We start from the raw sequence: 61735 nt of genomic DNA on the forward strand, positions 1-61735 counted from the left end.
ATAAACAATCGGAAAATACGGATTTGAAATAGTGATTTGATGGATCGTTAAACTACTGATCAGGCGAGCACTTTTTGTAGCAGCGGAAAAATTTGATTCCGTTCAATTAAAGACATGAAACAGAACGCAACCGCGCAATAGCATGGTTTATTTTACAAATATTAGCGTGGTTCCCGTATATGCAATCAACTACTGGGAATAAAATACGTCTTCGAAACCTGATATAAAAACGGGATAGGGAAAGCCTAAAAAAAGTAAGGGAACACCTCAACTCAAACGAAGCTTATAAAAGAAGCTCAGATAAGTTCGTTGTTCAGTTATCAACATCTCATAAGATATGAAGTAAATGCTTTAATGTTAGTAATATACTTTTGGATAGAGATGAAAAAGCGAAACGGTCGTGAAACATCATGCAAACTATACACGATTGCTTTCAATTGAATTGAGCAATTGAACAAAATCTAATGATAAGCGGAACGGTCGTGAAACATCATGCAATTCTTTCTTTGACTCAACTATACACGATTGCTTTCAATTGAACAATATCTAATGGTAACTCTTCCTTAAACCTGGAGTTTGACAGGATGAACTTCCGCGTGTAATCTGAACTTTTGAAATCGTAATACAAACCAAAATTGACGATGGAACCAAATTTTACGTTTTACACGAATGAAAGAGAAAAATTTTAAAACAACGAATAAAATTCGTCTGGAGAAAGGTCAGGTCAAGATTAAGATAAATCTGAGGGGAGCAAGAAAAAACATTGGAGCAAATTGAAGGATTGCCACCGTGAGGTGTAAGAGTTTAGAGAACCATTAGACAAATCTTTAAGGTGACAAGACAAATCTATAAGGAACGTGCCAATGAAAACAACATTAGTGCAGGGCAGTCGAGACTAATTTACGCCTGGGGCCGGATTATCAAAACTTCGTAACTTTTTGTACTTACGACAAAAAAGTTCTGTGGTACGTAAATACACCCTAATTTTGGCATTATCAAAACTTTCGTACGCAAGTCTTAGCTAAAAGCCTAAATTTTTTTCCCGCGCAAATGTTTTTATAATACCACTGTTAGTATTACGTTGTCATAGCAACGCCACTCTTAAGTCGATTTTGCGTACTTACGAAGTTTTGATAATACGGCCCCTGGGCAATAACGGAGACAGTGTGAAGGATAGAAAAAAGAAAACAGTTGGATAAGCAGGAACAAGAAACATGACAAGTTAATGATCTGCCTGTTGGAAATTACTAGGACGAGGGCGATGAAAAGTTAATACTTTTACGGCTTGTAATGCAAGACGCGATGAGGCGAAGTAAGAATCTCTCGCATGAAATAAGAATAAAAATTTTATTTTTTATTGGCATTTGACTCCTTAGTGAAAAAATTACTGTTGAAAGAAACAAACATTATTCTACCAATCACTTAGACCATCAGGAGGATCGACGTGGAACACAATGGAATAGCGAAAGACGACTGGCGTCAAGAAGCGACCTGAGAAGAGCAAGAATTAAAAATTTTTGCTCTTCTAAAAATAAAACTTCAAAACAAAATTATTCACCGAAAGATAGATTCGTTGTGGGGGCTACAAGAGCTGACAGCGCAGTAATATAAAGAGTACGATACAAGTGAAGGTAAAAAGAGACGTTATTTCTATACTAAGCAACGGCACAGAAGACGATGTCATCAAACAACAACAATGATAATAATACTGTTGGCACAACGCTTTCGTCAATCAAAAGCACTGAAAGAAATGAATGTATGTAAAAAATTGCGCCTAATGAAAGACGGAACAAGAATGTAATATTCATAAACAAGTGAAGAGAATAGTCTAAAATGTCTTCATCACACCAGCACTGGCTCAAATTTTTACTGAATAGCCATTTTTTGAATAAATTCTGAAGTAGGACCGCGTATTTTGCAGGCTTGAACATCAAAACCAACATGCATTATTGACCACCATGGATTATTCTCTATTTTCATTGTTGCCAAGAGCATTTATTTGACAAAATTTATCCTTCCCGTGACAGCTGCTGACATGGGCCATCGAGACGCTTCCTAAAAAACAATATTAAAATAATAATTTTTGACTCCTTCTGAAATCCAAACAAAATGCGACTCTTAACGCACGTGCACAGCAATGAGCAAAATTTCAAATTTATCCGTTAATTAATAATATAGTGAACCGACCGTGTATATTTTTATTCTCGAAAATAGAGCAGATAACGGCCGAACACAACTTGGTTACAAGAAAATTCTTAGTTTTCCTAATATTAAAATGACTAACAAATGAACTAAAAAATTCGATTGATTCATAATAGCATATATTGCAGACAGGGTCAAACTTGTATGAACATTCGTGATCAATTTATTGCCCCGGCGCGTAACAAATGCCTAGAAAGCATGCAATATAGCAAAGACTAGAACTTAATTTTATAACTATTATTCAGTTCAATTTAGTAATTTTCATAAATAATATTCATCTTGGAACCTGAGAAAATATCAGGATTAGATACTGAAAATCGCAGGAAACAAAAATGGCTAAAGACAACTGACGCGCGATCCAATCACAGAACTTTCGGCCCAATCTTTTGTGTGCGAACAAAAAAAATCACCGAAAACTATTCAGGCACAGGAAATCCCTGGCTTTTTAATCGCTCATAGAAAACCTTTTCTCAAATAACAGATCAGATATTAAAACTCCTGTAGTGACCTCCCGAGATCTCACGAAACAAAGAGTTGGCAGGAATCCACAGCAGATTACAACTGTGGTTTATCTCTAGGTTATCTTTTAATAAGTTTCGTTTCGTTTGCAGTCGCGGGACATCACGACGGCGTCTGCTTGGTAAGTCAATGACACTCCAGCGATCCATTAAGCATGATGGCCTTCGTACGTTTAAAGATAAAAACGATGACCAGACGGACTATGTTGCTACAGCTGAGTAGAGACGGAAACTGTACACGAGAAAGCCAGTGCGAGCATTTACACCGAAACAGTTAATACATGCAACCATCTAAACCTTGCACGGAAGCTATAAAAATGTAATAAAAAGAGAGCACCCACACTAACGCAAGCAGACAAGTTTTCATAAAATAACAAATGCATTAGAGCTTCGTGAGGAATGAATTTAGTGAGAATATCACAGAAACTCCTACTAAATTCACTATATCAAGTAACTAGCTAGTACCATTGCACCTGAACTCAATAAGTTACTACAGGCCTAAAAATACCTCGAACTTCAACAAAACCATCATCTCAATAGCGCCTTACGAGCATACAATGAACACTTTCTTTGCTTACTTAAATACCATAGATAAAATGATGAAAAAATCCATTCCAGCCACACTGAACTTCTTGGCCTAAAAATTAGCAGCTAAAGGTCGATATCGAAACGTATTGGCGCTTGTCTCAAAAAGCAGACGTGCAATACGTTCTCTTACTAGAAGAACTGGAACACGTGACGTATGTTGCGACGTACACTTAATAGCTGTAGATAACCGTAAAATTCACACATATGCCACAAAATAAATAGCAAAAGCCACTAATATATAAGGCTGAAAATCCAAAAGACGGCAGCACTTAAAACCATACCAAAGACTTTATCGTCTAAGAGTGGCACAAATATCTTTGACGGTGGCGACAAGTTGAGGGAACTGCGAGCTCGAGCCGTTGGCGCCTTTAGAAGACGCGTATACTTGACCCGCGGACGCGGCATGATCCGGGGAACGACTGCCACCTTTAACTCTCATCTGTCGCACTTCATTGTCAAGTCTACCCAGCATTTCTAAAAGCTGAAATCTGTTCTGAGGAGGCATGTGGTCCACATAGCTGCTGCACCACATCTGGAATTGTTCCAGCTGCAGCACTAATTGAATGCAGGCGCTTGACGAAAGAGGTGCACCCGGGCAGAGGGTTTTCGTGACGGCGTCTTCCACTTTACGAGTTTCTTCCATCATTTTAGTGCGGTCCGTGGAGCTGCCATCGCCATTGCTGTCCGACCCATTGCCGTTACTTTCATAGCTATCAGTTCGGTGGGTCAACTTTGAAATTTTTGTAGACGAATGCTTAGATTTACCACCATAGGAATCCTTTGATGGATCTGCGTTCTTCTGGCTTTTAGGCTTATTAAATTCAATGCATGATCTGGACATTTTTGTTCCATCCTTGTCCTTTTTAGACGAGGCTGAAGACTGCTTCACGAAGGACGGGGTGGCATAAATACCACCTGGCTTAGGGGGTGGCAATTTTATACCACCGCCGGAAGGTGGCGGCGGCCGTAGATTTTTTACGCTGGGTTTAGTAGGGACAGTAGGTTTGCCATCCATAGGAGGCGGCCAAACTCGTCTTTCAAGTTTACCAACCTTTTCTCCATCAGGGCTTACCTTCAAGGAAGTTGCTTGGTCTTTTTCTTTGGGGAATTCAGGCTTCTGATAGAAGCTGGGCGCATACTTAGGACTAGTTTGATTGGCATCTTGTTTGGTTGAGGAGGTACCCTCCTTCTCTTCTTCTTGCTTCTCCCACAGCTTCTTTAGGTTACTTATGCTACTAGAGCTGAAACGCTTGGGATCGTCGTCAGCTTTAAGCGAGTCGGAATTACCGCTGTCGCGTTTGTCTGAAGAGCCATCAATGCTGTTTCGGTGAACATTGTCTTCGTAGCAGTTTTTCTTGTTCATCTCATCCTCGTGAACTTGACTAGAATAGTTGACGTTGTTCGTATGGCAAAGTGGTTGTTGCGGATCTTCGTCAATGGCATTGGAATCCTTGCAGTCGCCATTCTCCTCTTTGGTTACGTGGGTTCGACGAAGTTGAGACCGAAAATCAACGATGTGCGAGTCTCCCTCAGCTGCTGCTGTTGGTTCAGGCCCTGACTTGCTCACTTCAGTTTTTCTAAGTTTCGACTTGAAATCGATACTTGGTTGATTAGCAGCATTTTCAGTTCTCTCAGGACAAGCCTGCTTACTCTTTTTAAGATTAGATGCAAAGGGTGCAGGCGGATCAGAGGCCGCTTTATCTTTGACCGAATTAAGATTGCCGTCAGTAACTGAAGAAATTGGCTTCACATTACCGTTATCCGGTGGAGGAGGTCCAGTTTTTTGCCGCAAGCTCTCAAAAAGTTCTGAAACGAGCTGGCCAGCCTGAGTCGTATCAGGCGCTGACTCGTCTGTGTCCAAGTTTTCCCGGGAAGATACTGACTGAGAAGCAGTTGTGGCGTTCTTATTCTTACCATTCGATGCAGAATGGTGTTGTGTTCCCGTGACTGTGGAGGGAGTTTCTGCACTATTCCCAACATAGCCAGAAGGAGACGGGGGAGTGTCGATTGTTTCGGCGGAAGAGGAACCCGGACTTCGAGTCAAAGACCAATTAGATTTAGAACCTTGTAGGGCAGATCTAGGAGACAAATTTTCGCACGACTTGATGCTGTCACAAGAATCTGAACTCTGATCTCGGTGTCGGAGATTAACACCAAACCTCAACGCTGGGCTACCGTCACTAGTATCGGTCCCGTCCGGTGCAGCATCTATTTGGGGCTTAGCTTTTACCGGAGGCCGTTTGCCTTCGGAGTCTTTCAACCTGCGACGCGTGACTGAGAAGGGCGCACGTTCCGGCTGTGGAGATGGTACTGTGTCATCCACTTTCCATGTTGTGACGTCATATTCAGATCGGTCAGTGCGATTTGATGAGCGGTGTGCAGACGCAGGGGGATCCTTGCGTCGAGACCGCGGCGACGGCAAAGGTCTGCCTGAGTGGAATTTTCGACGATGTTCTGGCGAAGCCGGAAGCAAATCTGATGAAGGTGGCGGAGGAAACTCCAATGAATACCCTGAAGCGTTGATGTCTTCCAAGAAATCATCAGGAGGGGGAGGCAAATCACTGGGAGGTGGAGGGAACTCTAAATGAGTGATGGGTGTGTGGTGGTTGACAGCAATGGAAGAGAAGTCTTTGATGTGACCTCTGCGGTCTCGATCACTCCTTTGTTGCACGCTACCACGAGGACTAAGTCTACTGAGCAGAGGACTCTGCGGGACAAAACTGCCTTGCGTTGAGTTACTGCGAATCATGGCTACAGAAAATGGGTCCTTCTTGGAGTCGTGGCCTGGAGCAGAATACTGTTGGTAGTGCAGCATGGGTTCTGGCATGGCACTAGGGTGGGCCTCATACTCGTAGGTGGGGTGGTCGGGGAGCATAGAGTCGTCGTTCGAAGGAACCACCCCGTGCTGCAGGCCGCTCTTGCGCAGGCTCTCCAAGTAAGCGCCAATACGAGCATTTTTTGGCAGGGTGCCGTACCTTGAATGCAATAAAATCTTTTACTGAAAAATTTTCAACAATTTTAAAACTTACTAATTTATATAGGTGCAATGACGAAATAAAAATAAACACTTGAAAAAAAGAAACGAAAAAGAGAAAAGTTCTGCTATATCAAAGGAAAAACTTGCGTGGGTGGCAGAAATAATCCAGGAGCTGGAAATAGGACACCGATGAGCCTGAGACAACAATTGACGTGCGTCATATTAAATAAGCAGTCTGAGAAGGCTATAACATGGACCGCGCTCCAAAAAGACGCATTCGAATAGAAAAAACAAACGTTAGTTGAGAATAAGTGGACTACAAACCTGGTAATAGCACGACGCACGTTGTGCACCTCGAGCGTCGCTACGGTGACGGTACGGCCGCTGCCGTGAGGGTCTGCCTTGTCTTGCTTGCTGCGTCTGCCGCTGCCGCCGCTGCTCGTGCGTACAACACCGCGACTGCACACATGTAAGTAGTTTAATCTTCAGCCATCTCAGCAGTGGAATAACAATTATTAAAAATATATGGCACCACAGGCGAGGCCGTCTTTGCGAAGTGTTAAATATTTTTCATTTGATAGTTTGCCATTAAAAATATATAACAGGAACCACAGAGAATCCTGGTTATCCGTACACATACAAAGTACCTCTTAGCAGAACCTAGAATTGTTTGGAATGCTTCAGAGAAATGAAAAATGCTGTCTAATATTGCAGTAAACAGGAAATGTGTAGCGAAATTTTAAGTCTGAAATATATGAGCGAGTAGACTTGAGTACACGTAGCGGTCGATCTCTCGTCTGTGATTGGCGGTCGAACTTATGATCTCTACGCTATTCTAGATAGTATGGCTCATGAGGCATAAGATATTACAGGTCAGTAGGCAGGTTTATCTCTGTCATGGAAAAATGCCATGATGAGGAGACCTTGTCAACACCTGACTACTGCTATTAGTTAGTTAGAGACCTAATAAATATAACGCATCAATTCTTTTCACAATTTGACTACGAAAGTATCATTAATTGAAATGTGCAGTTCTCGAGATTGCATACTTGGAGGGCTGAACATCTGTACTGAAGCAATTGAAACGACGAGCTTATTGGATGAAATTCACCAAAACCGTCTTTTCAGCTACATTGTTAACTGCTGTCATAATAAATGTCGAGTTACTTGAAGGATGAATGAGCAGTGTCGCCCCTACGAGGGAACTGTAGACCCCCTCTGGAGTCGTCAGTGTCAGGGGTGTTGTTTATTGGATGAAATTCACCAAAAACGTCACTTCAGCACTATTGTTAACTGCTGTCATAATAAATGGAGTTACTTGAAGGATGAATGAGCAGTGTCGCCCCTACGAGGGAACTGTAGACCCCCTCTGGAGTCGTCGGTGTCAGGAGTGTTGTTGTCGGCCACACCCCCGCCACCTCCTTCGCTCTCAGCGTCATTGCTCGACGCCAGGTCTACCCCGTCGCGCTGCACTCCTGTCAACGATCAACCCATTACTTGCATGAACAAAAAGATATAACTCAGTACTCACTGCAGTGAGTGATAAAGTGCGTATTTTCTCGTCGACGAAAACTTGAGGGAGCGCATTTTCTCGTCGACGAAAATTTGAGGTCACGGATGGACAGACAGACAGACGGACATGGCGAGCACAATAGTGCATTTTTCCATAAATGAGAAAATACGCTAAAAATACAGGAATCGAACAATACAATGAGATGCTTGAGAGGTCCTCATAACGCTTCAGATCAAGCTACCTCATGTAAAGTGATTGTTAATAATAAAAATAAGAACAGGACCTTGCTAATAAAAGATATTATATAAGTAGAAGATTGTAACGTAAACACAAAAGATTTAAACCTAGTGTCGAGGGATTGTTAATAATAAAAAAAGAACAAGACCTTGCTAATAAAAGATACTTAACAAGTAAAAGATTGTAACGTTAACAAAAAATTTAAAACGCAATGATAGCTATCAAACCTTTACCGGGAGACCGGCCTAACAAGCAACACGTTCTCATGCGGTATAATGTTCTTGATATGAATCAGTTACCATAGGATAATAACTCGTCTCGAGAATCGCAGTCAACACGAACCAGGCTCTACCGCTTTGTTGGACATACTTGCTTACCCATCAGCTTCATCACGGTAAACTATTCCACTGACTCGGAAACGCATGGGTCGGTAGGCACTGCGTCTTGGTGCATAGGCGCTCAGCTCTGAGAGGATGCCTCGCAATTATCAAATCTCTGGGCTACAGTAAGCCCCTTATTTTGCAGCTCAAAATATAAGGTACGGTTATTGTATACCTCGTCTCAGGTTATATATTCATCATTCTCCAGCACAGAGAGATAGCATAAAAGCAACTTTTGCCATTTTCCGCTAGAATAGAAGCAATAAGGTTTCTTGAGAAGGCTTGCTATATGAGCAATTTCATGAGTGTGCCTAATGCGACACACAGCAGAATTTGAATATCACGATCTCTTCCCAGACAGTAGGAATTTTCAGAGCACTTGGGATATAGGGCGATTGCTTGCAATTTGTGCCCTTGTGGAGAAACCTAAGAATTTATAGCAGCAGCTGGGCAGAAATATTTGTATATTCTCAGCATCGGTGATCAAATCTACACCTCAGCGGAAAGCTTGAAAGTGAAGAATTTGAGATCATCGAGTGGGCCATACACTTGAGTCTCATGCATTTTTAATATGCTGGATGGGTGTTATTCTGAAGTTACTGAGATGGTATGGCAGTTCTAAGACGATATATTGTTTAGTTTAGTTGGTGTATGGCTCTTAAATTTTTTCACTTACGAGGACAAAAAGCGGCACAGCATTTACTGTGAGAAGCAAATCATCGGCACAGCCACATGCAGAACTCTGCCGAGCTCCAACTTGCTCGCCATAAAAAAATCCAGATCACTTGGACCTCCTGATTTGGTAAAATCTGTGATGCTAATATCTTTGTGAGTTCTACGCACCATTAACAAAAACTTTAATTTCCTCTGTCAACTACGCACCATTAACTATTGATAACCACTTGAATTTCCTGTCAAAACAAGAAGCATCAGAAGATAACACCATCGAGTTCAAAGAGGTTGTTTTGCTTGCTACCGGGATCCTCACAGAAAGTTCACTGATCGTTCAGGTATACAGAGCATACAAAGCATAGTTAAGCGGGAAAGCGTCCATCCTGAGGTATCCGTTTAACCCTATTCTTGTCACGGGTGTGAGCTGTGCGAAGTTTAATCTAGTCGCTTGCTTATCGAAGTCAATTAAGCAGGAAATCGGACGCGTTTTTAAACTTCTTACACTGCGATAATTAAACTAACTATTAAGAGCCTTCTATAAAAAACGTTGATCGCACGATTCATCACTGAGAGCACATAAAACAAATTAAATACACGAGTTCTGTTTATTCACTCGTGCATCGCTATTTAACAACTTCATAGAAGCATCGGCGGCAAATGACAGAGGCACGAAACCAATCAGAGGCTGCACTGCAGGTCGCATGGAGCCAACGCCAACATGTTTGAGCGATTTTAATGAACATTTCTAAATTATTGATCTGATACTGAAAGAGCTCAGTTGAGGAATAGTTCATCTACATTCTACTAGAACTTCTTTATAGTTGGTTATTTTCGATTAGGAAGATATTTTTACTCAAAATTTCGATGTAGGAACTAACCGTAATAAATATCGTGCTACAACATTGTAATCTATGATAAAGAAGAGTTAATACGCCAATAGATTGATGGTTTTTAATCGCTGCTACTCGCGCCGGTTTGTTTCCCTGTAAGGTAAGCTTGCTGGCCTTCAGCAGCTACAACTAATACGAACTGCCTTAGGTTAGGTTAGGTTTATTTCCTGCTAAAATTAGGTTAAGTTTATTTATAACAGGGAATCCATCTTTATACAACATGCATTAAAAATAGGTAACATGTCATTTTAAATGCCATCATGACATTCAAAATGATAATAAGATGAAAGTTAGCAGTTGTTTTTATTATTGGTACTCTAAGATAGTAATAATTTGTTCACTAATACATAACTAGACAGTAGTTACCATGAATAACATCAACGAAAAATTAATTTAAATCGTCCAAAATTGATGTCAATACAATATATAAAATATAACTCAGTATTCACTGCAGTGAGTGACAGAGAGCGCATTTTCTCGTCGACGAAAACGTGAAGTCACGGACGGACGGACAGACGGACATGGCGAGCACAATAGTGCATTTTTCCATAAATGAGAAAATGCGCTAAAAATAAGAAATAAATCCATGATGCATCAAAATGGCATATCAGTACCATTAAATTCTGGGGAGTCTTCATGCAAGAGGTGAGAATGCTGCTGCAGGTGGTGTTGCTGCTGCAGATGATGTTGCAGATGGTGTGGTGGCATGTGCATTATCTGGCTACCTGGCGACATCTCAGGGGTGCCGTCGCTTCCGCCGCCGCTCTCTCGAAACGAACTGAAGCAAACCCCGAAACTGCGCGACAATATACCGACGTTATCTTATTGAAAAAACTAGCCTAACTAAACTGATATGTAACATATATTTTACAAAATAGTCGATGTTCACGAGGGTTATTTAATTGAAAAAACTAGCCTAACTTAACCGATATGTCACATATATTTTACAAAATAGTCTAGGGAGACACAAATAGAGGTTATGTATAGCCCCAGATATAAAGATAATTGTAAAAGATAGAGAAGAATTTTTCAAAGAAGAATTGAGTTAGCGAGACAACTGTAACTGATGTAACAACTTCAGGTTTTCAGCCTGAGTGATGGAGAGTTGGACGAACCTGGTGCGTTTAGGTGGGGCGGGTGCCTGCTTGCCCCGCTTGTTGGTGGGTCGCGTCCTGAGCTGCACCACCGAACTCTTGCCCACCATGGTGTGGTGGCATGTGCATCATCTGGCCACCTGGCGACATCTCAGGGGTGCCGTCGCTGCCGCCGCCGCTCTCTCGAAACGAACTGAAGCAAACCCCGAAACTGCGCGACATAATAACGACGTATTACAAGGGTTATCTTATTGAAAAGACTACACAAGGGTTATCTTATTGAAGAGACTAGCCTAACAAAACTGATATTAACATATCAGGAAAACATATTGATATTCCAAAATTGTCAAAAACTAGCCTAACTAACCGATATGTAACATATATTTTACAAAATAGTCTAGGGTTAAACACAAATAGAAGTTATTTATAGCCCCAGAGATATTAAGATCTCTAAGAAGATAATTGTACAAGATAGAGAGAAGAATTTTTTAATGAAGAATTGAGTTTGCGAGACTAACACCTCTAGGTTGTCGCCCCGAAACTGCGCGACATTATAACGACGTTATCTTATTGAAAAAACTAGCCTAACTAAACTGATATATAACGTATATTTTAAACAGTCTAGGGAGAAACACAATAAGAAGTTATTTATAGCCCCAGATATAAAGATCTCTAAGAAGATGATTGTACAAGATACAGAGAGAAGAATTTCTCAATGAACAATTAAGTTAGCGAGACTAACACCTCAAGGTTTTCAGCCTCAGTCATGGAGAGTAGGACGAACCTGGTGCGTTTAGGTGGGGCGGGTGCCTGCTTGCCCCGCTTGTTGGTGGGTCGCGTCCTGAGCTGCACCACCGAACTCTTGCCCACCTCACCACCCCCACCTGAGGGCGTCACCACACCCGACCCTCCACTGCGCTCACCACTGCGCCCCAGCGTGGGGCTCTCGTCGCCACCTTTACTGTTGCTGCGGCTGCGCAATAATGTATTATAATAATAATAATAATGAAATAATAATAACAATTTCATTATACAATACGTTGCAAGATAATATTCTCAGATGTACTCTTACCTTTCATTCTTAGTTTTACACGAAAATATTACATCCTACTGATGTAAACGATGCTATATAATATTCTCAAATGTACTCTTACCTTTCATTCTTAGTTTTACACGAAAATATTATATTCTACTGATGTAAACTATGCAAGATAATATTCTCAGATGTACTTTTAACCTTTCATTCTTAGTTTTACACGAAAATATTACATCCTACTGATCTAAAAGGTAGAGAGACGCAATGAGCGGAGTTATTGAATGCCATGTTTGAAAATGTTCAAGCTGATTCGGGCAAAGCAAGTAATAATTGATTATCTCAGGTTACATTTTAAATGTAACTTCTCAAAACGAACTGAACGGAAATGCATTTAAAAGTTTATAGCTGATGAGAGTTATTTTAATNCATACGGCACAGGCTGCTTCCTGCTGTACAACACCGGTGCACAGGTGCTGTACTCCTGCCATTACTTAATAACTATATTACACGCGGCATCAAGAACAAGAGGCTAAAACTAGCTAGATAATTGCTTGTGTTAAACATCATATTACAATTAATATTAACTATATTATCTTTAACCATACTAAAGATGATAGGAGTACCAGAGGCTAAAACTACCTAGATAATTGCTTATGTTAAGCAATAAATTAGAATTATTAATAACTATATTACACGCGGCATCAAGAACCAGAGGGTAAAACTACCTAGATAATCCTCATGTTAAACAACAAATTACAATTAATAATAACTATATTACCTTAAACCATACTAATGATAATAGTACAGCACAGCTGCACTAATTACCCATCACTTGCGTCTTAACCTTAAGGTATTCCCCGTAATTTTCCTGTAATAAAACAAAGTAGGAGGCCTGGGCCTATACTTTCAAAAAAAAAGTTAAGAGATCGACAGTTCATCAGCCAATCATTGACGGCCTTTCAAGCAAAATGCACCAATCATAGACAAGAAAATAGAGCGTAAGTACTTACGTTCACTTAGCGAGTTTTGAAAGTATGGCCCCAGACTAAGACCTAAGGCTGGGAGACCTCACCGTCCGTGATGGAAGTCTCCTGAAACATGGTCTCGAGTGCGTGGTGGATGTGGCTGAAGGAAGGACGGTCGGCAGGACTCCACATCCAGCACTGCTTCATGAGCTCGTATATGGTGGGAGGGCAGCCTTGGGGGCAGTCCATGCGGTACCTGGGGCATCGGATATCGGATCACATAGTGCAACATCTGGGGCACATAGTGCAACATCTGGGGCACATAGTGCAACATCTGGGGCACATAGTGCAACATCTGGGGCACATAGTGCAATATATGGAGCACATAGTGCAACATCTGGGGCACATAGTGCAACATCTGGGGCACATAGTGCAATATCTAGGGGCACATAGCGCAACATCGGATCAACCTCGCATTCAAGCAACAATATGGAATCATCCATTGCATCGAACTTCAGCAAGCATTTTCCATATTCAATTTGTTTGGCAGAAGAAATACTTGCTTTCACAAGGAAAATACTGTTGGAAAGATTCATTTGGGTATCACTAACATAGAGTTCTCTGGACAAAATTATTATACAGATAGCGAGTATTATTGAAAACACGCTAGTCCTACATTTAAAAAACTCTCTAATGCATTTAATTGGAAGACCTAGGCTTGACACAACAGTAATTATAGTTGGTGCAATGAGCAAGCAATGTCATACTTGAATGTAATGACAGCCCCAGCCACTGGGACACTGCTGAACCAAGCCAAGTCCAAGCAGCGAGGAGAGCGAAAACTAATAAAAAAATGATCACAAACAACGTACTAACTATTGCTCACCCTGACTCGAGTAGATGGTACACATTAGTGAGGTCCACGCCAGGGTACGGAGACACGCCGTAAGTGGCTATCTCCCACAGCAACACTCCGAATGCCCAAACGTCCGACTGAACACAAAGAGGAACGTCATCAGCAAGCAAATTATTTAGCCTTTATTTCCAAGTAGAAACCTATGATGAATTGTGAAACAATCTATTAATTAATGCTTTGAATAATTATGAATCCATTATTTCCTCCAGCTTTGAATGCCTCATAATTGAACGTTATCCAAATTATTCAGAACAAATGTTTTGAAGAGCGGGAAGCAAATGCATCTTCATGTTAAATCAATAGAATTTGGCCATGTTAGAGGCTGAAGGACTTTCTAAAAATAAAACCCAGAACAAACGGTTTCATCGTCGGTCTATAAGTGCAAAAAACGCACCTGTCACCAAGTTTGACCTACGATGAAATTCTAGTTTAAAAATGGCTGCCTTGAAGCGGTTTCTGACCACAGCAATTTTTTGCAGTTCAACCCAACAATATGTCTCGAAGCACTAAATAAACTTTCCAAGTAAATACGAGAGACTAAAATTCAATAAAAAAACGAAGCATAAATAAAAGAGCCTTAAGTCAAATAATTAATGTGAGTAAACTTGGAAACAATTTTTTTTGTGGTCCACAATATTATGGAATATTGTAGCTCAAGTGTCAAGCCCACCTTGGTGGAGAATTTGTTATAAGCAAGGCCCTCTGGAGCCGTCCATTTGATGGGGAACTTTGCCCCGGCGTGCGCAGTGTACGTGTCGTCACGCATGAGGCGCGCCAGGCCGAAGTCTGCCACCTTCACCAGGTGGTTCTCCCCCACCAAACAGTTACGTGCAGCCAGGTCCCTGAAACAAGAGGCACAAACTGAAACATGAGGCACAAACTGAAGCACGAGGCACAAACTGAAGCACGAGGCACAAACTGAAGCACGAGGCACAAACTGAAACACGAGGCACAAACTGAAGCACGAGGCACAAAGTGAAGCACGAGGCACAAACTGAAACACGAGGCACAAACTGAAACACGAGGAACAAACTGAAACACGAGGCACAAACTGAAACATGAGGCACAAACTGAAACACGAGACACAAACTGAAACGAGACACAAACAGAAACACGAGGCACAAACTGAAGCACGAGGCACAAACTGAAACACAAGGCACAAACTGAAACACAAGGCACAAACTGAAACACAAGGCACCAACTGACACACGAGGCACAAACAGAAACACGAGGCACAAACAAGGCACAAACAGAAACACGAGGCATAAACTGAAGCACGAGGCACAAACTGAAACACGAGACACAAACTGAAACATGAGGCACAAACAAACACGAGGCACAAACTGAAACATGAGGCACAAACTGAAACACGAGGCACAAACTGAAACATGAGGCACAAACTGAAACACGAGCCACAAATAGAAACATCAGGCACAAACAGAAAGACGAGGCATAAACTGAAACACGAGGCACAAACTGAAACATGAGGCACAAACTGAAACACGAGACACAAATCAATACAACTACAAGAAAATTAAGAGGAAATACGATGTATGAGCTCCTTTCATTAGGAAAGACGGGTGCAGTAAGTACACGACATTTCTCAGCCGTAGAAGTTGCCGAAATCTGACAAACATAAACGAGTGATTCTAAGAATATTAACACACACAAATACTATATATACTGCATATGAACGTAAGCTGACAAACATAAATGAGTGATTACAAGAATAACATACACAAATACAAAATGTACCTACTGCAAATGAATGAAATTCGTACCTATGAATAAAAGAATGAGCCTCAAGAAACTTCATGCCGGCAGCTATCTGCGTGGCCATGTAGAGGAGAACGACCTCGTTGACGTCCGTGTGGCAGCAAGACCTGAGGTAGTCTAGGAGGTTGCCGCGCGACATGAACTCCGTCACGATGTAGAAGGGAGGCTCGCGCGTACACACACCCAGCAACTGCACCAGGTTAGGGTGCTTCATTTCCTTCATTATTCGCGCTTCCTCCAGGAAATCTTTCAGAGCCATTGTGTCTTCCTACAATAGGGAAGATTGTCAAATGAATTTAATTAACAACACACTTGGAAAAAATAGCCATGAAAGGACCACTGATAATAGTTGAAGTAATTACAGGATAAATCTGCAAAAAAAACGAGGTCTAAGCGGCTCTGGAAATCATCACGTGAAATTATTGACTTTCTCCAGTGGCTAGCATTATTAAAAGAAAAATACGCTGCTAATGTCTGTAGTAGAACTTAAGGGCATTTTATTTGACAATACTAAATTAATATAACGTGCCTTTAGTGTTTTGACGGCAACCGTGACATTGTAGCGCTTCCAGAGCGCCTCATAGGGCATTTTATTTGTGAATAGGTACTCAAATTAATATTACGTGCCTTCAGTGTTTTGACGGCAACCGTGACATTGTAGCGCTTCCATAGCGCCTCGTAGACGTCGCCGTACTGCCCGCCTCCAAGCTTCTGCTTCATGGCGATGTCGGTGCGCATTATCTCCCACTGATCAGGCTCTGCAATCCAGCAATGCATCACTGCCTTATCAAATATATTACAATTAACATATATTTATATATATTAATATGATATTAATTATTAATTATATTAATAATCATATAATATATATTTAATTACAATTATATTAATATATTACAACAAAGCAATCCAAAATTATTCAAGGGACTTAATTAGTGTATAAAAAGACCAAAAACTCGTTCATTTAAAATGTGATTCAAAGGAGTTAAAATACAAATGTACTGTCATGAACAAGGCTATCGGTAGTTCAGATCAAGTTAGTAAACTAGTGTATAAAAAGACCAAAAGCTCATTCATTTGAAAGTAGTTCAAAGGAGTTAAAATACAAATGTATTGTCATGAAAAAGGCTATCGGTAGTTCAGATCAAAATCGTAGCAGTAAATGAACGTTCCACCTCAAGGCCCGTGAAGACAGAGGTATGCTCACCAGGGGTCAGGCCGAAGACGGTTGGCTTGTTGCGTTTAGGGGCGGGATAGAGCAGCTGAGTGATGAGTCCGTCTGAGTGCTGTGAGTGATGGTGCACCAACTCAGCCAGTGTTGGGAATCTAAACTCGCTTGATACGTACAGCTGCAGAGAGGAAATGTCAAGTCTTATTCAAAGAAAATGTAAACTCACAAAAAACAATTCGTGAAAGAAGTGCATGAAATAGTTAGTTAATTAGTTAGTTTAGTGGTCACATGTTTACTAGCGCTTCAGCTATTTAGCTATCTCGCACCGAAAGTCAAGATGAACATCACCATAGAGGTGGAAGGGCTCAATTGTCACAAAAGTTTCTCAAATCAAAAATTGTTCATCACCCACAAGGGGCGGAAGGTCTCAGATGTCCAGCCCGGTGAAGCTGGCTCGAAAGAAGCAGCGTTCGCATCTCAAAGAGACGAAGTGACAAGGAGGGACAGGTGCATGAAATAATACATGTATATTAGGACTAGCTTCTTTAAGGGCCTTTTTAGCGTATTTTCTTATTTATGGAAAAAATGCACTATTGTGCTCGCCATGTCCGTCTGTCTGTCCGTCCGTCCGTCCGTGACTTCACGTTTTCGACGACGAGAAAATGCGCTCTCTGTTACTCACTGCAGTGAGTACTGAGGTATATTTTTTGAAGCTAGGCACAAGATACACATGATTGCTACGCAAGCTCGTGTCGAAGATATATATTGTAGCAGGATATTCTCCGGTAATGGAACTTTAATGCTAGCGAATTAATCTGTAGGCAGTAAAAAATGAGGGAATGGAGGCTGGCATAAATAGAATTTTTTTATTGGTCTGAGTTAGTAGATTTAATCCTTGTTTAGTCCACATAATTTTTTTTAATTGGGTAATAGATTCAATTAAGAAAACGCTTCTAACTTCGGAAAATGTTGAAAAGTACCTAAATTTAAGTTAAATGTGGGTTTGAACATATCTATCTTATTCGTTACAGCTTTAATTTTAAAATTTGGGTGTGAACCTATCTCATTCGTTGTAGCATTAATTCAGATAAAAACACGTAACAGTATTTTCATGCAATAGTATTTGCAAAATCAGGGTATTTCTATCCCGGGCAACGCCTGGTAAGGTTACCAGTTACTATACCATAGTGAAATAATACAAGTTAATTGATGAATGGACCCAGCAACAACAAGATCAATTTTGTCAGAAAACTAATTATAGATGCAGGTTAAAGCACGAGAGCAAAAAATAAGCAGAAATGAGCAGGAACATACAGAGCATAAGCAAGCTAATCGATGAATAGGCCCAGCAACAACATAATCAATTTTGTTTGAAAATTAATTACGAATGCAGGTTAAAGCACGAGAGCAAAAAATAAGCAGGAACATACAGAGCAAGCAAGCAATGCCAGTACGACAACTTGGGCCCAGTTTTTTTCTTGCTTGGATGAGGTATGATGTGAGAGCGACGCACTAGCTTCGCCGTGGCCAAAGTCGTTCAGATATCATAAGACTATGAGCTCAAATTCATTATCAGTCATTACCATCAATATGGTAATGTAAACGTTTGAACTATTTTCACATTATTAAAATAGTACTTTTTGGCTTTTCATCATAAAACTGGAGATATAACATGCGGGATCTTTATCAAGAATTGGATCATTAGGAGCATACATTACATGATGTAGAATACAGTAATCTCACACAAATCGCGGGAGTTACGTTCCTTACCTTGGCCGCGATAAGGAATTGAGTGACAGATTGCAAATTTTCAAGTATTTATATTGCAATTATTTTTTAAGTTTCATAGTTGAATAAAAGGACGGCTTCTACCGAACTATATCAATAGTTCGCCCTATATCTTACTGCCGATCGAGTTCCGCGGGCTGTGTAAATATGCCAATATACTTTTTAAGAAATCCACGCGCACCGGCAAAGATCCACAAATGATTCTTCACATTAATATTTCTTGGAAGCATGCAATGAATTGAAGCCGCGGTAGGTGAAGCGCGATATAGCGCGAGGGACTACTACAGTAGCTTAGTACACCAGGGGCCATACTTTCAAAACTCGCAAAGTGAACGTAAATACTTACGCTCTATTTTCTTGTCTATGATTGGTGGATTTTGCCTGAAAGGCCGCCAATGATTGGTTGATGAACTTACGATCTCTTAACTTTTTTTGAAAGTATAGGCCCAGCAGTACAGCACAGCACACTGACTTTGTTCATGTCATCTTCGTTTATCCTGTAGTGATAAACACGGCCGTCCCAGCGCAGGGAGATGCTGCGCTGGCCAGGACTGCTCTCACTCTCGCGCACCAGGAAGGATCCGTTGATGCCTGATGACAGCAAATATTCGGCCGTGTTGCGGGAGATGGGGCCGTGATACCTGCGACATAACATGAGGTGAATGTTGGATACAGGAGACAGGCTGGCGTTATTGTATCCTAGGTATGTAGGATACAAGGGACAGGCTGTCGCAATTATATCCTAGGGATGTAGGACACAAGAGATGGGCTGTCGTAATTGTATCCTACACATGTAGGATACAAGAGACAGGCTGTCGTAATTGTATCCTACACATGTAGGATACAAGAGACAGGCTGTCGTAATTACCGTGAAAGCTTGACAGGTTACCATGACTAAAGTTGACTTAAGAAATCTGTAAGTTAGCATTGAAATTAAAATTTATTATTATAAATTACCGTAGCTATTTCAAAGGGAACAGGGTTGTTTGCCAATTCATGGGGCACTAACATTCAATAAAAAAAATTCCTAGTAGGAAATAGTTCAGTTGAATGTAAACAGCAAAGTAAAATGTTTATCTGACGCTGCACAATGAAAGAAACCTCACCAACTATGCTTCTCTAAGCTGTTGACGGGTGTGATGTAGTTGAAGGGAACCCACCCCACCTCGCCTGCGCTGGAGTGAGCCTCACACCACTCGCCTGTCTTGTTGTAGGACAACACGCGCACCTGCTCGCCTGAGGCATACAAACACAGTGTCAGTAAGCATGTTTGGTTAAAAATAACGCCAGTTTTATTGAGGACTTCTAATGCCAGTTTTATTGAGGACTTCTAATGCCAGTTTTATTGAGGACTTCTAATGCCAGTTTTATTGAGGACTTCTAATGCCAGTTTTATTGAGGACTTCGCCTGAGGCATACAAACACCATGTCAGTAAACATGTTTGGTTAAAAATAATGCCAGTTTTATTGAGGACTTCTAATGCCAGTTTTATTGAGGACTTCGCCTGAGGCATACAAACACCGTGTCAGTAAGCATGTGTGGTTAAAAATAATGCCAGTTTTATTGAGGATTTCTTTTGAGTTTAATCTCTCAAGCTTTCCGATAAGAGGTACAGTAATAGGGTCAATGTGTCTTGAAATTTGCACAAAATTTTAATCAAACATGTTCAAATGAAAGGCTCTACCCTAAATATACAAATGTCAGTAAGCATGTTTGGTTAAAAATAATGCCAGTTTTATTGAAGACTTCTTTTGAGTTTAATCTCTCAGGCTTTCTGATAAGAGGTACAGTAATAGGGTCAATGTGTCTTCAAATTTGCACAAAATTTTAACCAAACATGTTCAAATGAAAGGCTCTACCCTAAATATACAAATGTCAGTAATCTATTCTTATACCACGTCAGGTTTTCATACTCTATTGGTTGCAGTAGTCTGTTGAATGTTAATTACATTGCATGGAATTAAGATTCAACATACTTCTTCTGTCATATAAGATGTTATTACAAAGAAAAAATGAGTAAAATGTATTGAATTATTTGATGTTGTAAATTGTTGCTTGGCTAATTTTCTAATTTTAATAAACTTTGAAGATATTTTCTTGAAGAAAAGTGGCTTGAGGAAAAGGCTCGAGAAAAGTGGCTCGCTCGAGGAAAAGGTTACCCATCATATATTTTTTTTAGTTGATACAGATGAGCCACATAAGAAAGATTTCATACAGCTATATAAACTTGTCAGCGTACATTGTGAGTTAAAATGAATATGGATGTGACAATGTGTCAGTGTGGGTGAATGTCTGTACAAGTACAATTATGTATCTTAACCTTTCCTAAGAGACAGTTGATTTTCTCCCTGTGCTCTATAAGTACAATTATGTATCTTAACCTTTCCTAAGAGACAGTTGATTTTCTCCCTGCGCTCTGAACTCGTATAGAGCTACAAAAAGCTGGGGGTCGCCAGCCTCCTCCTCCTGCGCCAGCAAGTCTTCCCTTGAGTGCCATCGCACAGCTGAGCTCGAGGAAGATGAATCCAACCCTGTGCCTGTACATGAGAAGTCATGTCATGAGTGGCATAACACTTGACACAATTTAAATATCTGCTGGGAGATAATCTTACAAATGATACAAATAGCAGGAGAAACTAATCATATTTCACGAAAAATATCTTATAAGTAATTATCAACACAGTTATTTATAATGCAATAAAAAGAAAATTTTCTTCACAAGCAATAATCCAAAAAAATACATATATACATAAAGATTCAGCAACGGTTAATTAATTTGTTGTGTATTACATTTTACATCATTTGACAGGAAACAGAACCTGGTGTGGTGACAACTGAAGAAGCTGGAGTCATTGGGGTGCTGTGTAGTGAAGAAGTATGAGAAATGACATGGGCGTTGACTTGTTGCTGAGTGTGGTGCTGGGCCTGCCCCATGCCGTGTGGCATTGTGTGAGCCAGAGAAGCGGGGGGATGCTGAGCATGTTGAAGAGCAGAGTTAAAACAAGGACCAGCAACACCTCCAGTCATAGCATCCAGATGTTGCTGAGTCAAGCCTGGAGGGCCAGGACCGCCTTGTGGGGTCAACATGCTTGGTAGCTCAGGGAGAGGACGAGCTGCCATCAAAGCTTCTGGTGAAAAAAACACTAAGATTAGTAACCAAATGTATATTTTTGGAACTTAAATGCTGCAATGTATTATTTCAGGCTCAATAATGTTGCAACTGTAAATCTTAATTCAGGGATAAAAACATGGAAATCCATGCAATGAATTGCAGAGACAAATTTTCATAATTATTCTACTTTGAAACAGATTAGACTGTTCTTTATGGATCAACTGCAATATTAATTGGCATATTTTATTCCAAACTTAAGAAATTTTGATATACAGTCCACCACTTGTAAAGATTTGATAAATTAAAATGCTCAATGCCAGAAACTAGGATATGGCATAGTGGCAAATAAGAGACTATTAGAAACCTATTGATTCTTCTTTACCCTATCTACTTAAACTTTTCATTCAATATATCAATATATGTGGTAATATGGCCACAAAATATAGTAAATATATAACATTGTACTAAAATTTGGTTAGCTCCAAAGAGACATATTGTAAATAAATTTGAAATTTTGTGGCTTGAGTGTGCACTTTTATTAATAGTTTGATAGAAAGTAATTCATCTAGTGAGTATTTTGCAGCTCAGAAAATGGCAGGAAAGCTCTGGTCATAACACGGAACATAGATTCCATGCACAATGAAACGTGCTGCGCTCATAACACGGAACATAGATTCCATGCACAATGAAACGTGCTGCAATAACTCAGAAATGATAGAATTCTATGAAAAAAAAGTTTACTTCTGCCAGAGACTTCACCATTTATGGACTATACCAACCAATTACCAGCCAATGGCCAGTTAGGGTATTATTGGTTTTTATTTGGTAGCTCTTTTCTAAGTGAGTATATACTACAGTTCTAATCATTTTCGAAGTTACATAGGGTAACAGACTACATAATTTAAGCTTACAAGCCATGCCTTCCAAAAATGGATGTTTCATGCTTTCCAAAAATTAAGTTGTTGGGGGTCTGCCCTGTCTACAGGTCTGCAGTCTGACTGGTATTGTTCCAGCTCATGAATCAGAAATACAATTGAACAGAATTCAGGAAAAGCAAAAAATTAAGCAAAATATAAATGGAATAAAATTGGTGGTATACAAAGATGAATGGTAAAAGTTAGTAGGTTAGTAATGGGACAGCCAAGGGCTGTAAAAGATGGTGTGAACCTTGCATGCCGCATGGAAACAAAAATAACACATAGCCTCACTGGGGACAATAAAAATAAAGATAAGATTAATGAGGGAAATTAGGACCTTCATAATAACCAATTCATTTGCCAACAGGCAGTCACTAACATTATTTGAGAAAAGGTAATTCTTCCAGGACCCAGGCATGGAAAATTCCCTTTTCAAGTTGAAACTAGAGCTTTTCCACCATTTAAAGATTAAACTACCACTTCAGTAACCAACTCTGCTGCTTGCTGTGACAGTAAAAAATCTTCAATACTTCCACAGGATGTGGAAAATTAAAATTAAATGATAATTGAATCCCATGCATGATCATTGCCAATAAAAAATCTGCATTAAGTTCAAGCTTAAATGCAGAATGCAAGGAGCCAAAATCAAATTGCATCAATTGAATGTCAAATGCACAAAGCAAGCAGCTATCTACAGTACCAGGAGAGCCATTCATGCTAGAAAAACAAATGTGAAATCCCACAAGACATCTGGCATTGAATTAAACTTGTTGTGTTTAATAGATATTGATATGTCAAGTCAATGGCATTTGCCTAGGGAGATTTTCCTTGAATGACAAATTTGATGGAGTACACAAGTGATGCAGGTCTTTTTATGTCTATGTTAATGAGTAATATTAAATTTTTTCAAGAAATCATATGCCAAGAAATTGTGCAGTTGTGCTTGACAACACAAAAAAAACTTAGTATGTTTTTTATGGTAAATCCAAACGTTTCTGATGTGCTTTTGAAAATGTTAGTTTAAAATGTGAAGATATTTTCTCATTAAGAAGTACGGTATTGTAAATATAATATCCAAAATATCGCTGAAGCCTAACTCTGCTAAAATCATGGGTAAAGCAGCTGCTCTCACATCCGCATTAGAGGAGAAGGAGAGAGCAACTGCTGTGTGCATGTTGTCTGTGGGAGCAGCTAGGAGACTAGGACAGATACAGTACACTATCAATTACAGGTTCCTCATTTTATAGGCTTTGTGATTTTGGCAATGATAGGAGGAATTTATAGACTCCATTGAGATGTTATTTCATTCCATGGTATGCATAGATACCTTGAATAGCAAAAATTGGGTGACTCCATAAGAATGGTCAAGAACTCCTACGGGTCCTACCAGATCCCTTATTTGGAATATTGTGCAGAAGATTCCTGAAATCATGGGTAAAAACTATCCTTACACAGGAGATTCATACATATGCCAGTGGCAGGTAAAAATAGGCCATTCCTAAATTTATATATGAGTCTTTAGGAGAAATCAAGAAAAGTCATAAAAACAGGTAAAATTGGCCATAGCCCATATTCATTGCTTCTTGCCAATTCACAGGTGGATTCTCCCCAGTTTTCCAATTTGGCCAGATCTGCGTGAATCATTTCTAGCACAATTATGTACAAATCTTTAGCAATCCTGTTAAGAACTGTAAATTTCCAAATAGCCTAAGTAAATTATATTAAACAATAAAGTTGAATAATTTTTAAAGTTCCCACTTCCCAGTCTGTAATAACACAAAATTCTTAAAAATCATGGATAAAAACTTATTTTTTTAAGGCAATCTCTGAAATTTGCAGGTAGAAATGTGCCTTTCCTTATTTATAATAAAAAAATATAAGCAAAGTCTGTAAAAATTGTTAAATTGACTATAATTCTATAAACACAGGCATTATTGTCACCCTTTTTTATAGGATTTGGCAACTTGGCAATGGCATCAAATATCAATGCAGTTTTCCATAATTGGCAGATTGGTTAAGGGCAGTTATAGTTACACATTCCAGTTCCAGTGAAGTGAGTGAACATATAATAAAGTTTTTCCCACATACCTAGTAACCAATGACCACCTATAATAAATTTATCAACAGTAATTAGCATAACAAAAAAGCCTAAAAAATCTATTTCTTAAAAGACCCAAGCACTAAGCAGCAAACAAAATAGAAACTTCATCAACAGACCCAGAAACTATAGTAAAATTCTAACTTTAAAGTACTTATAAAATATAAAACTTTAGTCTATAGTATAGTAGGTAGTATACTTATAATAGAATTTTCACGGCAGCCTGCTTGACAGGCTGCCAGTGTGCTAAGAAAATAGTTTGAAATTAGGATTGATTGGCATGATAAATTTCATGCAATACGGCCAATACCTAACGATGCCTCACCAGCTGGGAAATATTCAACAATGCAGATTGCTTCGATTGGTTATGCCAAATAATTAGCTCTATAAATTATGCATAAACGTCCATATAAATACACGCATAAACTGCATCACCTACCGTTATGTTCAGTGAAGATATTGGCAGAACGAACGTCTTTCCCCGAGCGGTATTTTGCTCTACTTGCTCTTGTCAATGTGCCGCCGCCACTTATAGTACAGTGACGCTCTTTCCCTTGCTGGCCCCCCATTTCAGTGGTAAAATATCGCCATGAACTGAAGTAAAAAGTATTTACACATCAGTTATCACCATTAAAACTGTTTTTAAATACCTACATTTAACAATCTAAACGAGCTTAGGCAAACACTACACGTACGGACAGGCCATAGTCTGCTTCTAAGTGCGGGTGCGGCCTGTAGAGGGCGATGGTGTAAACAATAAAACAAAGGAATGTTAAATTGCGCATGTGTCAAATAGCAGCTGATCAAATTAATGAACAACCCCAAATGATTGTTAATGCAGATCAACGTTTTTACCGGCATTTCTGCGAACTAATGCCTAATATCTGATATGAAGAACACTGTAGCATACGATAAATAATCGTTTGCAATATGAAAGCGTTCACTTGTCTATAAGAACATGTAATTACATTATGCATAAAATGTAATGATTCCTTTGAGAATTGTCCTGAGTGGACACGGGTTACTATTTTCATTTGTACGAACTATTAATATGCTAGGCATTTTTTTACATAAATCTGCCTCGAGAACTTACCAGATGTCAATGTTGTAGATATCAGTTTTAATTGTTTTTGAAACGCGGGATTTGAAATAGATATTTTGATTTTTATGTTCAGTCTTAAAATTTGTCTTTGATGAAAAGCCTTCAGCCGGGATTTGATTGATAGTTTTGATGTTACCAGCGCCGAACTAAGATTCATCGGAGTAGATAACAATTTTATTGATAGATTCCATCGAATTCTCCAGTTGGTGTATACAAAAACATGTAGTTTGAAGTCACGTTGTCAAAAACTGCTTTGATCCGCGCGGCCAGAAGCGTTATGGACGAATCATTAGATACGTTTACTGGATGAGCACTTGGGGAAAGAAGCCAATAAATCTATGCTTGACAAATCGTTCCAAAAAGCCATATCAACCGTGCAAAATCGTTCCAGAAGCCATACGCGGAGTAATGGCTTCTGTTGCGAGAAGAAACATTGTCACGAGCAGCTTAGCTTTTTTCCCTTCCTTAGCTGCGAGAATTTCTAGAAAATATTGCGCGTGAGTTATTATTTATTCAGAGATAATTATTTTTTTTTGTCGGCTGGAAGGACAAGAAATGGAACGATTTTGGACATCAGAGTTCCAATAAATGGAACGATCTCAGAGCGAATCGTTGTCGTTGCGATAGGGTGGATCGTTGTCGTTGCGATAGAGCGGATCGTTGTCGTTGCGATAGAGCGGATCGTTGTCGTTGCGATAGAGCGGATCGTTGTGGTTGCGATAGAGTGGATCGTTGTCGTTGCGATAGAGCAGATCGTTGTCGTTGCGATAGAGTGGATCGTTGTCGTTGCCATAGAGCGGATCGTTGTCACAATCAGAAAATGTGTCATCAGGGCCTACTGCTATATAGACTTACGAATCAATTTTCAACTCTCATAACGATAAAGACGATCAATTACTTAATTCTATACAAGATATTATCTCGCTTCATGGAGGTAAATAATTTTCTCTCTATTCAATTGAGAAAATACTTGAAATTTTCAAATCTTTTTCTGAAATTAGAATTCCAAATACCCGAGATCATTAAAGTTTTGCGTGAACTGGAAGGATAGAGAACATATTCGTGAACAAGATATTATCTCCCTTATGGAGGTAAGTAATTTTCTCTCTATTCAATTGTGAAAATACTTGAAATTTTCAAATCTCTTTCTGAAATTAGAATTCCAACTAACCGAGATCATGAAAGTTTTGCGTGAACTGGAAGGATAGAGAATATTTTCGTGAACAACAATCAGCATTTAATTCAATCACAGGCACAACCTTCGACATTGAGAGAAGATAACAGGATAACATGTGTGGCTGTATACTGTATAGGCTGAATTAGTATAGGTTGTATACTGTATAGGCTGAATTAGTATAGGTTGTATACTGTATAGGCTGAATTAGTATAGGTTGTATACTGTATAGGCTGAATTAGTATAGGTTGTATACTGTATAGGCTGAATTAGTATAGGTTGTATACTGTATAGGCTGAATTAGTATAGGTTGTATACTGTATAGGCTGAATTAGTATAGGTTGTATACTGTATAGGCTGAATTAGTATAGGTTGTATACTGTATAGGCTGAATTAGTATAGGTTGTATACTGTATAGGCTGAATTAGTATAGGTTGTATACTGTATAGGCTGAATTAGTATAGGTTGTATACTGTATAGGCTGAATTAGTATAGGTTGTATACTGTATAGGCTGAATTAGTATAGGTTGTATACTGTATAGGCTGAATTAGTATAGGTTGTATACTGTATAGGCTGAATTAGTATAGGTTGTATACTGTATAGGCTGAATTAGTATAGGTTGTATACTGTATAGGCTGAATTAGTATAGGTTGTATACTGTATAGGCTGAATTAGTATAGGTTGTATACTGTATAGGCTGAATTAGTATAGGTTGTATACTGTATAGGCTGAATTAGTATAGGTTGTATACTGTATAGGCTGAATTAGTATAGGTTGTATACTGTATAGGCTGAATTAGTATAGGTTGTATACTGTATAGGCTGAATTAGTATAGGTTGTATACTGTATAGGCTGAATTAGTATAGGTTGTATACTGTATAGGCTGAATTAGTATAGGTTGTATACTGTATAGGCTGAATTAGTATAGGTTGTATACTGTATAGGCTGAATTAGTATAGGTTGTATACTGTATAGGCTGAATTAGTATAGGTTGTATACTGTATAGGCTGAATTAGTATAGGTTGTATACTGTATAGGCTGAATTAGTATAGGTTGTATACTGTATAGGCTGAATTAGTATAGGTTGTATACTGTATAGGCTGAATTAGTATAGGTTGTATACTGTATAGGCTGAATTAGTATAGGTTGTATACTGTATAGGCTGAATTAGTATAGGTTGTATACTGTATAGGCTGAATTAGTATAGGTTGTATACTGTATAGGCTGAATTAGTATAGGTTGTATACTGTATAGGCTGAATTAGTATAGGTTGTATACTGTATAGGCTGAATTAGTATAGGTTGTATACTGTATAGGCTGAATTAGTATAGGTTGTATACTGTATAGGCTGAATTAGTATAGGTTGTATACTGTATAGGCTGAATTAGTATAGGTTGTATACTGTATAGGCTGAATTAGTATAGGTTTAATACTGTATAGGCTGAATTAGTATAGCTGTATACTGTATAGGCTGAATTAGTATAGGCTGTATACTGTATGGGCTGTATACTGTATAGGCTGTATAATGTATAGGCTGTATACTGTATAGGCTGTGTACTGTATAGGCTGTATTCTGTATAGGCTGTATACTGTATAGACTGTATACTGTATAGGCTGTATAATGTATAGGCTGTATACTGTATAGGCTGTATACTGTATAGGCTGTATTCTATATAGGCTGTATTAGCATATGCTTATGTTGGAGGGGTTATGTTGGAGGGGTTATGTAGGAGGGGTTATGTTGGAGGGGTTATGTTGGAGGGGTTATGTTGCAGGGGTTATGTTGCAGGGGTTATGTTGGAGGGGGTTATGTCTTGCTTCTTCCATAAAGTAGAAACGCTCTGAAAATGGACCATAAACCACAATAATCCTACATAATTTTCAAGAGGTAATGCATGCATGCAGAAAAACATTTAAAGAGGAGAAAAATTAATTATTTGTCTACGTTATTTGGCCCTTCCATTCAAAATTTGTTGCGCCAGATTTTTTTTTGTTTTTCCTTACACCGGTTCTAATTTTTGAAAGGTTCTAGTACATAGAATCGGTTTTTCACACTATAGAATCGTTTTTTTTTCGGAAATCACAATCGTTTTTTTTTTCGAAAAAAAATTTTGTGATCAAAATGTAAGAATTTTTTCTGATTAAAATTTAAGACATCTTACACAGTGATATGCAAGTTCAATAAAATAAGGCAGAATAGTACATTGATTTGAGGTGAGAAGCATTACTAGTCCTGGAATCTTATTGGAGCCTCAACATAAATATAAATGAATCCAATTTAGAGTTGAGATTTTGATGCAACAAAAAATAATTTCAGCGCTATTTTCATCATTTATCGTGTGTTGGCGCCATCTCGGTTATTCAACATAGATGGGTTTACGATGTTTGAGTTGAATGCAGAGGTCTATATTTCTGTAAAGTTTCTTGTTAGAACTTTCCTAATATTGTGACTTAATTACTTGAAAGTATAAAATGCGGAATAAATAATGGAGTAGTTACACTCAATATACTAGCATTAATATAACTGTCATCCTACCACTCACCACGTACACTGTCACACGGAAGCAAAACACGCACTATAAGTAATAAAAAGAAGCTATCACTAGGCATGAATATAAGTTCAACAAGACCATTATAACAGAACCTAATGTTATTTAAACCTATTCCCACATAAGTTGTACACTTATTAAAATCACACGATGAACCAAAGTTCTCCGCGCATGCACTCCTCGCTTTGATATCCATCATGGATAGTGAAAAGCGAAATTGTATTTAATTTCAGAACAACTGAACCTCGCTTTCCAGCACGGGCTAAGACTGGAGGTTCTTTTAAAATAGAGTCAATAACTACGAGTATGGCAGCACAACAACGGATCTGGACCTATACTTTCAAAAAAAGTTAAGAGATCGTGAGTTCATCAGCCAATCATTGACGGCCTTTCAAGCAAAATCCACCAATCATAGACAAGCAAATAGAGCGTAAGTACTTACGTTCACTTAGCGAGTTTTGAAAGTACGGCCCCAGGACATTTGGTAATACGCTTTCACATTCTATTACTAAGACATTTAAAAAGGGCACAACGTATAGAAGTTGTTCATCGCAGTCTCACAAGTTCAAAGTCTAGGTTTAAGTAACATCACTACTGATGAATATACAGTGAGATATTAGGTACGTCAAACTTCCACACTCTCTGACATTAAAATTAGTTGAATGTTTCCACCACGTTTTAGGTTATCGACGAGGTTCATTAAACGGACAGTGGTTAATTAAAACGATAAATTTGAGCGATTTTAACGATCATTTATGATGCACACACTTGAATCGCTTGGTATTGATTTACGCAGATAAATGTGTACTCGTCACGTTATATTTCATGATTTGAATTCTACAAGTAGTATGTGTGGAAAAGATTATAATTAATCCAGATAGAATTTAATTATGAAGAATTTAGTTCTATCTGTTGTAAGTTGTAAGCATGAATGCATGCACTTACTGGTACTACACACCGTCCACAGTTTGATAATTGATTAATATTTTTTAATTTTAATACAGTCCGTTTTTCTCATGTTTCTATTTTGCAGGAAAATTGATAGTTCCTAGTCAAATATAGCAAGAATGTATGAGCTGGATTCATTAAATAATAAGTGAAAAGATCCAGCACTAGATAGGGTAAGGTTGGAATTGTGTCATGATAAAGAATTGGGTAGATGAAGTATGTTAAAAATGATCAGAAAGTTGCTATCTGATTAATGGAAAAGGCTCGTTAACTTCAACGTAAACTGAAAGCACGTTTAACTAAAAAAAACGAGGTTTAAACCATAAAAACATTAGTGAAACACACAAATGTACACGGTAAACACAATTGTACACACAATCTACATCACTACGTCGTCGCAATGAACGTTACAATCTACACACAGCTAGACAAGCCACTTTGTGCAGTGATCAGAGTCTATACTTTCAAAACAGTTAAGAGATCGTAAGTTCATCAGCCAATCATTGACGGCCTTTCAAGCCACACTTTAAAAAACAGTTAAGAGATCGTAAGTTCATCAGCCAATCATTGACGGCCTTTCAAGCAAAATCCACCAATCATAGACAAGAAAATAGAGCGTAAGTACTTACGTTCACTTAATCATAGACAAGAAAATAGAGCGTAAGTACTTACGTTCACTTAGCGAGTTTTGAAAGAGTGCGCGGGATATACGGGCAAGAAAAGACTGGCTTTAAACACGAGTAATGCTTAAACAATCTTACGTTAATTTTATGAATAAAACATTACCTGTTCGTTAATTAAAATCATATAAATGTCTAACTTATTTATGTTATTTATTATGTCACAACGTTATTAACATAATAAGATTACATAGCTTTACAACGAAGTTAATATGTAATTGAAGGAATGGAAGTTGATAAACTAGTATACAACCTTCCATTTAATCCATACAAGTCACTGGCTTCTACACTGTTAGAAAAATTACCGTTAACGGTATTACCGGCGTTTCAGTGGCCGGTCGGCACGTGAAAAGAAACACCGTGTCGCCGTTTTTATTCTAATTTAACACTAGAAATCCGTGAAACATCTGATAAAAACGGCGAAACAGTTTATTTTCACGGGGCGACCGGCCACTAGAATGCCAGTGGGACCGTATTTTCACAGTTTTCTCTAACAGTGTACCATTCAGATAAAGTTTAAAATAATCGTGGTCGTTGTAATCGGTTTTCGTTCAAACAATAATTTAAACTACGAAGTCCGTAAACTAAATGGACCCTTGCACGAAAAATTCCATATGTTATCGTGAAGAACAAAAGATGCATCTGGAGGAATAATTTGACTAAATTTGGAGAAATAATAACTTTAGAACACAGTTCTGAAGTTATATTTTTGTGGCTGAAAACTATAGAACTACTATTACAGTCAGGAAATACTTAGTAACAAGAAAAAAAATGAAGAGAAAACCACTTCAGGTTCTGAAAAATCCCATCTCAGAAACGCTCTACTGGCAAAATATTTGTTGACAAGGCATTATATCTTTTATGAAGTTCCATATTATATCACGTTTCTAGCTCTTCTAATATACACAGATGACAGAAGGCGAGTGTAAGACCTACGTTAGGGAGAAAGATAACATATAGGCAAGCATCTTATATACGCATAGCGACATGTTTCCTTCTGTCCAATTTATCCAAGTGAAATGCTAGGAGACTTACGGACGCTGCTCCAATAATAATAATAATAATAATAATAATAATAATAATAATAATAATAATAAGTTACACTAGTACATTTACATTGTTCTAACACTGAACCTTAACCCGTTGCATGAAGCATTTTCTCGCGTATCTTTAGCCTCATTATAGACGAAGAGTTTTGTGCTAATGTAACAGCGTAAGCCTACACTCAAAACAATGGTTGGGTCATATTGTCCAAATAATGACACTCTTTCTTACCTTCAGGACAAGCAGAGAGCGAACGTAGCACTGATACGCCATTTCGTCAGGCCAAACTGGGTCAGGATGACCCACACAAGTGTAAAAAGCGCATCGCTATTTGGACAAAACCCCACTCCTGTTCCTGAGTGTAATATACACGGAGCGCTGCTATTTCTTACCAAATTTCAACTTTAAATAATTTCGATTTATGAGCTTCATAATTTAGTATAAATAAATAATGAATAATGAAAACAAGTTTTCCCTGAAAAGTACATGCACTGTATTCCATATACAGGACAGCATTATTCCATTCATGTATTCCAAGTACATGCACTGTATTCCATATACAGGACAGCATTATTCAAATACACCACCACGTTCATACAATTTTTTTAAATTGCACTTCATGTTGATATTCTGACATTATGTTAATTTTTACATTCTGAAAGCAATCTATATCTAGGCTATACATGTATATGGCAAAAATTTGAATTTAATATTAAAAAGAATGAAATGAATCAATATTTGTTGATGCTCAAAATTGTATTTGTAACTAGCCGTCATCACAATGACCTCTTGGCCATGTAAACATTACAAACTCTTGAATTCTTCGAGGCCAGGTTACAGATTTTTCCACATGATTACAATGGACACAACATCGCTGCCATGTTTTAAGCGAATTTTCTCATTAATGGAAAAATAATGCACTATTGTGCTCGCCATGTCCGTCCGTCCGTCTGTCCGTCCGTGACCTCAAGTTTTCGTCGACGAGAAAATGCGCTCTCTGTCACTCACTGCAGTGAGTACTGAGTTATATTTTTTTACCAGCGTCACGGAAGTTGATTCGTTGAATGAAAATCAACTACTGCGTTGTATTTTAAACAAATTCAACGATGTAAATTTTTTATCAAAGTAAACTAATTACGTAGACACTCTACACTACATACAAGTGCCTGCGGAAAATGACGTAGTTATCCTTATTTTAGAAACACAATTTAAAACCTAGGGTATGTTAAATGCCCTTGAATATTTCCTATGTTTTTATCATGAAAATTCCGTCATTCAGTTGTAACTTGTGGGCTGCTACCCATGCCTTTGGTAGAACATATTCTTCAATCAGAAATTTAATGACTTAATAAAATGATTGCAATAAGAACTGGTAACAGAGAGGCTGAGTTGGACGAAGTAATTTACTGTTAAGATCGAATTTCACCGAATAATTGAAAATATCGCGGACGTGCATTCTCGTAAATAAATAATTTCGTGGCACTCGTATATTGTGAAGCAATCTTTGTGTATCAAATAGTTAAATCTTATTCACTGTTAGAAAAATTACCGTTAACGGTATTACCGGCGTTGCAGTGGCCGGTCGACACGTGAAAAGAAACGCCATGTTGCCGTTTTTATTCTAATTTAACACTAGAAATCCGTAAAACATCTTATAAAACGACGAAACAGTTTATTTTCACGGGGCGACCGGCCACTAGAACGCCAGTGGGACCGTTTTTACACCGTTTTTTCTAACAGTGTTGAAACAACGTGAAAAAAAAAACATTAAAGAAACATGGAGAGCATCTGATGACATTAATACTGCTGCCAGACATTTTCATCAGTAAATGATGAAACAGATACGTAATACATTACTCATACATTGTATTACAGACACGTACCTAATACATTACTGGGAGGGAATGTGAAGATATGGTGCAGCTATGGTGACGAGCCCAGGTGAGTGACACACTATTGTGGCCTGAACTAGTGTGAACGATGATCTCTTCGCTCTCTTCGTTGCTGCTCTCCTCGCCCTCTTTGTTGCTGCTCTTTTTGGTCTCTTGGTTGCTGCTCTCATTGCTTTCTTTGTTGCTGCTCTCCTCGCTCTCTTCGTTGCTACTCTTTTTTGTCTCTTCGTTGCTGCTCTCCTCGCTCTCTTCGTTGCTGCTCTCTTCGGTCTCTTCGTTGCTGCTCTCTTCGGTCTCTTCGTTGCTGCTCTTTTCGGTCTCTTCGTTGCTGCTCTCTTCGGTCTCTTCGTTGCTGCTATTTTTGGTCTCTTCGTTGCTGCTCTCATTGCTCTCATCGTTGCTGCTCTCTTCGCTCTCTTCGTTGCTGCTCTCTTTGGTCTCTTCGTTGCTGCTCTCTTTGGTCTCACCGTTGCTGCTCTCTTCGGTCTATTCGTTGCTGCTCTCTTCGCTCTCTTTGTTGCTGCGAGCTGAACGCGCTCACATTCATTAGCTCGTGTGAATGTGGCCTCTCCATTAAATGATGTCTTCACTACAACTGATTTAGTCAGATTGAATAACAGTAATTAACAACAATGCTCTACGTATGAAGCATTAGGCTGAAAATATGGAGAACCCTTTTAAAAGCTGAAGACGCCCAGAAGCATTAGATTTAATGACATTATCAGCATTCCAAGCACTACTGACAATAAAGCGACATGAAATACGGAAATAAAAAAATGTTAACAACTATACGACGGCTTGTGAGACAACACTGATAACAATAAATAAAATCTATACTTTCACCTGATGATATCCTCTACATTGTTGGAAGAAAAACTCACCGGCGCTCTAACTTAAACGGCCCAAAAAGTAGACAAAATATTTCAAAGGATTTTTCAGCGTAACAAATGTTCGTAAGATGAGAGAATTAGGCTACTTATCAGTCATGACATTCGCGGGGGCTCTGAGAAAGTGGAGTTATAGTGAGGCAAGTAAGTACAAATCAGTAAAAATCAGTAAAAATAAAAAATCAGTAAAAAAATGTTAGTAAAAATCAGTACAAGTGAGTTTTGAGTATGGAGACAGGTTCTCAACCGCGACCTGCAACTGCAATGCAATCTACATCGATGCAAGTGACAATCATGATCACGAAGGCGGTAAATAACATGTAGGGTGGTTGACGCAATATCTATAAAGTCATGGAAATAATTCGCTTATTTCTAAAATGTATAGTATTCACTCCCTTTCGATCTATATATATTACTAGTGGACATACATGTATATAGTCCCGTTCCCACGGTTCAGTGATTTTTCAAACAAAGTAATAAATAAAACAAACATTTTTCATTCATGGGGAGAAGAACTATTTACAAACTGGCGTAAGGTTATCCACATAATGATTTGTTAATAATAAACTAAATGCACAACGAAGACCCTGTTTGCAAGAACGGATGAATGATGCTTAAATTTAATGTTACTTATAAACTAAATTAGATCTTTGTTACTATGCGAGCGAATGGTATATTGGTATCGAAAATTATTTTCAATATAAGTTAGGTGAAGGGCAATACTCGAGTACATTTAGAGTAAACATTTGAGTAAACGTACATTTAGAGTACATTTGAGTAAACGAGTACATTTAGTACTCGTTTTACACGAGTACTAAATGGAAATTTGAAATATTCACAAAACAGTTCATTTGGACTTCCTAATGCCGAGTTTTAACTTTTATGTGTGAAATAAGTTCTAAACAACAACTTCACTTTTAGGAAGTCATCTTATTGTTGCTAGAAGATTTAAGCATGAGTGTATGTTATTAAAAAAACCAAATTTAGTAAATTACTAAGGATATACTTTCCACTAGTACAGTAATCAAGGGAGTGTGTGTTAAAATAACCAAATTAAATGAAATACTTATGGTAGTTTGTTTCAACTAGTACATGTAATCGTTAACGTAAAATCATGCATCCCATTACCGGAATTCGGGATTCGTCGTATGGATAAAAACGGGTAGAAATGTAACCCAACGGGAATATACGAAGTGAAAAATATCATATATAAACATAGTTACTTCAATTTCATCGTTGATGGAGATATGAAATCGTGATATGAGACAGGGGAGTGACGGTGATATGAAGTAGGCAACTACAACACTATTAATATAAAAAGATCATATCACGCCTACATAATATTTAATATATGTATGATGCGCACAAATTAGATGATTCTACGAGGTAACTTGTATCCTAATAATTGCTCGGCTTGACTTTCCGAGAAAATTTTTATTTCTTTCATTATTTCTTAAGCATTTAGCTTTCTTGGATCATACAACACTCAAAATTTCTTTAATAAAAACTATTCCAGTAACAATTTCTAAGGCTATGTGCAAGATTAATCAACATATTAATAATCTCATATTTTATGAACTAATAACCTACGTTAATTTTTCATGCACGTGAAATAAACAATAGTGTATTTGGACCTCAGTCGTGTAGACTAAATACGACTAACTTTATTAGCTAACTTTTTAATGGTTATTTTCAAGAGGGATATAAGAAGTGTTTTGTAACATATTAACTAAGTTAAAAATATGGAAAATTATCTGGAAGTAAAAGGTTAAATGCTTATTTAAATGCAAGTTTTTAACTTGAAATTCATGTTATTTCCCTCTATTTAGGTCATTAACGTCTATAAAACGACTTCTAGCATTTCTACGAGCGGCCCGTTTGACAACTTAACTTCAGAAACCATACATTTTTCAAGTATAAACAAAATTAAACAGAACAAACAGCTTATTGGACACTTCATCGATTGCCTTTTTTTTTTGCTGCTGCGTGAACATTAGCATCACAGAACTGGTCTCATCGAAGTCCGTACAACAGCGCGTTGAGACGAATCATTTCGTTTCGCTTGAAATATTTCTGTTATAAATACTTATATGCTTAGCCTGCTTAAATGCAAGTTGGCAAGGAATTTAAAAGCAAAGAGAACGACAAGTAAATTGACAATATCTATATTGAAAACGTTTCGGAGTCCAGTTTCGGAGAACTGACAGAATAGAATAGAAGTGTCGGCATTGAAGAAATAGGCCCATGGCCTGTTGCCGATTCTTGAACTTTTCGTGACTTGATTCACAAGGGATCCGGCCTTTGGAACCCGATCTTTCCATAGCTGACGATTGATTGAGATAGCTGCTGGACTTATTGCCTGGTCCGTAATTTGCTAGGCATTTTAAGACTGAATGGAGCTGGACTCCGTTTTCGATATTTATATTTGGTAATTTACTTGGCGTTCTCTGTGCTTTTAAATTACTTATTATATTTCTGTTTCTGATAAGTTAACTCGCTTTGATAAATCCTGGGCATTAATTATGCCATGTTACTAGGCAACTTTCAATCATTTGTGAAATGATCAGAAATATAATCTTTTATTCACTCGTTTAAATTTCATGATATATTTTTATATTCAACAATGTACGGTTTTAAATAGAGTCAGATTGATAAGCAAGAAATCAGTATGACACAATTATCAAATTTAGTAAAAAATGAGTGCATGTAATTTTCAACTGCTGCATATTCAGGCATACCTAAATTACTATGTCCAGTTCGTAAGACATCAGAAGGCCTTTTTTCTAATTAGAGGAATCGTAAAAAGTTGTTTTTCGTATTCCTCTAGCTGGAAATTGAGCCATTAGCTCAATATCAAAATCAAAAAATAATCATTAAAATAATCCTTGAAAATGTTTGTATTGTAGGTTATTAACAAAATGTTAAGCATACAAAGAAATCGAATTCAGGCTCAAACAACCAAGTGAACACAATCATCATCCAAAATATCCTTATACATTATCATAACTTGGAGAACAAAGTAATACTATAATCTGTGGTCCGGTTTAGCGGAAGGGGTTTTTGTTCGATATTTCATATTTATCTCCACTAGCAGTTCGTGGAGGCGGGGGTTTAGGAGGTTTGGGCTTGTAGGACCCTGGCAGGGTTTGGGGTTGAATATTTACCGAAGCGTGGTTCATTTTAGCTACACGAGGTTCTTGTAGTTCGTGCTTGACATCTAATTTTTGGTTGTTGATGAGGTTATGATCGTTTGTGAGGGTGGTGGTGATGTTGTTGCCACTGATGCTGGTGGTTGTGGTGTGTTTGTGACCTGGTGAGGTCACCTTAAGACAGATGTCACCGGACTCTCTGTCTACTGTGCTCTCGCGGATGCCGTAGTAGAAGTATATGGCCAGACCTGTTGGAGTAAAGAAAGATTCTGTGATGTGCTAAAAGGCAGGTTAAATAAATCTAAAGTAGATATTAGAAATGCGTGCCGTTATGCAGATAAATTGTTATACTTGCTTGGATAAAGCGTTCAGACTACGCATCCTTGTGGCACGCCACTGCGCACTGTTGCCCAGTCTGATACGGTTCCGTTAATACTGACACTTTTTCGTCTCCCTATTTGAAAATCTTTGATCCGTTGTGTTAATTACATTTCCCTTTATTCCATGTGACTACACTTTACGCAACAGCCGCTCATGCCAAAGCATTTGACTTTGTCAAATGCTTTGGTAAAATCGAGGTACACCGCAACCACTAGCTCCCTTTCGTCTATGCAGGCGAGTCCAATCGTTCAAAGTTGACAAACGACTGGGCGCTCCTCAATAGCTGGAATAGTGTTCAAGTCCTCAACAGGCTATATAAAAATGTATTTATGTATATGTTTTAATTAGAAGTGACCCCCACCTCAGAAATTGATGAACCTCAGCTACTTAAAATAAGAAAAGAAGCAGGTATACTAAGATCAGAAAGCAGGTACCTAAAGTAAAGGTGAGGCCTATTGTGGATATGACGTATTTCGACGTTGCAAAAATTTTTGGTAAGCTTGACAATGGAGTGCTCCTCGGAAAACTAAGACCACAGGGGTCGAAGGAGATTTATTTTCGTGCTGAAACCAATTTATTACAAATCACTAACCAATATATTGCAAGGGGGAGCTGCGTGGGGGTTACGATATTTAGGATTCCGCAGATAACTGTGTTCGGAGTGATTTGAGTTGGATCTCTCTTGGAATGATCCTATTCTGTGGCGGGATGCAGGCTGTCGTTGGAGCTGAGAGGAGAAGTTCATCCTCTTACAAGAGTCGACTGACCGTACTCCTGAACCCAATACCTATCGTCTTCCTCTGCACCACGACAATCGGCATGAAGCAAGCTATAGAATCGTGCATCAGCTGTGTCAAACTGAGGATACTCCTGAACCCAATACATATCGTCTTCCTCTGCACCACGACAATCGGCATGAAGCAAGCTATAGAATCGTGCATCAGCTGTGTCAAACTGAGGTACAGATAGTTATGTTCCATTAGTAATGGGACCTCTGCGCCACGACAATCGGCATGAAGCAAGCTATAGAATCGTGCATCAGCTGTGACTGAGGCACAGATAGTTATGTTCCATTAGTAATGGGACCTCTGCACCACGACAATCGGCATGAAGCAAGCAATAGAATCGTGCATCAGCTGTGTCAAACTGAGGTACATATAGTATGTTCCATTAGTAATGGGACCTCTGCACCACGACAATCGGCATGAAGGAAGCAATAGAATCGTGTGTCAAACGTGCCAAACTGAGGTACAGATAGTATGTTCCTTTAGCAATGGGATTCGGAGTGGCGGCTCTTAGGCGGCCCCCCGACGTATCTGCGTCCCGAACTCTTACCAAGGTTACGTATCACAGGTTGGAAACTACTGTCTGAAGAGTATATAGAATAGAATAGAATAGAAGTGTCGGCACTGAAGAAATAGGCCCATGGCCTGTTGCCGATTCTTGAACTTTTCGTGACTCTATTCACAAGGGATCCGGCCTTTGGAAAACGATCTTTCTAAAGCTGACGATTGATTGAGATAGCTGCTGGACTTAAAAATATTATAAATATAATATATATTACGAGGCATAATAATCCGCAGGCATCACACATACCTATGGACATCCAGACGATGAAGCGGATGAGTGTGAGGAGGTTGAGTTTGAGGATAAGGTAGATGTTGACCAGGATGGCGGTAGATGGCACCCACGGCAGACAAGGCGCCAGGAACGGCAATGCAGTTCTGCCCAAAAAATTATTCTATAAGCACAATTTATCATCAAGATGCTAATTTAGTTTCACCTCATCTAGATAAAAATTGCCAACACTACTTCGAAGTAAAATCACTTGACTACTTAGATCGCATAAAAGGATAAAGATAGTTTTCTACTTATAATCTATTTAAAGCATAAAGATATCTGCTTAGATAAAACTACTTGAATGCTTTGATCGCAAGTTAAAAAATCCTTTATACGAGAAAACATTTCGGAGTCCAGCTCCATTGTCGGTTCAAAATTATTTAAGACAAGCAGAATCAATTGTAAGACTAAAATTCACATTGAAGATAAAAACCAAATTTTTCTAAAGGAAAAAACAAATAAACATAACGTGACAGGCCTATCTATTTACAATTTTAAGGGGATAGGAGCTGAATGCGGCACTTGAACTAGGTTTTTCTTTAAAAATATACAAGGATTCTAAAACACTACTGCGACTTGTGGCACTGGAAATGTGCAAATTGTCAACGCGACTCTGAACTTCTACACTCCGCGAAATAATCGCTCTAGGTTGCATGCCGCTGTATCATTAAGACAATGACGAGGACGCCGATGAAGAGAACGATGACGAAGAACCACATGAGCAGAGAGAGGTCCTCTAGCGCCTCTATCCCTTGCACCAGCGCCACGTCCAGCGCAATAATGTTAAGGTACAACAAACCTAAGAAACAAGATCAAAATATTCATGTTATTTTGGATATCAGTTGGTCATGTTATTCATGTCATTCATGTTGGGCAATCAGTTGGTCAATATGTGTCATCATATAATACATGTACAATAGGTATACACGCATACAGCCTTTACCCTAACGTTTTAGTTCAGACGTTTAATTCGTGAGCTTAGACTATGCCGCAAAGCAGTAGCACAAATTACGACTGTGCCGCCTAATTGGGTACAAAATTAAGCCTACATTGCATGGGAGTCTCATAAATTAAGACTACACAGCCTAGACCCTAGAGTCTCACAACTCTAGACTGCACAGCTCAGATAAATTCCGCGCTGTAAACTAAGCTATACTCAACCTCACAAATTAAGATTATACAGCCAAGAGTCTCATAACTCTAGACTGCACAGCGCAGGTGCTGGTGCAGTCCAGAGTCTCCTAACTCTAGACTGCACCAGCGCAGACGCTGGTGCAGTAGCACAAACTAAGCCTGTGCCACCTAATTGAGTAAAAAATTAAGCCTACATCTACATTGCAGGCGCCGGTGCAGTGGTCACCTACCAACAAGTCGGGCGGCTGAGCGCCCCGTCTCCTCAGTGCACGCAGCGTCCACATCGATGGGCAGGAACTGTGGCAGTGTTTGCCAGAACACGTCGATCACGCTGTAGCGGAGTATAACATTCACTAAAGCTTACTTCACATTAACTATTTGGTTTCAATTTTGTTATAGTTGAAGTTATTATTCTACCGTGTAGTGTTCGTTTTATACACGGAGCAGTGGCATTTAGAATGCTCGGAATGTTTCTAGAGTAGGTACCGGTTTAGCAGCGGAACTTACTCGCAGCGGCCGCTGTTTAGCGCACGGGCATCAAGACGTCACGTAACCATGTGTATACGTGAATTTTAAATGTCTCTACCTATAGAATCCAGCCGACTGTAAAGTGTGTTAGGTAATACGGTTTTTTTCTGCGCTCAAGGCTTCAAATCAGTTAACATTCATCGTCAAATCGGTGATGTGTATTTCAAAAACATTATGAGTGATGGAATGGTGCAGGAATGGGTTAGGGCCTTCAAAGATATCCGCGCAAACATTCATGACGAGGAACGAAGTGGGAGACATTAAGGCATTACCGATGATCTAATTCAAAAAGTAGAATGTTAAGTGAAAGAGAACACACTTTTACCGATTTCATCCTTGGCTGAAAAGTTTCCTGCTATCCAAGGAAGCGCTCTTAACGAAATTGTCTTATCATGTTATTTAAATAGGACGGGAAGCTTCGATGACGATGGCATACAAACTTTGGTCCCAAGATACCTTAAATGACTCGATTTTAATGGGAATGATGCAGAAAAGTTGAGTAAAATATGAAATTTCAAGTGGGTAAATTATTTATTGTTTTTTACTTAATTAAAACACACGCCTCAGATAAAATGTTTCAGGACGTGTCTTCCCTGGAAGCGAATCCTTGAGGACCAAGATCACGAATAAATTGAACAATTACTAAAACTGGAGCCAAAAAATTAATTGGAGAAATAACCACAACAAATGATATTTAATTGCTTTATAGCTAGGATAACAAATAATAATTTTTACTTATTAAAGCATAATACAATTGGAAGCTGAAAGGATATAGTTATAGCAGTTTTATTTGAATCTAAAATAATACTCACCGTCTGTGCAGAGGCTGTGGCTTCTGAGTAGCCGAGGGAACCGCTCCGTAGTACCTGGCGTACACGAATTGTTAACAGACTTTTAATTCGCTTTATTATGATAGAGCGAGCCTACATGTGACAAATTGCAAGCAATAAATAATTTAAATAAACATACTAACGCATTAGAGTATGCAAAATTATTCCGTCATTAAAATGATATTCAGATTTCTCGGAAGGGACCAGCAAAAAAAAATCTGCCAGAAACATTACCCACTCATAAATGGACTGAAAACATAATAAATTTTATTGAAAATTTTTGAAAACAAGCAATATCCAGCCCAATATAAGGTTCATACTGCATGTCACATGTAATAATTTAACTTGGTAGCCCTTTCAGGAATTTTCAGCTTAGTTGCAGCTCCACTCATTTTTAATTAAGTAGCACCCTTGCTAATTTTCAGCTCTGTTGCGCCTACATCCATCAGAACGGTTTTGTAAGCATGTTGTGAGTAAGGAGGAGTAGCTTTAAGTTGGGGAGATGAACTGAAGCTACGATGATAGGTCACGGGTTTGATCTGAAATCGAGATACCATAGCAGATTGCATGGGTAAGCATACTGGGCGACGATTGGATTCTTCAAGGGCGCCGCGTCAACCCTAACTTGTGAATTAGCTGACTAAACTACATGTCCTTCTTATGCAAATATTCTCGGATCTAAAAGTCACTCCCTGCCGTGTCCTGTCTTCAAAGGCCACGTCCTGTCTTCAAAAGCCACGTCCTGTCTTCAAAAGCCATGTCCTGTCTTTTAAAGCCACGTCCTGTCAACAAAAGCCACGTCCTGTCCCCAAAAGCCACGTCCTGTCTTTTAAAGCCACATCCTGTCCCCAAAAGCCACGTCCTGTCCTTTAAAGCCACGTCCTGTCCCCAAAAGCCACGTCCTGTCTTTTAAAGCCACAATGCAAAGAAGACCCCATCGTAGAGTAACACTTATCATGCAAAGAATACATCATCGTAAAGGGCAGCAGTAGCGCACCTGTGCTGGGGCGCGGCGTCGCTCCCCACCATGAACTCGTCCTCTTTGCGCGAGTCCACGGAGCCTTCCTCCTCATCGTCGTCTGAATCCGACGGCGCTCGCGTCACGCGCTGACAACGTGCATGTACTTAATTAAGTAATGTGTGATTATAATAGGGGGATGCTTTAATGATCAATAAAAGAATGATTATCATTAGAAGGATACTTCGATAATCAAGTGATGGGTGATTATTATCACAGGGATACTTCATTGATCAAGTGACGAGTGACTATCATCAGAGGAGTACTTCATCGTGAACTTAATTCTTGCCCAACAGGCGCCTGACATTCACTATATAGGCAAACTTTTCATCAACTTTTATAATAGAATATAATGGTCTTCATAGATTTTATCATACACTATGAACGTAACGCAATAAAGCTTATATGAATCAAATCAATTCTAAAGCTTGCGTTCGGACAAGCATGAAACAAGCGGTCACGCCTGAATGTCGTGAAACTTATAACATGGACGCATTTACAGCCAAATTTTTGTGTTAATTGCGATAAACAATAAGATGTGATTCTAAGAACGACTTATTGTTTGAAATCTTCAATAATCCGCAAGATTACATCTGAGCTCATTGCACATTCATTTTTGAACTTTATTTTATTGGTTATCATTAATTTGAGCTGACGATTCTTAAAACATCTGCTCTGACGAACGTTTTCCTTGTCGCAGACTCCGTTAACAAAATGTGAGCGTTAACAAATATTTTTCATATCTAATCAATGACTCGTGAAGATTAGCTAGTTTTATTTTACTTATCACTTAATATTTGCACTCTTTTATAATTAACCAAAGAATTGTGATGATTAACTAGTTTTATTTAACTGTTTAGTTAATATTTGCGCGTTAACAAATATTTTTTATGTCTAATCAATGACTCGTAATGATTAGTTTTATTTAACCCTTCAGTTAATATTTGCACTCTTTTATAATTAACCTAAGACTTGTGATGATTAGTTTTAGTTAACTTATCACTTAATATTTGCACTCTTATATATCTAACCAAAGACTCGTAATGATTAGTTTTATTTTACTTATCACTTAATATTTGCACTCTTTTATATCTAACCAAAGACTCGTAATGATTAGTTTTATTTACGGAGCCTTCCTCCTCATCGTCGTCTGAATCCGACGGCGCCCGCGTCACGCGCTGACAACGTGCATGTACTTAATTAAGTAATGTGTGATTATAACAGGGGGATGCTTAAATGATCAACTGAAGAGTGATTATCATAAGAAGGATACTCCGATAATCAAGTGACGGGTGATTATTATCACATGGATACATCCTTGATCAAGTTGTTACGGGAGAGCGGGTAACTATTAATAATTACGACAGAGCTGCCTAAACGCTCAATGTCCCCGGGCAGGAGACCCTACTGGTACCAGGGAGGACGCATACAATAAAACCTACTAAGGGCGCAAGAATAAAATTCAACCCGAATTTTTATTCAATCGCGACAAGAAACCTAGACACAAATATCAATACTAGCTACCTACTTCATTGGCTACTTGAAGCTAAAAACATATTTATTCAAATAGTCGACTCGCGACAATTCTAAAAACTGATGACCTTTGCCAAAACGGAACACGAGACGCACCAACTTCACGAGAGCCGCGTATATCTTTCAGGGGAAGCCCTAATACATTAACGGACGACCCCAAGCGGCACGGACACCGGGCCTGGAACACGATGGCTCGGCCCAGGCAAGCCTAGGGGGGTCACGCCTCCACGAGGAACTTCAAGACTCTAGTTAAACTCGTCATTAGGCGCTCCAATAAGGTACGACGGTAGACGCCCAACGCGGCTTGGCTATGCAAAGCGCACGGGAAACCAAGGGGCAGACTGGTCAAGTCGGCTCCCACGTCAGGTAAACACTGGGGGCGGTCAGCTCCTTCCAACGGTGCACGTTCACGGTTCACAACCTTGAACAGCCGTCCGAGAGGAACACGGTCGGATCCCAGAAGCTGACGCCACATCAGAAAAGGTCCCTCCCACCTCATCCACGGAAGCCAACGAACAAAAAATCCAGCCTAGAACCGCTCAGCCCGCTCGTGACCTCGCGGCAGATTCGTTCAGAGAACACCTGCGTGTCAAACCTCTACAAAGTGACGAGTGACTATCATTAGGGGACTACTTCAACGTGAACACAATTCTCGCCGAATATGCCCCCGAAATTCACTATGAACTGGGACAGGGCAGGGTGAACTAGACAGAACTGGTCAGGGTAGCCCAGTGGTTACAGTTCAGAGTACCAAGATTGGCGCAGAGAGGCGCGGGTTCGATCCCAGCTCTGTGCGCCAGTTTCTGGTCAGAATCGGCAAGGAAGCCGGGCGGTTAAGCACAGCAGAATTGTAGCAGTGAGTTGCGAGTTTGAGACCGCAAAATACTGTGAATGTTCTGCGATGTTAAGAATCGGCGACAGGCCTACGGCCTAATAAACGCTGAAACCGCTATTATTATTATATTATTATTATGGCAAATTTCTTATCAACTAATATTATGAAATATAAGTTATTCATAGATATTATCATACACTATGAACGTACAGCAACAAAACTTATATGAATCAAATAAATGATAAAGCTTGCGTTCAGACAAGCATGAAACAAGCGGTCACACCTGAACATTGTTAAGCTTATACATGGACGCATTTACAGCTACATTTTTGTATTAATTGTGATAAGCAATAATATGTGATTCTAAGAACGAATTTTTGTTTGAAATCTTTAATAATCCTCAAGATTACATCTGAGCTCATTGCACCTTCGTTTTTTGAACTTTATTTTAGTTTTCATCAAGCTAAGCTGACGATTCTTAAAACATCTGCTCTGGCGAACGTTTTCCTTGCCGCAGACTCCGTTAACAAAATATGAGCGTTAACAAATATCTTTGATATCTAATCAATTACTCGTGAAGATTAGTTTTATTTTACTCTTCACTTAATATTTACACGCCACCGTGTTAAACAATATATGAGCGTTAACAAATATCGTTCATATCTAATCAATGACTAGTGATGATTAACTAGTTTTAATGTCACTAGATTGCTTTAATCGCAGATTCAATAGAAATTCAAAAGCGAACAAAACACCACAAAAATTCAGCATATCTCTATTGAAAACGTTTCGGAGACCAGCTCCATCGTCAGTTCCATAAATCTAGAACACAAAGTCAGAAAAATAATAAAATTTGCAGTAAAAAAACTGGTTTTGTTTTACTCTTCACTTAATATTTGCACGCCTCCGCGTTAAACAAAATTTGAGCGTTAACACATATCTTTCATATCTAATCAATGACGTAATAATTATGATTAGTTAATGACTAGTTTTATTTTACCTATCACTTAATACAAAGACTCGTAATGATTAGTTTTATTTAACTCTTCACTTAATATTTGCGCTTTAACAAATATCTTTCATATCTAATCAATGACTCGTAATGATTAGTTTTATTTAACTTATCACTTAATATTTGCACTCTTTTATAATTAACCAAAGACTCGTAATGATTAATTTTAGTTAACTCTTCACTTAATATTTGCACTCTTTTATAATTATTCAAAGACTCGTAATGATTAACTAGTTTGACTCGTAATGATTATTTTAGTTATCCCTTCACTTAATATTTGCGCGTTAACAAATATCTTTCACATCTAATCAAAGACTCGTAATGATTAATTTTATTTTACGTATCACTTAATACAAAGACTCGTGATGATTAACTAGTTTTAGTTAACTATTCAGTTAATATTTGCACGCCGCCGTGTTAAACAAAATATGAGCGTTAACAAATATCTTTCATATCTAATCAATGACTCGTAATGATTAGTTTTAGTTAACCCTTCACTTAATATTTTGCGCGGCTACCTTCATGACGACTCGCTGGTCCTGCGGCAGCCCCGTGGGCGTGAGGCGGTCGGCGCTCTGCTGCAGCGCTGCCGTCAGGTGCTGGGGCTCCACGCCCCCCGCTGCCTCCACCCCCATCTGGGGGCCCATTATAACGTCAAAAATAAACAAACACGAAGTAATAACTAGGCTAGGTTTAAAGCACCAATAACATGAATTGCGATATTTTAATTACAGTACCTATAAGGTAATATATGGTAGAGGATCGTTTTCTTAGTCTTTAACTCAAATTTATTTAAAATTGCTAACCGTTATTTGGTAATATATAAGTCAATAAGTTTTCTATTCTACGGGTTTTACGCCCGTCTGCCCTTGCGCGCGTGTGAGTTATTTTACATTACTCCTGCTTTCTATACTCCGAAATATTCCTAATGTTGTTTATTTTTTGTAACAAATGCATCGCTGCAAAATTTTTGTTCACTACAATAAAAAAATTGGCCCTTTTGCCAAAACAACGCTGTAATTTTCCATTTCTAGAACTTTTCATCGGCATAAATGATTTCTCTGGAGCGCCAAAAGCGTAATTTACTAGAAGCGTAATTTACTAGAAGCGCAATTTACCAATTTACTAGAAGCGTAATTTACTAGAAGCGTAACTTACTAGAAGCGTAATTTACTAGAAGCGTAATTTACTAGAAGCGTAATTTCCTAGAAGCGTAATTTACTAGAAGCGTAACTTACTAGAAGCGTAATTTACTAGAAGCGTAATTTACTAGAAGCGTAATTTACTAGAAGCGTAATTTACTAGAAGCGTAATTTACTAGAATTTCTCTGGAGCGCTAGAATCTAGCTAAAAAACCCTGGAGTTTTCCATTTATATGACTTTTCACCAACATAAATTATTTCTCTGGAGCGCCAGAATCTGGCTAAAAAAACCCTCGAGTTTTCCATTTATATGACTTTTCACCTACATAAGTGATTTCTCTGGAGCGCCAAAAGCGCAATTTACTAGAAGCGTAATTCACTAGTCTTCAGAGAACAAGCGAGTCTCGCCATATCAACAGTCGCCAGGTGGTGGCACGGACGTCGTTTGTAGTAATGTTCTTGATCTTTTGAGTCATTTGTTGCTGCCCTGGCCAGCTCTTTATAGAAGGCACTCTACTAGCTAGTAGTCCTAGCGCTAATTTACAGCAATACTTCTCAATAATTTAGCAAAATTTGAAATTAATTCAACACGAAAATAAGTGGTGTGTTTGACCAAACGGCAAATTAAGAAAAAAACACTAATGAACAGAAGAAACAAATTAATTTAGTGGAAACCATTGTTTGAGAAATATTTTATTGCTGCCATCAAATGTTATTTTTTTTAAACTATCGAATAGATCTATGCTGGTGGAGTTGTGTGAACCAAATTGCCAGATTTTTATTATAATAGATCAAAGGGATGTTTTATCAACGCGCTTTTTTCAATAATTTGAGTGCTAATCATTTAAAGTAGGTTCACACAAAATTTAGATTTTCTCACATATAAGTTCGAATAATTGAGAATTGTACTCACACCTGATTTGCGTTACCTAATATTCAGCACTCATCCATTTAACCGCATTATGAATAACAGATGACCGAATGTTTATGTCCTCAAAATTCTAAACATCACACTCTCAAAACCCCTTTTTCATCGCCCCGATTGCAACAGTGACTCAGAATGTAATCATTTGATTGTAGCAGTGCCTCAAAATGTAATTATTCAAGACCCTCACATCATAATATCAATATTTACGCACCTTGCGACGTGTAGGGGAACCGCCTGTAGGTGAACCCACCACCGGGGTTCCGGCCATAGGTGTCCTGATGCTCTCTGGTAGCAGCTCTACCAGCGTACTGGAGTGGGGCTGGTATCTCAATATCAACACACATGTCGAGACCAGCGTGTAAGCCAGCAGTGTACCTGCGTACAAGCTAGTCTATAATAATGCCAGAAAATGAAACTCGTGATTTGATTGTTAAATTTACGTTAAAGCTGCTCGATTACCTTTTTCTTCACGTGTATAAATGAAAATCTAGTTCACAAGGTGGCAAGTGTGCAGCGAATTCAAGTTGAAAAATTGAAATCTTGTGGTTACAGTTAGCAGAAAATTTTGTTAATCGTTACTATAAATTATGTTCACAACATTGATCCACTCTCTTCACCAAAAAGCCCAACGAATTTATTCAGAAAGGATACCAGTCTTTGGTTAAATGTTCGTATATTTTCCAAGAAAAGCAGGACATGGTCGCACAAACACCCAGCAATGAGCACCAACAAGACAAGCACCCCCTTTTCCTTGAGAATCATTTAAATAAGCCCGCACTCACACTTGAGCTACCCACCACCGGGGTTCCGGCCATAGGTGTCCTGATGCTCTCTGGTAGCAGCTCTACCAGCGTACTGGAGTGGGGCTGGTATCTCAATATCAACACACATGTCGAGACCAGCGTGTAAGCCAGCAGTGTACCTGCGTACAAGCTAGTCTATAATAATGCCAGAAAATGAAACTCGTGATTTGATTGTTAAATTTACGTTAAAGCTGCTCGATTACCTTTTTCTTCACGTGTATAAATGAAAATCTAGTTCACAAGGTGGCAAGTGTGCAGCGAATTCAAGTTGAAAAATTGAAATCTTGTGGTTACAGTTAGCAGAAAATTTTGTTAATCGTTACTATAAATTATGTTCACAACATTGATCCACTCTCTTCACCAAAAAGCCCAACGAATTTATTCAGAAAGGATACCAGTCTTTGGTTAAATGTTCGTATATTTTCCAAGAAAAGCAGGACATGATCGCACAAACACCCAGCAATGAGCAGCAACAATACAAGCACTCTTTTTCCCTTGAGAATCATATAAATAAGCGCTCACTCACAGTTGAGCGCATAATGCAAAAATGGTTCTGGCGGGTCAGCGAGCCAGTGATGGTCGTAGAACTACCAGTGGTACCGAGTGCCCGGAAAAACTTTGCCCTATTCGCCGCTACCAGGATGGGCAATTACAACAACAGCTCGCATTCATCAAAGATCATAACGGACATTAATTCAAGCCCAGCAGACACCCACCTATGGACATCATCTCCACTAATAGTGTTAGAGGGAAGAGCAACGCGGCCACTGCGCTGCCGGCGCCGAAGACGGCCGTAGCTACAGCCGGGGTGCCGGTCACCGGCCACACGCTCGAGAGTGACCTAGAGGAAGTGCATTTCAGGGAAAAGTTTTATTTAACTTCAATTAGCATAACATACATTAAATGAATGCACTATTGCTCTCGGGAAAATGCATTGGAAAAATGCACTATTGCGCTCGCCATGTCCGTCTGTCCGTCCGTGACTTCACGTTTTCGTCGACGAGAAAATGCGCTCTCTGTCACTCACTGCAGTGAGTACTGAGTTTCGTTTGTGATCACGAGAGCATTCGCGTGACAATGTTGTTGGAGCTTTAGTTCAAAAATGCTAGAAATACGGCAGTGCAAGTGAAATTGACTATTTTTTCTGTATTATGCGATAGCGCACCAACTCTTAACAGCGCAAAAATTTTTTTGTCCCGTGAATGACTGTTCCAATGGACATCATCACAAGTCAACTTGTTACGTTTCAAGTTCCGCATAGAGCATAATCTTCTCCATTAGAATACTATTTTTTGGGCTCGAATCGGATAAATTAGGAAAGGGTTGAAAATGAGCGCTATATTAGTAAATCTATATCACTAATCGTAACGAAACAAGGCTTACTTGAAGATAAGACCATCCTTGGCCATAGCGTAGACGATCCTGGGCAGAGAGAACATGGTGCCGAACATGGACACAGTGAGGCCGGCGAGCGCCCCAACCACCGCCACGTTCTTGCAGCCCGTTGCACCTACGGCGTCGAACGCGTCCACGAGCGCCGCGTCAGGGTCCACCCTCGAGTACGGCACTGCGGCGCGAAAATGTATAGAGCGCATTATTTATATTTATTTAAATATATTTATTTAGAGCGCTTGGCATGCGTACGAACAAATTACAAATGCAAATGCACTCTACAGTACAAATGCACTCTACAGTACAAATGCACTCTAAGGGCCAAACGATGGCCGTATGAACACATTGTGGGCCTGCACCTTGATAACAATTTGATTAAAGACTTTTTCACTTACTGGGGAACAGTGATATCAGATCAAGAGAATTAAAAAATATATTGACTATATCGTTGTTTGATCACGATCTCTATTCCTATGACAGCAACGAAATGAGAATTGGTGTCTCAGGTTATAACAGAGACCTCTTAAAATTGGACATGAAATTTCCACACTTGGTATGCATATTTTTGATGAGATATTAAACATGTTATTGTTTATTGTAATTTATTTGATGTTGTTTTGTTAATTTGCTTCTTGCTTTGAGTCTATAACATCAGCAGCATCGTTTATGACCGAGAGTTGTGTCCTTATCAAGAATGCGGAAGGAGCTAGCCATGAAATGAAGAGAGCAAATGTCTAGTGCGTCTCATGTGTGTAGAGTGTGTGTACCCTCAGTGCCTCACCCATGAGTGTGATGAGTGCTGATGATGAAACATAGGCCATTAGGATGATGAAGAGGGACATGACGATGGCTCTAGGGATGCTCTTCACGGGGTTGATGGCTTCTTCCCCCGTTGTCGCGATGATGTCGAAGCCGATGAACCCGTAGAAACAGGTCGCTGCGCCTGTTAGAACCTGCGGTGTAGGTGTTACACTGCGTTACACTCAGGGCTGCCATCAACACGCAGGTGGCTGGTTATAGACTTGCATAATGTTAACGTTATTTATTGATTCACAACTTACGGGCCGGGCCGAGAATTGGTCAAAAATGCAATGTCTGTTTCCATTAATAGGGTGAAAATTATTTGTAGAGTTATAAGGCTTCTATTATAAACCTTCATTATCCAACGCTGTGTGCTTCTATTAATAGGGTTAAAATTATTTGTAGGCTTCTATTATAAACCTTTATTATCTAGAGCTAGTTTTCCTGGACAAGTTAAAGCATTAAATATCGTACTCCGGAGACGCCATGTGGCATGAAGCCGCCATGCTCGGTCCAGTTGCTGGTGTCAGCATAGAAGAGGCCTGCACTCATCATGAAGACCCAGACGCAGAAGTTGACGCTGTTCAGCACGTTGTTGAACGCGACGCTCTTGCGGACGCCCGCTATCAGAACGGCGCCCATGAACAGCGTCAGGAGGAACGCTAGAACGTCGGGTGGGCGACCTGAAAATTAACACAGTGTGTTTGTATAGATAATGTAAAATGGGTTCTTTTTGCTGATGCAAAATGTAATGTGAAATTGATAATGTGAAATGATATTGATAATGCGAAATGTGTGTATATTGCTGATGCAAAATGTGTTTGTATTGATAATGTAAAATGTGTTCATATTGGTGATGCAAAATGTGTTTGTATTGATAATGTAAAATGTGTTCATATTGATGATGCAAAATGCGTTTGTATTGATAATGTAAAATGGGTTCATATTGCTGATGTAAAATGTGTTTGTATTGGTGATGTAAAAAAACGCGCCTTTCATGAATAGCCTAATATTTCGCAACGTTAATGGAGGTAATCCATTGATGGAATTGTTAACGCTGGAGTGTTAGGCACAAGGTCTTGAAATAAAAATAAATTCGTCGTCGTACAAAAATCGAACATCACTCGTGCTTAAATCATTATATTTAATTTTAAAAGAGTTCACACACCTGAGAAGTAGCTTAGCATCGTTCAGTTCACTCACCAAATACGGTGCCAAAGATGCCCAGTAAGACATCACTCGCCTGAAAAGTGGCCAAGCATCGTTCAGTTCACTCACCGAATACGGTGCCAAAGATGCTCTGCATGGCATCATTGATGCCACCCCCCAACATGACGTTACAACAGGCACTGAGGGCGCAGGCGCAGGCCGCTGTACCGATAAGTTCCTCCAGGATCATGTTCCACCCAATCACAAACGCCATGAACTCTCCCACCGTTACGTAGCTGTACATGTACGCTCCCCCAGACGTGTTAGGCACACGTACACCAAACTCTGCGTAGCACACGCCTGTGTAATAAAACGCTGCTTAAGTATATGTCGATGAAAGAAATCGAGATTTATTTAAAAGAATGCAAGATTTTTCAGAGTTTGTTCTGGCAAGATTTTGAATAATTAAGTAAATGTTAATAAATTAAATTTAATTAAACTGAATAAATAAAATAAATTGAAATAATTAAATTCCATTTAAATAATCAAATAAATTAAATTAAAGATTTTTCATAATATATTTATTTCGTATTGTGGACCTGAGAAAATGGAAGCGATGGCGGCGATGATGAAGGACAGGATGACACTGGGACCAGCGATGGTATTGGCGACCATGCCGGCGACCAGGTACATACCCGTCCCCACGCACGACCCAACACCCAGCGACGTCAGGTCCAACGTCGTCAGGACCTTCCGACGGAAAAAATCCTTCAGTTTTTACGCCAAATACGGTGCCAAATACGGTTCCGATGCATGCGTTCAAACGTCGTCAGGACCTTCCGACGGAAAAAAAGTCCTTAAATTTTCACCCAGAGTTCCGAGGCATGTGTTCCAATGTCGTCAGGACCTTCCGACGGAAAAAAAGTCCTTCAGTTTTCACGTTGTTGTTGTTGTTGTTGTGGTTCCCCGGTCTCATTTTTACAAGAGACCCCTTCGCGCAAGTACACCACCGACAGGGGGTCGCTCCAGAGCTGTAGGGTCGAGGTTATGTGGTGGTGTTGTTACGAGTTTTCACGCAAAGTTCCGAGGTATGTGTGTGCAATTACATGCGTTTAAATAATTTTCATGTGGGTTTAATTCGTTTTATTAGTGAATAATTTTGTTGGACGATGAAGATAGACGGAGGGCGTACGAGGACGTAAATATTGATGAAAATCTGGCCATTTTGCTGTGATATCTCGTACCGTTTGCCGGTGAACCGTTACCATTATAGTCCATGGATGGAAAAAATACGTAAGCGAAGTTATGACATAGGGTATAAAAAACATTTGTAGTGCAAGGCACGTACAAATTAACTGCTCGTTACGGAATGATCACGCACAATTTTTTGATATTTTTTTCCTTAACAGAATTAAGGAAGATGACAAATTTTGCAGCAACAGTGAAGCACCAACAAGTTTCTTCACGACGAACACATCTGAAAGCGACGAATATCAAAGGTTCTTAAAGAACAGGGTGTTACTATAAAGATAAATGCTGCTAAAAGCCGAAAGACAAATTATATAATTAAAATTTAATAAAATTTTGATAAATGTCAGTTTAAAGAACCAAAAACTGCGAAGGAAGTATAAAGACGAGTGATATCAGTGGCAACAAAATGTCGTCAGGACCTTCCGACGAAAAAAAAAATCCTTAAATTTTCACGCAGAGTTGCGAGGCATGTGTTCCAATGTCGTCAGGACCTTCCGACGGGAAAAAAGTCCTTAAATTTTCACGCAGAGTTCCGAGGTATGTGTGTTTAATTACATGCGTTTGATTAATTTTCGCGTGATTTTAATTCATCTAATGAGCGAGTAATTTCGTTGGACGATGAAGATAGGCGGAGGGCGTACGAAGAGGTAAATATTTTTGAAAATCTGTCCATTTTGCTTTGATATCTCGCACCGTGTGCCGGTGGAGCAGCAGTTGCCATTATAGCCCACGTATGGAAAAAATACGTATGGGAAGTTATGGCATAGGGTAAACATAGCGCAAAGCACGTACTAATTCACTGCTCGTTACGGAATAATCACGCACAGTATCTCAATATCACGAAAACAGGAGCAAAGATAGAAACATGTTGACAAATTTCGTAGTAACAGTGAAGCACCAACAAGTTTCTTCACGACGAACACATCTGAAAGTGACCAATATCGAAGGTTCTTAAAGAACAGGATTTTACTTTAAAGATAAATGCTAGTAAAAGCTGAAAGACAAATTATATAATTATAATTTAATAAAATTTTGAAAAATGTCAGTTTGAAGAACCAAAACTGCGAAGGAAGTATAAAGACGAGTGATATCAGTGGCAACAGTCTACAATGGCGTCTACAGTTGCCGGGCATCAGCCGGGCATCTACAGTGGCAACAGTTGCCGGTGTATCAGCAATTCAACATTAATGAGGAACATGCAGTTTTCTGTATAACAGTTTCATATACACGTATCCGGAGTTCATTTCGGGCACCACCCACAGAAATTTTGATGTCCACGAAATTCGACGCCTATGATATTTACACACCGACAACACTGAGTTGTGCTCTGACATGTGCTCCCCTATGACTTCGTTGGCGCTCCAAGTATGAACGGGTTCAAGAACAGACTAGATAAAGCTATGGAAAAATATATGTTCAGATTTGAAATGCCTAGCATCATATCGAACCTGGTGGAAGTCTAGTAGCTACTTCAAACTATCGTCAGTCATGAAAAGATCGGGCAAATGACACGATTTTAGATCTTTTGTGAACAAGGCACGAAAAGGAAAAGAATCGGCGAGAAGCCACATCAGGCCTACACTTCAGCGCCGACATCACTATGTTATGTTATGTTATGTTATGTTATGTTATGTCCATGGTCAGAGTTGCTAAGGCTCCCCAGCAGCATCCCTGCCGGCTGGTATCGACCATCGACGTAACGTTTAAAGAGCGACTGAGAGACCGTCGACCGAAGTCGTATAAAAAATGTCACTTAACTGGCGGTGAATGCCGGTGATGCTAACGGCCGCTAAACTGCATGCCGCTAATTATCAGGGACATTAAAGCTCTCAATACTGATAATATAGTGGCGCAAACATCAATTATTTGAACGAATATAATTCCTTTTTTGTGCCACATTTTTCTGTGCATATAACTGACTCAGTCACAGCCGATCAATTGACGACTAGTGAATTAGGGAGATGCTCGTAACAAATTGATTTAATTATTTTACAGATGAAGTTATAAATTTTTATTATAGTAATATAATAATGTATACTCAATAAAACTAATCTTTGCGAACTAAAATCATTAACTTACCTTATTTATATTCCCACTTAAATCTATATTCGCAGCAGTTTATTAGAGTCCAGGGGCCATACTTTCAAAATCCGTTAAGTGAACGTAAGTACTTACGCTCAATTTTCTTGTCTATGATTGGTGGATTTTGCTTGAAAGGCCGTCAATGATTGGCTGATGAACTTACGATCTCTTAACTTTTTTTGAAAGTATGGCTTGAAAGGCCGTCAATGATTGGCTGATGAACTTACGATCTCTTAACTTTTTTTGAAAGTATGGCTTGAAAGGCCGTCAATGATTGGCTGATGAACTTNTGAAAGTGTAGATAGACCAAACAAAATGATTTGTTTTGGTCTACAATAACCATAACACGAACAGTAAACAATTCATCCATCACACGTAAAGTGTGCGCATAGATGTGGATAATGAGAGGCTGACAACTGAATTTATTGTGTTTACGAGCTTAACTGCGTTACTTCACATAGCCTTTCATTTCTTATTAACCGTAAGTCCCCAACCATTGATGCATGAAATCGCTTCACTACCCACTTAGATAAGCCATACATCACTGCTTAAACTGTCCTCGAATGAATGTCATTCACTGAATAAGTGAGTCACTAGTTGAGTGATTGCCTTCATCTTCTTCAAACAATGCACTGCTAAAGTGGTCGTTGTAGCTGGGCAGCTGGGGCCACACTTTCAAAACTCGCTAAGTGAACGTAAGTACTTACGCTCTATTTTCTTGTCTATGATTGGTGGATTTTGCTCGAAAGGCCGTCAATGATTGGCTGATGGACTTACGATCTCTTAACTTTTTTTGAAAGTATGGGCCCAGGACGTAAGCACGACGCTAATAACGCAAGTCTGCCCACAACCAACAGCTCCACAAGCCTCGTCTCATTTTTTCGGCTCATGAACAGGATCGGCAATGCAATGTGGAGGACGCCTCTGAAGTAGGCAACGTACCTGTTCTGTGGGTGCCGCTGTATCAACAAGACGAAGACATCTGCTGGACGAGTGACGCACCTGTTCTGTGGGTGCCGCTGTATCAACAAGACGAGACCACCTGCTGGACGGGTGACGTACCTGTTCTGTGGGTGCCGATGTATCAACAAGACGAGACCATCTGCTGGACGAGTGACGCACCTGTTCTGTGGGTGCCGCTGTATCAACAAGACGCAGACATCTGCTGGACGGGTGACGCANAGAAATTGTCTTATCAGGTTATTTAATTAGGACGGGAAGCTTCGTTGAAGATGGCATACAAACTTTGGTCCCAAGATATATTAAATGACTAAATTTTAATGGAATAATGCAGAAACGTCGAGTAAAATATGAAATTTTAAGTGGGTAAATTATTTATGTTTTTTTACTTAATTAAAATACACGCCTCATATAAAATGTTTCGGCACGTGTCTTCCCAAGAAGCGAATCCTTGAGGACCAAGATCACGAATAAATTGAACAATTACTAACACTGAACCCAAAAAATTAATTGGAGAAATAACCACTGCAAATGATATTTAATTACTTTATAGCTGGGATAACAAATAATAATTTTTATTTCTTGAAATATAATACAATTGGAAGCACCAAGGATATAGTAATTGCAGTTTTATTTGAATCTAAAATAATACTCACCGTCTGTGTAGAGGCTGTGGCTTCTGCGTAGCAGAGGGAACCGCTCCGTAGTACCTGGCGTAGACGAATTGTTACTGACTTTTAATTCGCTTTATTATGATAGAGCTTACATTTGACAAATTACAAGCAATAAATACTTTTAATAAACACACTAATGCATAAGAGTTTGCAAAATTATTCCGTCATTAAAATGTTATCTAGATTTCTCGGAAGGGACCTGCAAATAAAATTTGTCAGAAAAGAACATTATTAATTCACAGATGGACTGAAAGCAACATAAAAATAATTCGAACATTTCTAAAAATAAGCGATGTCCCGCCCAATCAAAGGTTCATACTGTATATCACATGTACTAATTGAAAATGGTCGCCCTTTCAGGAATTTTTAGGAATTTTTAAGCAGGTTATAACTAAGGAGGAGTAGCTTTAAATTGGGGAGATGAACTGAAGCTACGATGATAGATCACGGGTTGGATCTGAAATCGAGCTACCATGCTTAGCAGATTGGGCAAGTATACCTGGGCGACGATCGAATTCTTCAAGAGCGCCGCGTCAACCACCCTCACTTGTGAAGTAGCTGACAAATCTGTCTTTTTTCATGCAAATATTCACAGATCTAAAAGTCACTCCCTGCCATGTCCTGACTCGAAAAGCCACGTCCTGTCTTCAAAAGCCACGTCCTGTTTTCAAAGGCCACGTCCTGATTTCAAAAACCACGTCCTGACTTTAAAAGCCACGTCCTGACTTCAAAAGCCACGTCCTGACTTCAAAAACCACGTCCTGACTTTAAAAGCCACGTCCGGACTTCAAAAACCCCGTCCTGACTTCCAAAACCACGTCCTGACTTTAAAAGCCACGTCCTGACTTCAAAAACCACGTCCGGACTTCAAAAACCACGTCCTGACTTTAAAAGCCACGTCCTGACTTCAAAAGCCACGTCCTGACTTCAAAAACCACGTCCTGACTTCAAAAGCCACGTACTGTCTCCAAAAACCACGTCCTGTCTTCAAAAGCCACGTTCTGTCTACAAAAACCACGTCCTGACTTCAAAAGCCACGTCCTGACTTCAAAAACCACGTCCTGACTTCAAAAGCCACGTCCGGACTTCAAAAACCCCGTCCTGACTTCCAAAACCACGTCCTGACTTCAAAAACCACGTCCTGACTTCAAAAACCACGTCCTGGCTTCAAAAGCCACGTCCTGACTTCAAAAGCCACGTCCTGACTTAAAAAAACACGTCCTGACTTCAAAAACCACGTCCTGACTTCAAAAACCACGTCCTGACTTCAAAAGCCTCGTTCTGTCTTCAAAAGCCACGTCTTGACTTCAAAAACCACGTCCTGACTTCAAAACCACGTACTGTCTCCAAAAACCACGTCCTGTCTTCAAAAGCCACGTTCTGTCTCCAAAAACCACGTCCTGTCTTCAAAAGCCCCGTCCTGTCTTCAAAAGCCACGTCCTNTTTTATTTTACGTATCACTTAATACAAAGACTCGTGATGATTAACTAGTTTTAGTTAACTATTCAGTTAATATTTGCACGCCGCCGTGTTAAACAAAATATGAGCGTTAACAAATATCTTTCATATCTAATCAATGACTCGTAATGATTAGTTTTAGTTAACCCTTCACTTAATATTTGCGCGTTAACAAATATCTTTCATATCTAATCAATGACTCGTAATGATTAGTTTTATTTAACTTATCACTTAATATTTGCACTCTTTTCTAATTAACCAATGACTCGTAATGATTAGTTTTAGTTAACCCTTCACTTAATATTTGCGCGTTAACAAATATCTTTTATATCTAATCAATGACTCGTAATGACTAGTTTTAGTTTACTTATCACTTAATATTTGCACTCTTTTATAATTAACCAATGACTCGTAATGATTAGTTTTAGTTTACCTATCACTTAATATTTGTACTCTTTTATAATTAACCAAAGATTCGTAATGATTAGTTTTAGTTAACTTATCACTTAATATTTGCACTCTTTTATAATTAACCAATGACTCGTAATGATGAGTTTTAGTATACCCTTCAGTTAATATTTGCACGTTAACAAATATCTTTCATATCTAATCAATGACTCGTAATGATCAGTTTTATTTAACCCTTCACTTAATATTTGCACTCTTTTATAATTATTCAATGACTCGTAATGACTAGCTTTAGTTAACTCTTCATTTAATATTTTGCACACCGCGGCGCTACCTTCATGACGACGCGCTGGTCCTGCGGTAGCCCCGTGGGTGTGAGGCGGTCGGCGCTCTGCTGCAGCGCTGCCGTCAGGTGCTGGGGCTCCACGCCCCCCGCTGCCTCCACCCCCATCTGGGGGACCATTGAAACGTCAAAAATTAATTAAAAAACGTTAAGTAATTACTAGGATAGGTTTACAAAAATTAATTAAAAAACGTGAAGTAATTACTAGGATAGGTTTGACAAAAATTATTAAAAAAAACGTTAAGTAATTACTAGGATAGGTTTGACAAAATTAATTAAAAAAAGTTAAGTAATTACTAGGATAGGTTTGACAAAAATTAATTTAAAAAAACGTTAGGTAATTACTAGAATAGGTTTGAGAAAAAATAATTAAAAAACGTTAAGTAATTACTAGGATAGGTTTGACAAAAATAATTTAAAAAAACGTTAGGTAATTACTAGAATAGGTTTGAGAAAAAATAATTAAAAAACGTTAAGTAATTACTAGGATAGGTTTGACAAAAAATAATTAAAAAAACATTAAGTAATTACTAGGATAGGTTTGACAAAAATTAATTAAAAAACGTTTAGTAATTTCTAGGATAGGTTTGACAAAAATTAATTATAAAAACAGTATTTTATAACTAGGATGGGTTTAAAGAACGTATAAGAAAAATTGTGGTAATAAAATCAGCACCTCAGATAATGTATGGTGGAGAAAGTTTTCTTAGACTTAAACACAAACTTATGTAAATTTATTAACCATTAGTTGGCAATATCTAAGTCAATAAGTTTCATATTATACGGGTTTTACGCTAGAAAAATACTTCTGCCCCTGCGCGCGTGTGAGTTATTTTACAATACCCTTGCTTTCTATACTCCGAAATATTCCTAATGTCGTTTATTTTCCGCAACAAATACATCGCTGCTAAATTTTTATACACTATAATAAAAAATTGGTCCTTTTGTCCAAAACAACGCTCGAATTGTCCATTTCTAGAACTTTTCACCTCCATTACATAAATGATTTCTCTGGAGCGCTAGAATCTAGCTAAAAAACCCTGGAGTTTTCCATTTATATGACTTTTCACCAACATAAATTATTTCTCTGGAGCGCTAGAATCTAGCTAAAAAACCCTGGAGTTTTCCATTTATATGACTTTTCACCAACATAAATTATTTCTCTGGAGCGCCAGA

At 38.9% G+C, this 61735-nt stretch overlaps 2 protein-coding genes across 2 annotated transcripts; both read right to left on the bottom strand.

Annotated features, from left to right (window-relative positions):
- Positions 1-3251: 3251 nt before the first annotated feature.
- Positions 3252-25557, bottom strand: LOC108667702 (tyrosine-protein kinase Abl). Its single transcript, XM_047882607.1, is given in 19 exon segments — positions 3252-6283; positions 6610-6744; positions 7604-7760; positions 10592-10773; positions 11093-11181; positions 11183-11282; positions 11856-12044; positions 12348-12351; positions 13180-13328; positions 13959-14065; positions 14659-14830; positions 15770-16032; positions 16392-16522; positions 16972-17113; positions 19196-19364; positions 19830-19959; positions 21106-21261; positions 21544-21852; positions 25291-25557. Coding segments are annotated over 19 exon segments (5400 nt in total). The 5' UTR covers positions 25421-25557; the 3' UTR covers positions 3252-3597.
- Positions 25558-26552: 995 nt separating this feature from the next.
- LOC108667703 (probable cationic amino acid transporter) lies at positions 26553-60667 on the bottom strand (the record flags this gene model as incomplete). The annotated part of the gene is made up of 17 exons (XM_047882608.1): positions 26553-26791; positions 34304-34727; positions 38221-38525; positions 40255-40399; positions 40953-41077; positions 41643-41743; positions 42753-42806; positions 43768-43877; positions 47687-47803; positions 49450-49613; positions 50758-50882; positions 51425-51608; positions 52215-52386; positions 52709-52917; positions 53513-53743; positions 53983-54133; positions 60551-60667. Coding segments are annotated over 17 exons (2973 nt in total), but the record flags the coding sequence as incomplete, so codon positions are not given.
- Between the last annotated feature and the right edge of the window lie 1068 nt (positions 60668-61735).

Source organism: Hyalella azteca, unplaced genomic scaffold, assembly GCF_000764305.2.
Source record: "Hyalella azteca isolate HAZT.00-mixed unplaced genomic scaffold, Hazt_2.0.2 contig10851, whole genome shotgun sequence".
NCBI classification, from domain to species: Eukaryota; Metazoa; Arthropoda; class Malacostraca; order Amphipoda; family Hyalellidae; genus Hyalella; species Hyalella azteca.